Below are 72089 nucleotides of genomic sequence, written 5' to 3'. Positions count from 1 at the left end.
GTTTTGCTTCCATATTTTGGTCCCCTATTATTAAATATGATTTGATTTCTGATTGAGGCCGTAGGTAATTTCATGATTATTGGCCAGTTATGACTTTAATCCATAGGGGCGGGTTTGGGTCATGATAGCTAGACTCTTTGTTCGGTTGTTCACCCCACTTGGTTGGTCGACTTTTAATTCCACATGCATTCATGTGATTGGGATTGCATTCCTTGACTGAGCTAGAATCCATGCTCGATCGCTTGCTCTGCTCGGTCTATTGGCCCTCTGCTGTCATGGTTCTTCCCAAGGCTAACATAAGTCTTACCACAGACACATGTCATCCCCCCACTAGGCCCGTACGAACAACCCAGCTGCCGTGCAATGACCCTCCAAATTCAAATCTTGACGCCCTTTCTAATTCTATACATATAACACACAAGAATATTTTCATTCCCACAATTCATCTTCTTCTCTGACGGAAACCTTGCGAACTAGAGCACCCAGCCTCGACTCTTTGCGTCTTGTGCCCAAATTGAAGTGTTTTTTTCTGTGGATTTAGCTTCACCGCCGCCGTTGGAGTACTTCCCATCGATTAGAACGCCAATTGAGGTTTCGATTCATCAGGTATTTCTTATATTTTGACATTTTCCCCTTTTTTTTATATTTCTTTTTGTGTTCTTCGTGTTCTTGAGCCCACCGTATGTATTTTGCATAGATAACTAGGTATGGGTATCTCAAATCATCATATAAGAAGAGTAAACTGAAATAAATCAGTATTTTTCCCCCCTCTTTTAGTGTCAAAATGCTCTTGGGACCACTGTTCATCTTCAAAGATGAACATGGAAGAATTTAAACCAGAGCCAGCTAAGAACATTCCTTCAATCCAGAAAGGAATTTGATCATTCAATGTCGTGCTGGCGAGCTAACATCTAGCTCACCAGCACGACCGAGCTAGGATTTAAGTGAATTGTTTAGTCGATGTCCAACCGAGCTAACATCTGGCTCTCTTGCATGGTTATAGGGCCGAGCTAAACCCTGCATTCATGACCGAGCTAGAACAGCTCATCATGTGCGACCGCGCTACCATTTACACTTCGATTTTTCATAATGCAGAATCCTAGGAGACCAGGCACACCTTCATAAGTGCTCTCAAGGGCCGAGCAGTTGTTGTACCTAGCTAGGCCAACACATTTTGCCGGACCAATTAAACCGAGCTCCATGGGGCACTATCGCTTTTTTGTAAACACGTCGGGCGCACTGGCCGCGTTTCGTGAGGAGTATGGTGTCCCAGGCGACGTGCATTTGAAGCTCAGCAAGGAAGGGAAACTTCATTGGGGAAAAGAGTACGCTTGCCCCTTCATTGTGCTGTCTATTGTAGAATGGGGCTATGCTTCCTAGTCTAACCCTTAATGTGTGAATTCTTAAAAAGACCAAGTTATGCCCTACCCAAGTATTTACCAAGACATTTTTCGTAATAAACGGTGTTACCGAGCTGAACCAACAGCTTTGTTTGAACCTAGGATTAGTTGAGATATTGTGCCAATATACACTCAGCCATATAGCCGATGGTTTTAATTGGTATTTGAAAATAAGACCCTGTAAGGTCCTAGTGTCCCACATCGAGAATGGATGGGAAGTTCTTGGGCTATAAAAGTAAAAACCTAGACCCTTATATAGCATCGAGGCTTTTTCTAAGGTGGTGAAATCTGTAGCAGAACTCCCCAGTTAAGCGTTCTTGGGCTGGAGTAGTTCTGGGATGGGTGACCCATTGAGAAGAACAAATCCGTGCGGGCGTGGCCCAAAGCGGACAATATCGATAACATGTGAAGGGTTGGGGTGTTACAGACCCTGCTGCGAACGCCTGGTGATCGGTACACCGGATAAGGACCTCTATGATGATGACTTCATCTGGGTGACTGGCAATTATGACATGGCTAATGTGCCCGGTTGGTACATTAGCAAACACAAACACTTTACAAGTAAGAGTTCAATCGGTCAACTTTTATAGATTTTGATAATCTGGGCTAACAGACTTCTTTGCAGGTGTCGCTGAGCTACAAACATTGTGTCCTCATCCTAACGAGGAAACAGTAAGAGCAGTGCTAAGATACAAGCACCGCGGTTGCCACAAACTTCTTAGATACGTGCCGAGCTATCACTACTCAGCGAAGCGAAAAAGCAAGGTCACAGACTTTCTTTTTGAGCCTTCACTCCCATCGAATCCAACTCTTCTCGACGTCCCACTTATCCGGTTGACTGAGGAATAAGAAATGACCAAAAGAAATCGCATAAAAAATCTTATCACCGCAACCTCTATTGAGCCTTCAGGTGCTACTTAATTTACCAACACAAAATCATGCCGAGCTAGTAAGAGAGCTCGCACAGCCGACCCATCGGCCGAGCTGGTGATCGAGCTAAGCACTGCGCAGTAGGTGCATGAGGTAGTGCCAGCCTGGTAGCCAAAGTTGAAACATCGGGGTAAGGAGATCCCGGGTAATGCTTCTATTATTAGGGATAAGGAGCATCTCTTGGCCATTGATCTATCAAAGGCACTGTTGTTGCCGAGCAACATGATTGGGAGTGATCATGTCCTCGATACCTGAATGGTCAAGTCCGCAGTGAAGTCCATGACAATGCTAAGTAACTTACAAAATTGCTTTTGTTAGCTCGGTTTGGTTGTTTGCCCAGTCTCATCCTCTAACATTTCTTGTAAGCGATCCAAAAGACTCACCTTGTGATGGACTGGGTTGTTAAGGTGCGGCAGAAAGTGGCTAACACCATCGCACAAGGGAAGTACTTTGAGAATGAGTTAGGGCGAGCGAAGGCCTCACTTGAGATTGCCAACGCCAACAATGCCAAGCTCTTTGGCCAGCTCGGCAGCACTGAGCAAGAGAAGGACACTCTTTAGACCAAGGTGGAGCAATTGAAAAAGAAGAAAAATGATGTAGGAAGCTGAAGATCGTAAATTTAAGGAGGTTGAAGACAACTATACCAAGCAAGTCGAAGCCACCAAGGACATCTTCTTTCAGTTCGGCTGAAAGGCGGCTTGCAAAAAAGCTTGGTTAGGGGCCTGCGATCAAGGTGTTCACTTCTCCTCCCTCCCACTTCCTGCCGAACTACATGGTCTCCTATGCTGAAAATGTTTTCAAGGCATTGTAAAACGAGGAGACCGAGGAGGGGGACGAAGCTGTGCAGAAGGGACTTGGTAGGAAGAAAGAGACTATGGCTGCCGAGCAAGAGAGAGCTGCTGTCGGGGATGACTTCGCCGTCTGTGGGAACGAACTAGTATTGAAAAAAAAAAGAAAAAGGAAAAGAGTTTAATGTAGAGCCTGACTACACTGCAATCGGGGTATTTTTGGAAAACCAAAAAATTGGGACATCGATACCAACTCCAACTTTTTCTTTATATAATTGTATAGATAGTATAGATATCTCTATTAGCATTGAGGTCCACACGATGTGTTGAATGTACACTAATTTTTAATTTGTTGATGATACTTTTTAGTTCTTAGAGCAATTACAAGACAAAATTAAATAGGGAAAATTACACTGACTTTTCTTGAGATTTAGAGAAATGTTAGATTTAGAAAAAATATGATAAATTTTATAAGTTTGGCATAATTATATTGAGTTTTTCTTAAGATTGTAATTCACATAACTCTTTTTTTTTTTAGATAGACGTAATTCACATAACACTTAGTCTCATCTTCATCAATAAGTGGTAGCGGTAGTGATGGTACTAGTAGTAGAGGTAGTGATGGCAGTGGCATGATGGTGGTGGTTATGGTGGTAGTGGCAGTGGTAACGGTGGTAGTAGTGACAGTGGCATGATGGTGGTAGTGGTGGTGAAGGTAGCAGTAGTGATGGCAATGGTGGCGGCAGTGGCGGTGGCGGTGGCGGTGGCGGTGATGGTAGTGATCATAGTGGCGGTGGCATGGTGGTGGTGGTGGTGGTGGTGGTAAGTTTATAATAGTGTATACTGATACTTATGTTTAGTATTTATAAATTCTGTCAGAATTAAGTAAGTTTCATATGATCTCTTTATTAAAAAATTTCAAAGATGTTTTCACGTGGTCCTACGAAAACATGCCTGGAATCGGTCCTGAGATTGTACAACACTAGATTCCTCTTGACCCTGAGGCCCGGCCAGTTAAGCAGAAGCTGAGCAGAGTTCGCCCAGATTGGGCTTTGAAAATCAAGGAAGAAATTACCAAACAGATTGAGGCAGGGTTCTTGCTTGTATCTGAGTATCCAACGTGGTTGGCCAATATTGTTCCAGTCCCAAAGAAGGATGACAGAATCAGAGTCTGTGTTGACTTCAGGGATCTGAATAAGGCTAGTCCGAAGGATGATTTTCCACTGCCGCATATTGATGAGTTGGCAGACTTCATTACAGGCCATGCATTGCTCTCGTTCATGGATGGGTTTTCTGGATATAACCAGATTCTGATGGCACCTGAGGATAAGGAAAAGATCGTTTTCACTACTTTGTGGTGCACTTATTGCTACTGAGTCATGCCATTTGGGTTGAAGAATGCTGGGGCCACTTATCAAAGGGCTCAACTACCATTTTGCACGACATAATCCACAAAGAGGTTGAGGTGTATATGGACGATATGATTGTTAAGTCCAAAAATCAGGAAGACCACTACACTGCCTTGGAGAAATTCTTTCAGCGGATTAGAGAGTATAGATTGGGCTTGAACCCACAAAAATGTACCTTCGGCGTAACAACAGAGAAAATGTTGGGATTCCTTATCACATAGAGAGAAATTGAGGTAGGTCCTTTCAAAATCAAGGTCATCTTAGAAATGCCACCACTAAGTACTGAAAATGAGGTGCGCAGCTGTCTGGGTAAAGTGCAATTCATAAGGCGGTTTATTTCCAAACTAACCTTGACTTGTGAACCACTATTTAGTCTCCTGAAGAAAGGAAAGAAATTCCAATGGGACGATTGTTGTTAGTTCGCTTTTGAATAGGTTAAGCAGTACCTACATAATCCGCCTGTGTTATCACTGCCAAAACCGGGAAAATCATTGATTTTGTACCTGTCAGTGACAAACTCAACCATGGGGTGCATGTTAGCTCAGGAGTCGGAGGCCAAGGTGGAGAAAGCCGTTTACTATTGGAGCAAGAAAATGGTGGATTACGAGACCCGTTACACTCCCCTCGAGAAATCTTGTCTAGCCTTGGTATGGGCTACCTAGAAGTTGAGGCACCACCTGTTAGCTCACTCTGTAATCTTGGTTTCGAGATTAGATCTTATGAAATATCTCTTTCAGAAACCAACGCTTACGGGTAGGCTAGCCCGTTGGTTGCTTTTTCTCTCTGAATTTGATCTTACATATGTTATACGCAAGTCGGTTAAAGGGAGAGTTGTAGCAGAATTCCTAGTAGATCACCCAGTAGAGGGAGATGAAGTTGTGGAGTACTTTTTCCCAGATGAAGATATTCTGCAAAAGAGGAAAAAACATGGACGATGTACTTTGACAGAGCAGCTAATCAATACGGTTATGGGATTGGTGTGTTGCTAATAGCACCTGATGACTCCCATATACCCTTAGCCTTCAAACTCTGGTTCAAAGTATCCAACAACGAAGTAGAATATGAGGCGTGTATTGCTGGTTTAGAAACCGCCTTGGAACTAGGGGCAAAAAGGTTGGACGTCATCGGGGATTCGAACTTGGTTGTGTCTCAAGCCAACGGAGATTGGCGGGTTAGAGAGGAGAAAATGAAGGTTTACCATCAGGTCTTGGATATGCTAATTTCGAGGTTTGAAAAGCTAACGTTTACCCATCTGCTAAGAGAGAACAACCGATTCGTTGATGCACTAGCAACTCTATCTTCTATGGTAGACATTCCATTGGGAGTCATGATGCATCCGATCATTATTGAACAGAAGTACACACTGGCCTATGAAACCATTGTCACGATAGATGAGGCTTCAGACAAGAGCCCCTGGTATTAAGATTTTTGAAATTTCTTAAAAAAGGGGGTGTATCCACCAGGAGCAATTGCCAAGGACAAAAGGGGAATACGGTGTCTAGCCGTTCAATTTATCATCTGTAGGGGCATGTTGTACAAAAAAGGCCATTTAGGAATGCACAAGCTATGTGTTGAGAAAGAGAAATCAAAGCCCTTTATAGAGGCCATTCACAGAAGAGAGTGCAGGGCTCACATAAACGGTGTGATGCTCGCTCGGAAAATCCTTAGACAAGGCTATTACTGGTCAACCATGGAAGATGATTGTATTGATTTTGTTTGGCGATGCCACAAATGCTAGATTCATGCCAATCGCATGAACATTCCACCGTCGAAGCTCTACAACATGACTTTATCATGGCCATTCTCTGTTTGGGGGATAGATGTTATCGGCGCAGTTACACCAAAGGGGTCAAACGGGCATGAGTTCATTCTGGTAGCAATAGCCTACTTCACGAAGTGGGTGGAGGCCCAGTCTTACTCTGTATTGAAAGCATCACATGTGGCTAAGTTTATCAAAAACAACATCATCAACTGGTAAGGAGTTCCGAATGAGATTATCTCCGATAATGGGTCGCACTTCAAGAAATAGGTGATAGGCTTTCTAGAGAAATATAACGTGGCTTTCCATAAGTCATCAACCTATAAGCCGTAGACTAATAGAGCCGTTGAGGCTGCCAACAAAAATATCAAGAGAATTCTTCAGAAGATGGTGGAAACTTACAGGGATTGGCTAGATAAATTTCCATTTGCGCTCTGGGGCTACAGGACCTCAATCCGAACATCTACAGGGGCGATCTCTCATTTACGGGATAGAGGTTATTTTGTCGATCGAAATTAAAGTACCCTCGATACGAGTTATGGCTGAGTGTCAAATAGCAGGCGTAGATTGGCAACGAAGTAGGTTTGAGGAGTTAATGTTGTTCGATGAGAGAAGACTAAGAGCATTGTATCATGTCTAGGGCTACCAACGTCGAATTGCTAGGGCTTTTAACAAGAAAGTTAAGTCCAGGAATCTTAAAGAAGGGGACATGATGCTGAAAGACAACCGGGCTCCCATCCACGACACTAGGGGCAAGTTCAAACCCAACTGGACTGGTCCTTACATCATCAAGTCAATCTGGTCAGGAGGGGCAATTGTTCTTTTGGACTTGGACGGCCTGGAGTTCTCACAATCGATCAATATGAACCAGTTGAAGAAATACAACTCCTGAGAGGCTCACTAGGCCGAAAACCTGAAAGGGCGACCTAGACAAAAGTTAGAGCATGAAAAATTAGAAATAAAGGAGCTTGCAAGGTTGAAAACCATAAAAGGCGACTTTTGCAAAAGTTAGAGTGCAAAAGGAGAGAGTTAATACTCGAGTGAACCTGAAACGAATTACGTAAGGCCTGATTCCCATTTTTAGGATACGTAGGCAACTTCACCCTGAAGTTGGGCCGTAACTATCTCCAACTCAACTGTCCTGTCCGTTTTCCTGATCAAGTCATCTTTGTTCATTATCTATTAGTTCGGTTGTGCTGTTTATTTTGGGAAGAAAAGCTGATTACAGTGCAGAACAACAGTGATATGCAATCAAGGGCAGTTATGATTTCTTTTGATTCGGGACTGCACATCTTGAGAATCGATTCTGTGAGTGTCAGGTGGTGATCGTTTTTGAAAATTGCTTTGAAAAGTTTTAATAAAAGTTGATTTTGTTCAAAATTTTACCCTTTTACAACTTGGACCATTTTTGGGACCGAAAGGAAAATTCTTAGTACTCGCAAGCAACTTTAATTTTATTGATTTCAACACAAGTACATTCTTCCTCTTTGATTTAGATCAAAGTTGCTTTTACATCTTAAACTTGAAAAGAAAAGATCAAAGCAGTAAAACTAGGGGCACAGCTAAGTCAGGTGGCTCTATGCTAAAGATGGCCCAACCTTTGCCTCCTATTCAAGCCAAGCCAAACACTCCTCAGACAGGGTGTAACTGAAACTAATGACAGGGGCCAGAATCTCTCTCGCCCTCCAAGCAACGAAATACCAGGGCAGGTGCGAGCCATGAACCGGAAATGAAGCTGTGTATTCCACTCCCTCATCTGGACGTATCTGGTCATGCCCGAACTGGCATCGGAACAGGAGAGAAAAATTGAATATGCAATGTGTGAGGCCAATCAACTCTACACCTGACTGTCGGGAAATGCTATAGCTCATCTCAGCTAAATTATACCAGGGGCAACGCTAAGTTCTGTTAGTTGCAGATTTGTTACACATCCAATCACACCATAAACCCTCTGAGGGGAAATCCACCAGTCGTTGGTGAAAGAAGTAAGCTCTGGCCGAGTACTCAAGGCAAGGGTCTACTACTTGCAGTTTGTCCAGTAACCATACCTAGGGAGGGATGAAAAATAAGAGAGATTAAAGAACAGAGAGGTGTACGATGAGGGAAAAGTAAGGGAAGGGTTATGACAGAAAAATAGAGGATGAATGTTAAGTGATGTGAGAATCATAAATTAGAATAGTGGAAAATAATATCTGGAGAAATAGCAGACTCCCTGCCAACCGGGTGGTCTCTCATCACCGGAAAGCATCTAAACTCATCAAGGTTTCGGCCAGTGCCAAACCCATGCAACTCTTGTCCTCTTTCAGACATTGGGCCACTTCGATCAACCGGATGCTAGCTCCGTCGAAACTGGGGGCAAGGAGGATTGTGCAAGAAGGCATAAACAGAAAGCATGTTGCCGGCGGCCTCGCCAAAGAAGGTCACTCTTGTCTCCAATAGTGGAAAATCGATGAACTAAACTGTGTATGTCTAGCTCCCCATCATGTTCCAAAGACCGAGCCTCATGTAATGCTAACCCACACATCCGTCCCAAAGCTTGGGCATGGCCAAAATGAGGTTTTGGTATGATTTCTTCATCGTGTCAAGACTCCATTAAAGCTCGAAATTCCTCGAGTGTTGGACACACCTCTTGTGACCCGAATTAAAATACATGAGTGATCGGGTTCCAACATCGAACAGTGACATGTAAGAATGGAAAGCAAAGAGAAGTGCGACTTAGAGGAAAAAAGGGCATTTAGGGCAAAACTGTGAAAACTTACCTTTTCCGAGCCGTCTAAAGTGGCTACCCAGTCTCGGAGCCTATTGTTGCACAATGTCTCCATCTTGAGAGTAAACTATCAAAGACTTGCTATTCTAGCAAAAAAACAGCATGGGAGCACCATTTATAGAGGATGAGAAGGAGCAGTGCATGATAGCTGGGCAACACTGACCAACCTCACACTTAGGCCCAGCCGTGCCTATTTAGGCTCGGTCGGGTCTAAATGGTGGCTTAGATCAGTGCAGTTGCAAGAAAAGCTGGCCTTCATCCTGATATATCACAGTTGTGTTTTAAGTCTTGTTTTGTTTGTACCAAGTGTTTTTTAGTATTTTCGGGTTGTTTTCAGTTTGTTTTCTTGTTATCGAGTTGTATTTTACATTTCGTTCGCTCGTGGGTTGTCATTCGATGCAAGAATGAATGCAAAAGCAGATATTCATGGTTTTAAGTCTTATGTGAAGTTATCATGCAAAGGTTATGTCATTCATCACATGCCATTCATCACATTGTTCAAGGAGGTTCAAAAACTTGTTTTTACAAACTAGTGGGTCCAACACCGATCATTGTTTTACAAGGCAACAAAATAAAAGAAAATCCTTCAAAAAAACAAAAAGGGTCTATCTGAAGCTAGTGTTTAACTACAAAGAAAAACAAAAACAAAAAACAAAAAACAAAAATTGTCATCCTCATCAGTAACCCATCTTCGCCCTCTTCCTCCTTAGCTGCGGAGGAGGTGTATCACTGTCATCGTTGGGGCTACTGGACAACAAGTCAACCTCCTCTCCCTCATCCTTGGGGGTTGTAGACCCGTCAAAAGACTCCTCAGAAGGTGAGCGCTGCCTCGCTCGGCCTCTCCCTCAATCGGCTCCTCCTTGGCCCCTCACTTGGCCCCGTCTCTATCTACTAGCTGGAGGAGGTCCTGCAGGCACTGCTGGCGCCGACTCAAGCTAAAAAGAGTACAAGTATCAGTATAGACTAACAGGAATATAAACAGTATGGCAACAACAGTGAATCACAGACAGAGTATATCTCAATCCCATGAGTGACTAAGGTAGTGTGTCTCCTCCATACCATAAGGAGCAATCAGTCGATCATCTGGAGGAGGTCATCAGCATACACCTGGGGTATCTGCAAAAGGAATAGAATTTGATAAAGGTAGACAAAAGTAATAAAGAACAATGAACATAAATGGTTAAAAACAAAACAAGATAAAGTGTAGTGAGTAGAAGCATAAAGAAATGTGTACCTGCTCGATGCCAGGAGCAAACACTAGTCGGCGGTCCCTCTCATTGATATGCTCAAGCGGGATCTGCTCGATCACTCCATCTGGACGCATGTACATGATCTCAGTGGGAATCACGGGAAACCCAGGAATGAGAGCAATGGCAGGGGCACCTCCAGTAGGGGCATCGCCAGCCGCAACAGCAGCAGTAGCAATCTCTAGAGTAGCACGAACCACACCCAGGGTGTATGAGGCACCATCACCCGAGTATGTAAGAAGGTGGTGAAGTCACCGGGCTTATGATGTCGATCACAATCCTCTCTCAACATTAAGAGGTCGATTTGAGGATCGTCTTGCAGCTCATCAACTACCCTCATGACTGGAGAAGGAGGATGTGAAATGTCAGGGTCAGCGACGCCTCGCATCTGGCGGATGAACCTCTCCCTTAGGTAGTAAGCCTGGCCAAAAGGGCCCTCAAATAGAATCCGTATGGTAGAGGCATGCCATGTAGCGACATAGGTCGTCATTGACGCTTGGGGAATGCCCGCTTAAGGATGCCAGTCAACCTGTGGAAGCAGATGTCAGATGTCAAAAATTAGTGCAGTGTGAGAATGACAGTGCAGTATAGAAGCAACAGTATGAGAATGACTGTGTAGTATGGAAATAGTGCAGTATACTTACAGTATGTAAAAGTTAAAGGTTGATATTTTGTTACCTGATCTGCAGTGATTGTGTCAAAGAAGTGGTGAAAGTAGGGGAAGTCTCGGTATACGTAGCATTGACGCTTAAATCGGGAGTTGTAGTACCGGGAGCGGGGTACTAACAACTCAATTGGCCTCACTGAGACCAGAGCTAGAGAGGTGAAGTATGTGTAAACCCAAAGTTACAAGCAGAAAAAGATGGATGACGTAATCGAGCAGAAAATAAAATACAAAGCAAAGATGAGCAGGAAATGAAAAATTGAACAGAATGTAAAGCTGAACAAAAGAAGTAAATATGAGGTGTACCTCCCAAACTCTCCAATAACTGTCGAGTGAATCCGCTTGCGGCGGGATATAGAGCACATATAGCAGTACAAGATGGCTAGGCCGGCGCCACCCCAATCATACTCGGTCACCTGTGGTAGGTGCACTAGTGCCCCAGAAGATATAACCCCACGGTATTTTCCCTGTTCGCAAACAGGGTAGTACCTAGGAGATACATAAGGAAGCCACGGGTGTATTGGGCGACCTCATCTGTAGTAGCAAGTTGGGACTCAGAGAAGTGATCATAGAACTAACTATACCTCACCATCCCGTGACTGGTGGTGTCTGGGATCGCCCTGAAAAGCTAACGCTGTGCGACTCTCTACTGCGTAATGTTAGGATCACATGGGATCGGGCCGCCAACCCTGACTCGCAGGCCAGTGATCATCAAAACATCATACAGGGTCAAAATCAACTCCCCGATCGATGAGAAGTGGAATGAGTTTGTAGTGTCCCACCATCTCTCTACCAAGGCCCCATACAGCAACGACTCAACCCTTATTTGTATGAGCCCTGAGTAGAAGGGCCCAAAGCCGGCAACATTAACTAGTGCGCGGACCTCTGCTGGTAGTCTCTCATGCTATCATTGCGGGCCAGATATGGATCAGTAGCTGCCAATCCTTCTAGCTATCACTTGTAAATGAGGAGTGTATAAAGTATTAACTAGTGGTCTACTTGTGAGAATTCAACAATGTATCAAAACAAAGGAAAGTCACTTACCGTAGAGGCATCGGCGGACAAGTGCTCTACAGGCTCTCGCATTAAGATGTCCTCATCTATCCCCGGGATGAGGCCCTCAAATCTCAAGTTACTGCCTGGGGGCAGAACGTGTGTATGTGGCTGGTAAGTGGTCATATCGAATGGCTTGTCAATGAGGGGAGGCAATGCGGCATCCTCGGCCTCCATATCTGTGCCTAAGATGGCCCCAATACCAATGGCGGGGTCCAGGATGGGAACCTCATCACCAGCCATAGAGAAAAGTGAAGGAAGTGGAGAAAAAGTGAGAGGATGAGTGAAAATAGGTGAAAATCCCAAAATTCAAACCCTAGGAGAAAGAGAGCGAAAAAGTTTTGGAAAATCAAAGGGGAATAGAAGTAAGGTGTGGGTAAATGTGAGAAAAACCAAGGGAAAAGCTCAAAATCCACTAAATCAAGTTTTGTTTGGTTCAAAGTATATAGGAGGGGAAGGGTTTCAAAGAAAAAATGGCAAGGGTTATTGGGTAATTCAAGGAAAGGGGAAATCTAGAGAGAGGGGGAGGTTAGAGAGAGAGGGAAGGGAGTTTCGGATAAGAGGGTCTGAGAAAATAAGGTTGCGTTTGGTAGAGTTTTGTAATTATGATTTGAGAGTATGAGTTGTATTTTGAGTTTGTGGGGTTTGAAATTATGATTTGAGTGTAGAAAATTTGATTGGTAAAGAGTTTTGAAAATAGTTTTGAAAAGAGTTTTGATTTGAGTGGGGAATTGTTGATGTGACATTTGATATTTGATACAAAAATTTACAACTTATAACTAAACATACAACTCAAAATTATTTTAAAGCACATAAAAAATTTTAAAACTTTCAGAAAATGTTTTTTTTTGATTATATAAAAATTAACATATCAATTGCAAAAAAAAAAAAAAAATCCACTATTCCGGTCAACCGGCCGGACGACCGGTTAGACAAAATTTGCAAAAAAAAAAAAAAATTCTGAAAAGTGCGGCTGGTACAGACTTCTCTGCAGAGTTTTGGAAACGTGTTTCCAAAACACGTTCCAAACATCATATTCAAAACAATGTGTAGAATCACATTTTGAAAACATAACCAAACAGAGCCTAAGGGTTTGAGTTTGTTTTAAACAAACATATCGTGCGGAATGGCTGAAACTGCCCCTGCCACTATCGAAGCCCGGCCAGCTGTCGTGATGCCCGATCGTGCTTCATTGAGGTCCGGCCGGCTCTCAGTGTAAACTCAATTTTGTTTTCTTTTACTTTATTTTATTTTTTGTATTATGGAGCTTTAATCTAAAAAAGAAAAAAAAAAGCAAAAAAAAAAAAAAAGAGTTGAAAAGAAAGAGAAGAAGAAAAAAAAAAAAAGGAATAAAGGAAAATAAGGGAAGAGAAAAATGAGTGCTTATAAAAAAGAATTTCGGAAAAGAAAAAGAGAGGAATTTTGTTCATTCTGTTTTTATTGTGTGAACGCATTTATTTGATTCTTGATTTAATTTGTTTAAACTTATTTGTTTAAACTCATTTGTTCAAAACTTTTAATTTGTTTAAACTGTTCCGTTAGTTTATAAATTGTTTTGCCTGAATCGTAGTTCGTTATGTTATTCCGTAAACAAACGATATTGTATGTACGGTTCATTCAGAGGAGTTCCAAATAAAATCATTCGTGCCACAGTAAAGTCATCATCCATTTTTACAATGAAATTGAAACGCGGTGCCTTGTGTTCATTGTTTCAACACATGGGCAAATTTGCTTTCACTTTACTACATTGCCTTGATTGCTTTGATTTTATATGTCTTTGCGTAGAATTTGTGTTTGCTTCTAATTCACATTTATGTGTTGTGTCTTGATTTGAATTGTCTCCGTGAACTGTGTTTTTCGAGGTCTTCCTAGGGGAGTTTGTTTCGTTTTACCAAATTGTGAAAATTTGTTTGTTCTTTTATCCATCCAACCTTTCCTCCTCTCGCGTGCGATGCATTAGGATTGTTCAAATTGGTTAAAAACATCAGGTGCACCCGGTGTTCACACCACCTTTCCTCCTCTTGCGTGCAACGCATTAGGATTGTTTCCATTCGGTCAAAAACATCGGGTGCGCCTGGTGTTCACACCACCTTTCCTCCTCTCGCATGCAACACGTTAGGATTGCTTTCCTCTATTAAAAACATCGGGTGTGCTAGGTGTTCACACCACCTTTCCTCCTCTCGCATGTAATGCGTTAGGATTGTTTTCCTATGTCAAAAACATTGGGTGCGCCCAGTGTTCACACCACCTTTCCTCCTCTCGCATGCAACGCGTTAGGATTGTTTCCATTCAGTTAAAAACATTGGGTTCTCCCGGTGTTCATACCACTTTTCCTCCTTTCACGTGCAACGCGTTAGGATTGTTTCCCTCGGTTAAAAACACCGGGTGTGCCCGGTGTTCATACCACCTTTCCTCCTCTCGTGTGCAAGGTGTTCACACCACCTTTTCTCCTCTCGCATGTGACGCGTTGGGATTGTTTCCCTTGGTTAAAAACATTGGGTGCGCCCGGTGTTCATACCACCTTTCCTCCTTTCGCGTGTAACGCGTTAGGATTGTTTCCATTTGGTTAAAAACATCGGGTGCGCCTGCTATTCACACCACCTTTCCTCCTCTCACGTGCGACGCATTAGGATTGTTTTCCTCAGTTAAAAATAACAAGTGCGCCTGGTGTTCACACCATCTTTCGTTCTCTTGTGTGCAACGCGTTATGATTGTTTCCATTCGATTAAAAACATTGGGCGTGTCCCGGTGTTCACACCACCTTTCCTCCTCTTGCGTACGACGTGTTTGGATTGTTTCCTTCGGTTAAAAACAACAGGCGTGTCCTAGTGTTCACACCACCTTTCCTCGTTTCACGTGCGACACGTTAGGATTGTTTCCCTTTGTTAAAAACAACGAGCGTGTCCCGGTGTTCACACCACCTTTCCTCCTCTCGTGTGCGACGTGTTAGGATTGTTTCCCTCTGTTAAAAACAACGGGTGTGTCTCGGTGTTCACACAACCTCTCCTCTTATCACGTGCAACGCGTTAGGATTGTTTACCTCAGTTAAAAATAATAGGTGCGCCTGTTTGTTCACACCACTCCTCCTCCTCTCACGTGTGATGTGTGAGGATTGTTTACATCGGTTAAAAAACATTAGGTGTTCCTGTTTGTTCACACGACCCTGCCTTCTATCGCGTGAGACACGTTAGGATCTCAGTTAAGACCTCAGGTGCACTTGATGGTTACGTTGCCCTTCACCCTTCCTGCGTGAGGCGTAGTTAGGTCTGCATTTTCTTACATCCTTTCTACGTGAGATGTAGCTTGGTTTGTGCTTTCTTTGTCCTTTTCACGTGAGACGTGCCTGTTTATTCACTTCTTTCCGTGTGAGTCATGGCGGGATTTGTTTTGCTTTGATTTACGTTTTCGTTTAAATGTTGCTTTCTTGTTTAGATTGTAGCATTGTTTCATTGCTTCATTTACATTCAAGTGTTTCATTGCATTGTTTCATTAGTTTTTCATTGCATGATCATAAGTTATTTGTTGCATGTCATGTTGCATTTTGCCCTCGAGTGCAATCTTTACATTTATGTCTTGATTTCTTGCCCAAGCCTTGCAGCCTTTGTCAAATGGGTCGTCTCTGGGCTTTGACATTCACTCACGTCACATCATGACTCCGAGCTCTGTCAAAGAGGGACAACTATAGACACCCCATTTTGACCGCCCATAAGGCTTGAGCGCTTTGCCCGGTACACTCAATGATGAAAGTGGTGTTATGCGTAGTTCGAGGTTTCAACGAAGGTGGCCATGTTTAAGCTCCGAAACAATCCCAAACCTTCCATATTCCCCACTGATTATACCCAAGAAATCCATTTTTACACATTGTGCCACCTTGTACTGGGTCTGAAGCAGAAACATAGGGGGTTACATTGAGGCCCGGCCACGCCTCATTGAGGGCCGGTCGTGGCTATTGATGGCCGGTCGTGCCTTAGTAGCGAGAAACACTGTTCTGGGCGGGAGCCCGCAAGCTATCCATTTTTGAAGATATTTATGATCTTTTTGGCTCAAATTCTATAAAAACGAGGTGATACCTCTGTTTTGAGGGTTGAAGAATTTCTAAAAAGCCTCTACACCTTCTTGAGAGCTCATTCTTCTCATTTTTCTTGTGCAAACAACACTTTGAGCAAACCTATCATCTTGAACCTATATCCATATATCATATACACCTTCACACTTGAGCCTAGGAACCTTGGTTGAGCCTTGAACACCATAATTCAAGCTTGAGAATGTGTTGGGACTTAGTTTGATTCATAAACAAAAGCTCACTTCTTTGAGAGGTATAAGCTTGTCATCCTCTCTTTTACTTCTTGTTCTATCTATTGCTATCTAGTTCTTGTAGTTTTGTGTTGTTTTGATTCTCTTCCAAGTGTTTAAGTTTGGGTTTGGAGAGCTACCAAAAGGGTATAGAGAGTTTTCACTCTTTCTTACACCTTTACCTATAGCTCAAACCCTTACTTTTACATTCTTTTTCTTTTCTCTCTAAATTGATTTTCAGAGTTAAAAAGAGGCTAAAAATCATGCTTTCAGGTTTCAAAAATGGAGGGGTTAGCCACTCCTCCTTATTCTTACTTACTGGCCTTGTTTTATCTCTTTGTTGTTTAGTTTTTTAGGCTCTTTTCATGCACTTTGAGCCACTGTTTTTCATCTCTTGAGGGCTATTTTAGGGCTGTTCTAAGTTGTTTAAATAGTTCATACTTTGATTAGCTTGATTGTTGTCTCATAAGTTTGCATACATAGCTTGTTGTATGTTGTTCTTAGCTTCTTTTTCTTGTAATACGCTATTTTCCATGTTTAAGAACCTCATTTTAATAATCAACTTGCTATTCATTTCTTTCATTTGAGAATTATTTCAATTGGTTGATGATTATTCAAAACGTGAACTAGCGATTTATGCTTAATGGTTTAATCTCTACATAGGTTCATTGTCAATGGCGTAGTCTCTTGTTCATGTTGAGAATCACCTCCCGTTTGACGTATTTCTCACTTAGTGGACGTAACAATCATCTTGGACTTAATGGATTAAAGGATGGCAAAGACTAATGAATTTGGCTTAAAATGAATTAACTCTTATAAAGAAAATGAGTTATATTGCTTGGGGTTCGGCCGGACGTTATGCTAAATCTATTGTGTCAAGGGTTGTTTTACATCAATTCATGATGTTTTAATGAACCTTGAAGCGTCTCTACCTCCCTTTTTGAATTCACTCTATGATAGGGGAGTGGCGTGGTTATAGTTCCTTTAATTTATTGATTTTTTTGTCCAAATTGTACCTGAAATTATCAAGCAATCAACTTGCTCATTGATGATTTTGGAAACAATTCCAATATTCTCTCGAGGCTTTCCCATGACAGAGGAGTGTGAGAGGGACAAACAGAGTTCAGAATAACTCTGTCTGCACTGTTTTCACTTCAGAGCACAAAACAAAATTTTGCATGAAATTGAGGCATGACCGGCCTTCTTTAGGCCTGGCCTGGCTTCATTGAGGGTCGGCCAATCATCAATGTTTGGTCAGCAGTGTATTTTGCAGAAAATAGAAAGCAGTGGCTGAAGGTGAAACAGAGCAAGCCTAGGTGGACAGAGCTGTTCTTGGACACTATGCATGCAACCCTTGCGCATTCTTGCTTACATCATTATTTTAAATTAATGCTCCGAGTATTGTTGTAATTAATTCAATTAGTCTTGTAATTATCATTATTGTTTATTTGTAATTGTTATATCTAATTAACGTAGATAGTTAATTTACTTGTCATGATTATTGTTGTTGTAATAGAGTAGTTAGCTAGTTAATTCTTCGTCTGTTCATTCATTCATTCTTGTAATAATTAGTTTAATTTGGACTTTCGGACTTTGATTCGCACCCTTTTGCACGAGGGCAAATGTGTAATAAGTTGTATGTTTTCCAACCCCACGTCTTTCTTCTTTTTACTTACTTGCTTACGATGCTTAGTATAGAACATCATTTTTCAAATTAGTATTCTTATGGTTTGCATACATCATCTTGCATGCATCTAAGGCTCGGCTCATCATACTAACCCAATATCAATGTTCAAATTCATTACTTGAATATGTGTTTTATCGTATGTCTTGAATGGAATCATATGCCATGCTCATAGTCAAGCCTATAAAATACATAATGCATGCATTGCATTAGTCATATTGCATTAATTAGGAACATGCATATTTTCCAATTAATTTGCTTTGTTTTGGCTCGGAGTACTAGGTAAGTAATTTTATGTTTTAGCATCTTGCATTGAATGTCTATGTTACCATGTCAAAGTATGCTCCCATGAGGCTAATTGCTTAAATGATATAACTGTTTTAATGTCTGTGGATGAAGGCTAGTTGCTTGAATTGGGATAGTTTGATTAATGTCCATTTTAAAGCCCACTTTTTCAAAGTGGCAAATCCACAAAACAATTTTCAAAATAAAACATGAAATCAAATGTTCCAATTTGTCTAAGTTAGTATATACTTGTGTGTGCGTCACATGGTAAAAATAGCTAATAAATTGAAACAAGAGCATATAATATAAATAAAAATTACATCATGATTAGTACAGGCCGATCTTTGATAGGGCAAATGGGGTGCTTAATTCATGACCTTCCCCTTTCGTACCTAAGTTCCCGAGCCGAGACACTTTGGTGATGACGGACTAATGGCCTTTGGCATGAGACTCGAGTTTCCTAAATTTCCCAAAAATATTTAGGTGGCGACTCTAAAATCTGGTCAAGTAGTCCATTTTTGGCATTTGATTCAAACATTGATTTTCCAAAAGAAATTGCCGGATTTGGACTCTTTTGTGTTTTCATTGTTTCACATTACACTTGTGAAATCAGATTTAGAACCACGGAAGTCCGAATTGTGGGGCTATTCGTCTTCCGCAAGGAGCACGAAAAGTCAAGCCACACAAGGTAGTCAGGGTAATTTCAGGTCTCAGGGCAATTTCTAGCCCCAAGGGCACTATTATTAGAGATAGGGTGGTCTGCGACCACAGGGTTATGAAGGATAGTGGTAGTAAGTGCCATAATTGGGTTATCATTCTCCCGTACCTCAGTTGGAGGGGCCTCCACCTATCAGAGCATTAGCAGCCCAACCGATCAATAGGAAGTGTTTTGGGTGTCAGCAGTTGGGACATGTAGTAAAGGATTGCCCTCAGAAACAGCAGGCACGACAGGGTCCGACAGCTCCAACCAGGGTATTTGCAGTGATGCCAGGAAATGACAGAGTGCAAGGTACCTTTAATCTTTTTCAAGAGCCCATTAGAGTACTTTTTGATACTGGTGCCTCTTATTCTTTCATAACTAGACAGTTTGTAGAAAGAGAACACCTTGTAACTACCTCCTTATCTAGACTTATTTGTGTTGAAACCCCTTTAGGAGGGGCAGTTACTCTTTATGAGACGTGTAAAGATTTTGAGATTGATTTTGCGGGTAGAGTCTTGTATGCGGACCTAATTGTTTTAGGGTTTGAGGGGTTTGTAGTTATTTTGGGTATGGATTGGCTGCGAAAATACTTTGTGACTCTAGATTGTGCTAGAAGGACTGTAAATATAGATATTCCCGGTATGCCACGACTTACCCATACTTCTAGCAATGGAGAAGAGTCGATGATGACAAGTTTTCTGTGCTCGGTAGAAATCCCTAAGCAGGATATTAGTGAGGTAGATGTGGTACGTGAGTTTGAGGATGTATTTCAGGAGATACCTGGACCTCTACCTCGACGGGTAGTAGAATTTCTCATTGACTTAGTGCTGGGAACTGCACCGATTTCTAAGGTGGCATACATAATGGCACCTAAGGAGCTTATGGAGATAAAGAAACAGCTAGAAAAGATGCTTCAGAAAGGGTTCATTCATTCAAGTAACTCCCTATGGGGAGCACCCGCAATCTTTGTCTCCAAGAAAGATGGCACTCTCCACATGTGCATAGATTACAGAAAGCTGAACTAGGTGACTATCAAGAACAAGTATCCGCTACCTAGAATTGATGGCTTGTTTGATCAGTTGAAGGGGGCAGCCATGTTCTCTCAGTTTGATCTCTGAACAGGTTACCATCAGATGGGTGTGTCAAAGAAAAGTATACCGCTTACTGCTTTTCAGACTTAGTATGGCTTGTACAAATTTCTTGTAACGCCTTTTGGTTTGACCAATGCTCCTGCTTATTTCATGGACTTGATGAATAGAATTCCTTAGCCGTATTTAGATAAGTTTGTGATTATCTTCATAGATGATATCCTGGTGTATTCTAAGAATGAGGAAGAGCACAGAGAACACTTGAAAGTCATGTTGAAGACTTTGAGGAAGCAATAATTATACGCTAAGTTTAGTAAGTGCCACTTTTTGGAGAAAGAAGTTCGGTTTTTGGGATATGTTGTGTCCAATCAGGAGATAGCGGTAGATCCTGAGAAAGTTGTTGCAGTCAAAGAATGGAAGCAGCCCACAAACCCTTCAGAGGTAAGGAGTTTTTTAGGAGTAGCCGGTTATTACAGGAGATTTATAAAGAAGTTTTCCACTATTGCAGCACCCATGACCAAGTTGACCCGCAAGAATGTGAAGTTCGTACGGACAAATGATTGTGAGATAGCTTTCCAGGCGTTAAAGTAGAGTTTGACTACAGCACCGGTGTAAACTATACCAGTACAAGGGGAAAAGTTAGTTATGTTTACTAATGCGAGGGGAACTAGTTTGGGATGTGCGTTGATGCAACATCAGAAGGTTGTATCTTATGCCTCACGACAGTTAAAACCTCATGAGAGATAATACCCTACTCATGACTTGAAGCTGGTAGCAGTTGTTTTTGCGTTGAAAATGTGGCGACACTACTTTTTTGGGGAGTGCTTTGAGTTATATACAGATCACAAGAGCCTCAAATATCTGTTTTCTCAAACAGAGTTAAACATGAAACAACAGAGGTGGGTTGAATTCATCAGCAGTTATGATTTCGAGATCCTTTACCACATGGGAAAAGGAAATGCGGTCGCAAATGTACGTAGTCGACAACATGGGATTATAGCTTCTTTGATGATTTAGGAATGGAAGTCCTTGGAGTTAATTTCGATGCATGGTGTTCAACTAAAAGAGAGTGTTGAAAGGACATACATTGGTAGTTTGATTGTGCAGCTAACGTTACTAGGTAAAGTTCGTCAGATACAGTATTTAGATGGGTTCCTTGTCAGCAAGCTCGATGGCCTTGTAGTGGATTTGATCTATGATTGTCCTACTGATTGGTCTGTGGACTCAGATGGGGGATTCCGATTCAAGGGCAGGTTGTGTGTACCTAACATTGTTGAATTGAGGAAAGAGATTATGGATGATGCCTATAGGTCCCGATATACCATTCACCTTGGTGGAACTAAGATGTATCATGACCTGAAGAGGACGTTTTGATGGGAAGGTATGAAGAAGGACATAGGAGAGTATGTTTCTCGATGTTATGTGTGTCAATAGGTTAAGGCAGAACACCAACGATCGTTTGAACTTTTGCATCCTCTTGAGATCCCTATTTGGAAATGGGAGTACATCTCTATGGACTTCATGGATGGATGGCCGTGGTCTAAGCGAGGCAATAAATTTATTTGGGTGATAGTAGATCAACTCACCAAGTCTGCTCACTTTATTCCTATCAATGTTCACCTATATCGAATCCGGTTTTGACCCGTCACTTGTTGTGTTCCGGACTCGGGTTTGTATAGTTTTGAATGGTTATTCATATCTTGTTTCCCTTGTCTTCCCTTTATTTTGGTTATCAGTTTGTAGTTGTGTGTTTGGAACAGATTGGTTGCTTGTTTTTCCAAACCTTTGTTGCCCAGATTTTGGTTTCTCCGCTCGAGCGGGTATTTTTGCGCTCGAGCGGCCATTCTTGCACTCAAGCAGGCTTTGCAAACTCTTAATACTTTGCAGGTCTGCAAAATTACTAGGAGAGTGATTTCTACGCTTAAGCGGCCTTTCCTGTGCTCGAGCGTTGGCCTGTTGTCTGCAAAACTACTGGATGTATGTTTTCTACGCTTGAGCGCCACTTTTTGCACTTGAGCGGTAAGCGTCTTGTTTATGTGTCTTGGTGCTTGAGCGGCCTTTCTTGCGCTCGAGCAGAATAACTTTTTGTGTCTGTCGCTCGAGTGGCAATTCTCACGCTCGAACAGACTATGCATATATCAGATCGCGAAAATGACTTTTTATATCACTTTTTCAGATCTTTTCTCCCTAAAACCTAAAGTTGAGACCATCTCTCTTTAGAACTCTGTGTCTCTGTCTCTCTCTCTCTCTTTCTACATTTTCACCTAGTTCTAGTGTTTCCTCCACCCTAGTGCCTTTGAGAAAAAGGTAGAGTGTCTCTAGATCTTCATTTTGATCCGAACAAAGTTGGGTTTGAGCATCTTTGGAGTTTCATCCTTGCTTGGCTCGTCTTCTCTTCTTGAGGTAGGGATTTTCTATACTTTCATATAGTTTTTAGCTTAGATATTTGTCGTTGTGTAACAATGGTGGGATTTGGGGGTAATGTGAACAAACCTAGGGTTTGAGTGTGAAATGGAAATTGGGGTTTTTGGTGAAAGTGAAATAAATGGGTGTGGAGTTTGAAAATGAGGTTATGTTGTGTCAAACTTGTTGATTTTGGTACTTGGGTTGATATTTGTGAAAATGAGGAGTTTACCCTAAAATGATTATGATGTTTATTTTGTATAAATAAATGAAATTGGTGTTGTAAACATGAAGTTAGATGAGTATTGAAATAGATGGTGAAATTGAGAATGTAATACCTCTCATCTTTGAAAATTTTGAATAAATTATCTGTCTTGAGATTGAATATCTGTTTAGAGATAACTGTATTAGGCTATCGGTGGAAGATAGCTATGATTGCTGTAGAAATTGCATGAGGATTAGGTAAATTAAAACTAATCTGTTGTTGATTGTCATTGAATATGACTATGTTTAAATACATTGTATATGTATGCTTGTTTGGGAGAAGAAATGGGATGTACTCCATTGTTTGGGAGGAGAAAGGGGATGGACTCCATTGAAATTAAGTTAGCCGGAGTGTCCTGGGTGAAAGTCCCAAAAGTGTACATGGTTGCTAATCCTGTGGACAAAATTTTCGTAAAATGGAAGATTAAAGTGTTTGTGTGGTAATTGTGTGATTGTAGAACCCTTGAGTTGTAGTCTCAGTTGGGTTATTGGAAGATAATGAAATTGGCTCATGTGTCGAAATGAATTAAAGGGAAATGGACTAAGATTTGAATTTGGTACCTTATGATTTTTATAAAAATGTGAATGTTTTGTCACATGCATTGTTTATGCATATTGTACTTATATCTTTGTTAAATCTCATATATTGTGTTAGATTATCCCTACTGGACTGTGGCTCACCCTATTTGGGAAAAATATTTTCAGGTATTGATGGCATGCCTCCACCAAGGTAATAACTTGGAGGGACTTTTGGGAAGCAAGAGTTTCTTTATTTTGTTTCACTTTTTGTACAACTAAGGGCTTTAATTGTATGAGATAGTCTCACTTTTGTTGTAACCAAGCCAAGACTTGGAAAGGTGTAAGCCTATAGGGCATTTATTTGTGCTAAACTCTTTTGTACTATTAACATTATGAAATGAAAGAACATTACACTTTGATTCATGCAGTTATTTATATATATTTTGGTTGAATTTATGGTCATATTTTGGGGGTTACATCACCGAACTGCGGATAAACTAGCTAGGCTGTATATTTTGGAGGTCGTGCGACTTCATGGCATGCCACTTTCTATAGTTTTGGATCGTGATTCGTTGTTTGTGGCTGAGTTTGGGATTTCAGCATGCTTTGGGTGCTTGGTTAGACCTGAGCACGACTTATCATCCTCAAATAGATGGGCAAACTGAGCGGGTAAATCAGATCTTGGAGGATATGTTGAGAACTTGTGTCCTCGATCTTGGTGGTAGTTGGAAAGAACACTTGCCATTGGTAAAGTTTGCTTATAATAATAGCTATCACTCCAGTATCGAGATGGCACCTTTTGAGGCTTTGTATGGGAGGTCATGTCGATCATTTGCTTGTTGGATGGATGTAGGAGATGCGCAGTCATTCTTAGGGCCAGAGTTAGTGAGAGAACACAGAGAAAGTGAACATTATTTGAGAACGTATTAAGACTGCATAGAGTCGTCAGAAGAGTTATGCTAATAGAAAATGTAAAGGGTTTGAGTTGAATATTGGAGATTTTGTGTTTTTGAAGGTGTCGCCGATGAAGAGTGTCATGTGGTTCGGAAAAAAAAGGAAAGTTGGCACCTGGATTTATGGGACCATACGAGATCACTGAGAAGATTGGTAATGTGGCTTACAAATTAGCTCTACCACCTGCTTTAGCTATGATTCACAATGTGTTCCATGTATCTTTATTGCAGAAATGTGTGCAAGACCCTTCCCAAGTAGTATCACCAGAAGTGTTGGAGATTAGTGATGATCTCACGTATGTGGTGCGACCGGTTACTATTCTAGATCGGGATGTAAAGCAGTTGAGGTGCAAGAAAGTGAACTTGGTGAAAGTGCAATGGAGCGAGGATGAGAATGATATCACTTGGGAATTGGAAGAGAAAGTTCGACGTATGCACCTGGAGCTTTTTGTTTAGTACTCTTTCCTATAGAATCTCGGGACGAGATTCTTTTGAGGTGTGTATGTTATAGCGACCTTAATTTTCTTAAGTCATTATTTATTATTGTTATTATTACTTTATTTTATTTTTGGCTTTATTAGTTGTGCGGATGCATGAGAATTTAATGTGGTATTTAATTAATTTAATGTGCTATTTAATTATATAAAATTAATTTGAATATTTATATATATTGATTTTTTTTATACACATAAAAGGTGTTATATATATATTGATCTTATATTTATATTTATATATGTTATATTTATGTGTATTTATATAATATTATATAAAGTCAATTAGGTTAGAAGAGTGATTAGGTAATCAGAAAACAAAAAAGAGAGAGAGTAGCTAAGGCTGAGAGAGAGAGAGAGAGAGAGAGATTAATCAAAAAGAAAGAGAGTGAAGCAGCGAGAGAGAGATGACGGGAGAGAGAGAGAGAGAGAGGTAAAGAATTTGTTTTGGTGGCTTTATTAATTGTTCAAGTGATTCTTTAATCTTCAAAAAAATATTGAGTGCAAAACCCACTTCCCCTGGTTTATGTTTATTTCGTTGTTTTTATTTATTTATTTTTATTTATTTGATGTTGGTTTGATATGGTATTTGTATGAAGATGATGGTTTGATTTTAATTATTTTAGTTAGTTGTGTATGCAAGGTTTAGGATTTTTGTATATATTTATTTTGTGGATGTAATCACACTCATGGATAAATGAAATTAAAATAAACTAGGAACCCATAGATAAATTCCTTACACTTCACCATGACTCCATAGATTGTTGTTTTATTTGAGTGTTGGTAAGAAAGAATGTATAAAAAAAAAAAGAGGTGAGGATTGGCATTGTTATGTTTGCTCTCATGAGTAGATGAGAGATTGTGTATATATATATATTGTTGCCTCGCTCTCATGAGTAGACGAGTGCTTTGATTTACGTGCATACATATATTCTAACCATCCAGGGAGTGTGGGTCGAACTCAGGACGATATTCCCGTGCAAGTTTGGCTTCGGAGCAGTGTTAGATATACGGGAGGCACATGGGATATATGTGTAGGCCGGAAGTGAAGGGCCGAAGTGGTGGAGTTAAGGTACAAATAATTAAATATGAGTTTATTGGTATAGTGTGAATTGTATTGATTTGCACATCTTGAAAAATAGTAAACGACCTTGATAAATTATGAAATTTGGGCAGAGGCACGTATACGTAATTCTAGACAACTTTTGTGTTTTAACTTTTTACTAAAAAGATTGATTAAAACTTGTAATCGGATGATCTTAGTTACAATAATTTTTGTTTATTTTAGCAATGCAAATTTTATATGCTGTTTTAACCTACGAAACAAGCTCATTTTTATTAGTTTGGCGTAAACTGAAGTAAAAAATTATTTTGAACACTTTTTGTGTTTCGAACTTTTCCAGAAAAAATCATTTTAGGGCAATTTCTTTTTGTTTTCAGCTTCAGATTTTTCAGTTGAATTCCGTCTAGGTTCTTCTATCAAGTTTTTCTCTCAATTTGTTTAGTTTCTACTAAATTCGTTTGCAAACCTTTTTAGAAAATTTGATTCTGTACAACGTTTGTTCTTTGAGTTTTGGTCAATTCGAATGATTTGAGCATGAAATGGTGCATTTTTATAATTTTTGAACAAGTTACTTATAATTAAATTATGCTACCTTTATTTTTTCTGCAGAATGGTAAGTCTTACTAACTTTTTATGCAGGGTTGTCCCACCATATTTTTATTTTTATTTTGTTTATTTTATACTCAATTTATATTTAGTTGTGTACGGGCAAGAAACTAAATGTCACTGTATCTCGGGAAACTACCCCTTCGTCTCAGAGCGGGTGGAACTACTTGTCTTGTCATGTAACAAGAATTAAATGTACTTTTGTTTGTGTCTGGTAGACACGTGGATGTTAAATCTTGTACTCATACCAGTATACCTATATACTGATCTGTTTTGTCTCTTGGCAACTCGGGTGTGTTCTATTTGAGCGTAGCCGAGATTCCTTTGCAGGATTAGTTGGGACTACGGTGGTGACAAGAAATAACTATAGTTGTTGGACATGTCGTTTGGACTTTTTTTGTTTTCTTGAGCTTATGGTTGATATTAGTTCATGTATTTATTATTTTTTTTTATGACCTTAGTATTTTGACAATTTGGCATTGTGGGTTATTTTTCAACTTTACATTATTTAAGTTGTTTTGAATAGTTGTTACTACTTTAATGTTGGAGGTATTGGATAATTATGAATCTTCGATGGATGGTTTGGTTAACATTTATAAAAAAAATTTATCCCTTGTATTTTTTTTTTTTGAGCATGGAAATTTACTTAAACCTTATGGAGACGAGAATGTTTAGATTTTGTTTCACCCCTAGGATTTGGATGATGGAATATTGATTGGGATTTAGTCCTAATTTAATATTTAATTATCCAAATTTTGGGGCGTGACAATCATGGAGGTTACTTTACTAAGCCTCCAAATATAGTATATAAGGGAGGGAAAGTTAATTACTTTCAGTACTTTGATCCAGATAAGGTTGGGTTTTTTGATTTTTAGAAGTTGTACATGAGCCTAGGTTATCCCTCTACTAGCCAACCGTATTACAGAGTTCCTGGGGAAATACTGGACATTGGTCTTAGGGAGATGAATTCATGTAAGGGTGTAATGGATATGTTATTCCATTATATGGGTTTGAATGTAGTTGCCTTACATGTGGAGAAAAGTCATGAGGCACTTCAGGTCTTAGGTCCAAATGGGGAAGTCATAAAAGGGCCACAAATTCCACAAATAGAAGCACAAATAGAATTGGATGAAGAAGGGATAAATGGGCTTGAAATGGAAGAAGATGAATGGGGAAATGGGACTGAAATGGAAGAAGAAAATAGGGGTGATAAGGAAATGACTGATTGTGACGGTGGTGATAGCACAGATCCAGAGTGGATGAATGATGGGTTAGAGGGAAGTGGAGATGAAGATATATTTGTTTGTGTTGATAAAGATGTAGGGGTAGAATCAAATGTAGAAAATGAACGAAATGCTTCAGGTTTTAATGAATAGTATTCAGATCAAGATTTTGAGATGCATACTTTGTATGGATCATTAGATGAGGAGGAAATGGATGAGAGCTTTGCAGAATTTAATGAGGATGTGGATATGGTGAAACCTGAACTAAAAGTGGGGATGAGATTTAAGAATGCACAAGTTTTTAAGAATGCATTGAAGGAATGGTAAGTGCAACAGGGATATGATTTGAAGTGGGTTAGAAATGAAAATAAGAGGATTACTGCAGTATGTAAACAAGAGTGTGGGTTTAGAATTCATGCATCCCCAATGCAAAATGAAAGCATATTTCAGATCAAAAGCTTAAAACCACTTCATTCATGTGCTAGGACTTATGACAACCTCATGTTTTATCCCAACAAGCTGACAGTACTCACCCATCTTCATCCCAACCAGCTGTCAGTACTCAATCACAACCAACAATGCCTTGTGGAGCAAAGGGTTTTAGAGATTAGGTTTAGGTGGCCTATCTTATGATTCAAACAAAAGAAGTTTTTTGTAATTGAAATGTTGTTGACATGTTGAAATGTTACCTTCCTTTGAATTGAATAGTACTCACAGCGCCTATTATTTTTGTTGACATGTTAGAATGTTATCTTATGTTGGAATGTTACCTTATGTTATTTGTAATTGTAAGGCCTATATTACCTTCCTTTTATATGGCCTGTTTTTTGTCAATGCACAAGTTTTTGTAATTGAAATGTTGGAATGTTGTTGACATTAAAACAGGTTTTGTAATTCAATTGTTGAAATGTTGGTCTTAGGGAGCAAGTTTTGTGAGTACAATGTTGAGATATTGATGTTTAATGAACATGCTTTAGGTGTTGGAATTGAACAGGTTTTGTAATGCGTCAAAAATATATTTCATTTATAGCAAAAATAATCTTCAATATTACATATTTTCCTTCCTCATATCAGGTTACATAACTCCTTTTTTTATTATTATTATTATTTTTTTTTTGCTTTCATTTGAGAGTACGTGCAATATAACATAACAATAGTATCCAACTTCCTAGCAATATTCTTCGATACAACTTTTCTTTTCTTTTTTTGGAGCTTTTTCCACTTCTAACTCCATATGATTTAATCGTTGCATGAGTCTTGGTAGTAGATCACGTGAGCGGCGACACAATGGTGGGTCAATCCACTCAAAATATTCACAAGTAGCATATATCTGAAAATTTTAATAAATAAGTTTAGATTTTTATTTCAATATTATATAACATAACAAATAAATAAATAAATTACTTAATTATTAAATATTGAAAGTGATTACCCCATAATTTGCACATCCTATAAATCTTCTTCCCATATTTGAATTTGTCTAAGTTGTTCTCATCGAAGATCTTTGGCCACAATAGTTGTACGGGCTAAACTTTGTCCACTATAGTGGGAACCTTAGAAGGATGACATCTTCAAAAATGGAAGTGGTCCTAGAAATTTTTTGGTTAGAAAAAGTGGGTTTGGAATTTTTTTGGTTGCAAAAACTGGGTTTGGTTGCTTTATGTTTATATAGGCAAGTGGATGGCCAAATTAGGGGCAAATTGGTCATTTAACCCTTCCGTTTTGGCGCCAAAACACTTAAAACCAGCACAGACATGCTTCTCTGGCACGCTGTTAAGTCTATTGGATCCTATTACTTTTGCACTTTAGTCAAAACCACTAGGTGTTTATGAGTACATTCACCAACATCAAAAGAGTAATGTGAAAAACTCTTGAAACCACAGGGGATAAAATGTAATTATCCTTAAAATTTATTATATTTTTCTTCAAATTTCAAAACAGCATAGTGTAATTTATCCATATTTTAAGGAACGATGAATTTCACAAATAATTTGATAAATACAGTATTTTAATAAATAATTATATTTAAAATATAAATTTTCACTAAATAGACCCAAATTATAAAGGGTAATTACTATTTAGAGCATTCACTCCAAAAATCTAGCTAGCTAACCCCGACAAGAGTCCCTACAACAAATTTCAAAAAGGCCCAAAATCAAACCAAGTAGCCCTTAAACCAACGCAAATTGAGAGAGAGAGAGAGAGAGAGAGAGAGAGAGAGAGATTGCAGGGTATAGAACTGACGATGAATATGATTACTTGTTCAAGTTGGTTTTGATTGGTAATTCAGGTGTGGGTTCTTGAGGTTTACGAGGAACGAATTTACATTATGTTCGGAAACTTAAGATGGAAAAGAAAAGCAATGATTACATAAGTTATAAGAAAAGAGAAAAGAAAAAAATGATTGTAATTTCTCTCCTTTTTGTTTGGATAAGTAAGAAATAAAAGAAAAGAAATGATTGTGATTTCTCTCCTTCTTGTTTGGTTAGATTTCATAAAGAAAAAAGAAAGAGTGGTGCTATTAGCACCCCAAGAATTAATTTGGACCTCCTATTTCTTTGAACCCCTATTTATAATTTTTAAAACCCTAAAAATTTCTTTACACCCCCCAAATAATACCAAATTATCCTCAAACATTACACCCAATTGAATGGACACCCCCACACCCCCCCTCAAAAAAAAAAAAAAAAACCTTTGTACAATGCATTCAAACAAGTGACGCAATTATTGGAGGGCCAACACATAGATGAAGAACAACACTCCCAAAATTATCATTAATGCGTTTGAGTTATATATGTCGTGTTTGATTGTTATGATTGCTTCAAATTTGTTGTTGTGTTTTTATTGTTATATATACATCATCATTGAGTTTAAGAAGTCTCCATGTTCGGGCCTGTACTCCTGAACATTACATAGTTGTTTGGGAACTCGTTACCGAACAAATAAGTAATGTCCGGACCTGTATTCCAGAACATAAAAAAATGCAAACTTCTGGGAGCTTTAAGCATTTTGACGGTTGAAAGTGTTAAGAAGTCTCCATGTTCAGGCCTGTACTCCCGAAAGTTACATAGTTGTTCGGGAACACGTTACTGAACAAATAAGTAATGTCCGAGCCTGTATTCCCAAACATAAAAAGTTGCAAACTTCTGGGAGCTTTAAGAAGTTTGACTATTGAAAGTGTTAAGAAGTCTCTATGTTCGGGCCTGTACTCCCGAACATTACTTATTTGTTCAGGAAGGCATTACCGAACAAATAAGTTGTAAAACCCAAGTTGCGTGTAGGATTATTTTATTGGATAGATTAGTAATTAAATTAATTTATATGGGTCATTTATTAATATCAAAGAATTAGTTATGAGATGGCATTATATTTTCTATTACTTAGATGGGTAATTTTGTAACTTTGAGAAATTAGGTTAATAAACCCACCTATTGTGGTTTTAAGTCTTGGGAAACAAACAAAATAGAGGCTGGGAATTGCTCCATAGGCGGCTAGGGTTTGAGAAGGTAAAAGAAAAATTAAAGAAAAGAAAAAAAAACCAAAGTGAAGAAGGAAGATTCATAGAGTGGTGATTTTTCTTTATTCATCACTTAAGGTAAGATTTATTTTATTGCATTCTTATCTATGATTTTGGTGTTAATATATCAATAGATGATTTTATGGGCATATATGATTAAATAGATATATTGATGTAGTCTATGTTGGGGGTCTCGATTTTGCTCAATTTTAGAGTGTATTTTGCATCCCGTTTGGGTGGTTCATATTTTGAGATTGATATATGATGGGTTAAGTTTAATGGTGGTGTATTTGTGGGATACACGATTGACTACAAGCAATTACAAATTTTTACATGTATATAAACAACAATAGAATAATATGGGTTGAGAATTTCTGAAGCCGTGATGGCTTTGTTTTGATGCTAAATCGTGGGAGTTCCTCATAGACTATTAGGATAATTTATTCTATTGTTGTTACAAGAAGAGATGGATGGGTGCACATAATAATTGTTTAAGCGGTGTAATATTTTATTAGGTTTGTGAGATTGAGGTGGATCTTGGTAATTTGAGATTAGCTTGGAAAATATTATTTTAGCTGTTTGAAGATAAGTAACCCTCTATCACTGTTGGTTCATTTTTATTCCTACTAAATCGTTTAAAATTATAACTATTTATTTATAGCCTTCATGTTCTCTTAAAATAAAATATGGGTCAAGTATAAAACAACATCGAATATTATTATGAAAGTTATTTGAATATTTTGTGAAACTATTCTAAAAATTGTACCAAATGTTTATTTCGAAAATATCGAATATTTTATTTAAAAGTTGTGTATTGTTTGAATTTTGAACATCACTCTAGTCTGACTATGATTTGGACCCTAGCCAATGGGGGTTATTTATTGGCACAGAAACTAATTTCTTTTGGGACTTTACCACCGGCCTATGTATGGTTCTGGGCCTTGTCACGGGCTAAGTGACCGTAGTCATTAAGACTTGGGTTTTGTGAATCAAATCATTGAACCATCTGAATATCAAACCATCGATTTGAACAACGAATTACTTTCAATTATCTTGTTAACTTTTCATTTAAAATGTATTGTACATTGTTTATTTTTAGCTATGAAACCACCTTACAAATAATTATTCATTTATTAAACTGTAGAAAAAATTATATTTATTGGTTATCGATTTATTTATTTATTTTTGTATACTTGATCCCGCTAGCAGTGATGGTTGGTTATTTACTGGGCTATCTAGCTTACCCTTATTCTTTTCAGATTCTGAAGAGTAGAGCTGCGTGGGATTTTTTACATGTGTGGGAGTGCCGAGAGTAGGACCATGATTTAAGTACTTGGATTATTGTTTTGTTAGTGGATTAAATTTGTGGACTTGGTGGACATTTTCATATAAGAACTATATATTTTTATGGATTTTGGCATTATGACAATTAAGGATTTAATTTGAATATTTTACATTGTGGGTTATGTGATTGGATTCTTAGCCTTGCATGCTCACTTATATGAGTGTGCGGCATTGTCACGGGGCTTGGGGTGTGACATAAGTAATGTTCGGGCCAGTATTCCCGAACATGAACAAATGCAAACTTCTTAGAGCCTTAACAATTTTGATTGTTAAAAGTGTTAAGAAGTCTTAATGGCCTGTACTCCCGAACATTACTTAGTTGCCCAAAAAACTTCTACTCATTGTTATTGCCGGAGGAGTGTAGGTAATCAAATGGTTGCCAAAGAGTTTTCAAGGTTTTGAGAGTGGGTAAGTTTTGAAGGTAAGATTTGTGGAAGATGAATGAGTGGTGATAGAGGTGGGTGTTCACACAAACCCTAATTCATGATATAGTGGGTGTGTATGTTTAATTGTAAGATGGGGTGTCCCAACATTAACGATACCCTTTTTAGTAATTTCATTTAAGGTTATTATTGTAATAAAAAAAAACTAAAAATTGGGGGGTCCGACATAATTCTTGGGGTGCTAATAGCACCATTCGAAAGAAAAAAAAAACTATTTTATGTTATATTATCAAAATTACCTTTTTATATTTTGAGGACATGGGTATTAATCATTTTATTTCTTTTACTTTTATATGGACAAAATTGATATCATGAAAATATAAAAATCTGTTGGTTTCTTCTCTCTCCCAATCGGGAAATTCTATTTCCACACACCTATATAAATCAATGCACATCATTTCTCAGTGAACACACTTATTAATTTGGTTATTGATTATTCTTCTCATTCTACACATTTGACATTCCAATTATACCTTACATCCTTGTACACATATCACCTAAACCCTCTTTTCACACACATTTACCCATTTCGATTGAAAGCCCTCTTTCCACACACCTAATGTATCAAAATGACCCATTGACAACTCCATTTCGAAACATTGAAGACACAATGAAGACCCATTGACATCTCCATTGAAAACCCTACATTTTGACAACGCCATTGAAGACCCTCATTTTTTTTTTCTTGGAAGATTTTTGATTTTGTGCATTCGGCACTTGTTTGCTGAATAAAAAGAAATAATTCGGTTGTTAACTTTTGAAATATTCACATATTTTCGGAACTTGGTTTCCAAATTTCATTGTTTAATTCAAAAGTTGAATTCTGAATTTTGTACAATATTTCAGTTCTGTAGTACAACTTAAAATAAATTCTTTTAGTGCTTCAGTGTCTTTCTAGTGTTACTAGACCCAGAAGGATACACATTTAAATTCAATCTTGAAATTCATATCTGAACTATAACATATAAATTTGAACTATTCAATAGTGTCAAATCCTTTCATTTCAAAGCAATAAATCAAAACAGAACGTAAAGTTCATCACAAACGTACATGTATCAGTGTCTATCAACAAATTCACAAACAAAAATCAGGTCTTGTTCACTGTTTTCTCACAAATTAGAGAGGACCCAACAATCTTTCTTGTATTGGGGAAAAGGGATGTTAAGAATTAACAGTTATCAGATTTATTCCACTATAAATTCAATTTTATCAAAACAAAAAGCTGCTGATTTGTGAAGTTGATTAGCATACACCACCGAGTAAATGAGAAATAATGAAGAAATTAAAGTTTAGTTTTTTTTTACATTGTGCACTGAGATTTTTATGTTTTAAAAAGATGTGTACAAAGAAAATTTTGATATAATATTAAGAGTGTATTTTGATGTCTATTACGGTCATTTTGCTTTAAAATACAATTATCATTAAAATAATATTTCATTAAGTGTGTGTGCACTAAAGTAAATAGGTGTGTGGAAATAGAATTTCCTCTCCCAATCTCTCCACTTTTGGAAAGATTAAAAATGAGGATTATAAGAGAAATATTTCTTCTATTTCTCTCTATTTCTTCCAATTTTTCTCCGCTGCATATCTCTCCATTTCTTTTTTCTTTTCTTTTCTCTCCAAATCACTCAATCCAAACATAGTGTTAATCTGGAATCCAAGTCCACTATTGGGGTTGAGTTTGCTACCAAAAGCCTCAACATTGATGGCAAGGTCATCAAAGCTCAAATTTGGGACATTGCTGGTCAAGCAAGGTCTCTCTCTTTCTATCTCTCTCTGAAAGATTTGAATGCGGGCAGGCAGGTTTATGGGTATGTAGTGAAATCTGAGTTTGAGTTCAATTTAGTTGTTTGGAGTTCTTTGGCTCACATGTACATGAAGTCTGGAAGTTTGGGAGAAGGAGAGAGAGTGATCAAAGCAATGCCAATTCGCAATGTGGTTGCTTGCAACACGCTTATTGCAGGTAAAGCTCAAAACGGGTTCTCTGAGGGTGCTTTGGATCAGTATAATATGATGAAAATGGCAGGTTTTAGGCCTGACAAGATTACGTTTGTGAGTGTAATCAATTCATGTTCAGAGTTAGCAACACTTGGACAAGGCCAACAGGTTCACGCGGAGGTAATAAAAACTGGTGCAAGTACCGTTGTTGGTGTTATTAGTTCATTGATTAGTATGTACTCTAGATGCGGGTGTTTGGATGAATCTGTAAAAGCTTTATTGGAAAGGGAAGAAGCCGATGTTGTCTTGTGGAGTTCAATGATTGCTGCATATGGGTTCCATGAGAAGGGAGAGGAAACCATGGAGCTGTTTAATCGGATGGATCAAGAAGGGTTGGATGCAAACGAAGTTACTTTTTTAAGCTTGCTTTATGCTTGTAGTCATTGTGGACTTAAAGATAAAGGACTTCAATTCTTTAATTTGATGACAGAAAAGTATGGATTGCAGCCTTGGCTAGAACATGTGTGGCTGATCTGCTTGGGCGGTCTGGCTGTTTGGAGGAGGCAGAAGGTTTTATAAGAACTATGCCTGTAAAGGAAGATGCTATTATATGCAAGACTTTATTATCTGTCTGTAAAATCCATAAAAACGCAGATATTGCAAAAAGAATTGCTGAAGAAGTTCTTAGGCCTGATCCTCAAGATTTGGCTCCTTATGTGCTGCTGTTGAATGTTCAAGCCTCTGCTAAAAGATGGCAGGATGTTTCAGAAGTAAGGAAAGTGATGGGAGATAGGAGGGTGAAGAAGGAGCCAGGTATTAGCTGGTTTGAGGTGAAGAACCAAGTTCACCAGTTTTGTATGGGTGACGAATTCCATCCACAATCAATGGATATTGATATGTACTTGAAAGAATTGACTTGGGAAATGAAACTGAAGGGTTATGTGCCTGACACCGGCTCTGTTTTACATAACATGGATGCTGAGGAGAAGGAATACAACTTGGCACACCACAGCCAAAAGTTGGCAATTGATTTTGCTGTGATGAACACTCCAGAGGGTGTTCCAATCCGGGTGATGAAGAATTTGCGGGTCTGCAGTGATTGCCATGTTGCTATCAAGTACATATCGGAGACAAAAAATCGAGAAATTATTGTACGAGATGCTAGTAGGTTTCACCATTTCAAAGATGGGAAATGTTCTTGTGCTGATTACTACCACTGGTAGGGAGATTTTACACTGCTTTGGCTGTTTATGACATTAATTCTTTGTTTTATGTTTTGAACAATGGGATTTTTCTTATCTATTCATGTAGCATGATTTTAACTTATCTCATATATGGAAAGAGATGAATTTTTTTTATACAGACTTGTGATGACCGACCTTCTTTTTCTCTTTATTCTTTCTTTCCTTCGCTTCGTTCTCTTTTTATTCTTGTCGAATTGAAATGTCCGGAGATTGTTTCTTATCCACTTTTTCTTGGTGTTGAATTTTGGTCATTCCGGAAGGTGTGCGGGTGAACTCAGGATGCCCAGGAGCGAAGTGGAAGTTGTGAATTGCTGGGCTAGGACCACACGTGCGGGGCCCTAAGCCGCACGTGCGGAAGTGGGCCGCTCGAGCGGTGGGAGGGGCTGCTCGAGCGGAAAGGCTTGGCACCTAGAAAATTGGCTACTGTCTAGAGCGCACGAGCGGAGAAAATGGGCCATACGAGCGGTCAAGGTGGGCCGCTCGAGCGGTGGGGAAGGCCGCACGAGCGGCAGTCGGGCAGTCCAGACCTCTTTTTTTAAATACCCTTTTTGGCCGAAGTGTATCTCGTTTGGGGCTTATTTTCTCACTCAAAAACCTAATTTCTCTCCTCCTTCTCTCTAGAAATCATCTCCAAAGCATTAGAAACTCCTTGATTCTTGTAATCCCTTGGGTTTAGATCACCATCCTTATCCTCTAATCTTGAAGATCAAAGCTAGGGCTTCCTTGGTGTAGGAGAAAGTGAAGGAATCCTCCCTCTTGAAGCTAGGGTTTCATCTTTATTTCATCATTAACCTTTGAGGTAGGGTTTTCCTTTGAGTTATATGTGTGTTTATGTAAGTTTGGTTGGTTTTTGGTGAGCTTCTCCATGTATTTCGAAAATAGGGGTTTGGGCTCAAGAGATTGGTGATTTTGTTGAAGAAGAACTCACCTTACTTCTTTTAAAAAGGATTTGTGAAATGTTAGGTCATAAGTGTTGAGATTGAAGTGTGTTGTGGGATTTCTTTTTAAAGAAGAAGAAAAATGTTTAGATTTTGTGAAAACCTAGAAATTGGGGCTTTTTGTGAAAACATGGAAATCCATGGAGTAAACATCTTTTCTTGTGTTTAAATGGGTGTGTGAGTGTGGGTTTCACAATGTAGTAGAAAAAGGGAAGTTGATAATTCTCTTGATGTAAAGAGTAGAGAACTTATTTTCAAAACTATTACCAAGAGCATAAGAAAATATATTTTGTGATATGATAATTGTTGAGTATCATGGATTGGAGGATTGAAATCTTGAAAGTTAATATTGAAAATTTCTTATAGTCTTGATATGAGTTGAATGCCAAGAATTATATATGATGAGACGTTATTGCCATATTGATAGTTTTGGTAGTGCATGCGAACATTTTGTGTGATTGGCATTGGAAGAAAGGGAATGAAAGAAGAGTTATGGTATATCCTTTGTTGCATCATCTCCTCATGTAAATTTTGTCATCCTTATACATTGGAAAAACATTTGCATTGAGAAAGGATATATGGTAATGAGTACTATAAGAATGTTAAAGGGGTAAACACGTGGTAAGTCTGGACAGGGGGTGTAGTTGTATTTGATAAGATGGCCTGAGTATCCTTGGTGAAAGACCAAAAAACTGTGCGGATAGGTGTCGAGCCTTCCTGTTAATACTGGTAAAAATGACAGTTTGGTAGTACTTGCAGAGTCTACTTGTAGACACCAGCCTAGGGATTACCAGTGATGTATTTACCGCCCCTTTATGATTTAAAATTGGAAGTATGAGAATTTATGAGGTTGCATAAATGTTGATAGAAAGCATGGTGATTTTCAAGAAAAGCATAATATGAGATTTCCTTCAAATGACATGGCATAACATATGCATTTACATAAAATATTGTGAATCTTGCATAAATGTACATACTTTGTTGAGGATTTTTTACTGGGCTATATGCTCACCCCTATGGGTTTTGGTGCAGGTAAAAATGTGGTGATCCTGCCGAGTTGAGGGCGTGGAAGTATTTTGAGAAGAGTAGTGCACTCTTATTTTGTTGTGATTAATTGTAAAGCCGAGGGCTATTTTTGGTTTGGATCCGAGAGACCACTTTTGTGTAACCAGGCTTAAGCCTTGGAAGTTGTAGCCCGTAAGGGCATCTTACTTATCTTGTTTGCAGCTAGACGTTTCACATGCTATAGATTCAGGTGCTCTTTTATATCATTGAATGTATACCACATGTGGGACTTTTGTATTAAACTATTTAAATCAAATATGGAAAGACGGAAGGATTATTGTTATTACCTAGCGAATGATAATTAATGTGGGTAGTTCTTGTTGAAATATTTTCGGGGCATTACAAGACTTGTTAGAAACTTTTTATTAGTATTTTTCATGTGTTTTACAATAACAGAATAATTATTTTAGTTGCGTCGACAACATTCTATTGTGTCAAAGGTGCGGTGTGATTCGGAAAATTTACTGAAAAAGGTACTAGCTAGTGGCCTTCTGAGCCACTCAAATAACAAAGTTTCATGATTGCATGCTACATTGCCACCCAAGTAAGAAAAGTTTGTAAGATTTATTAGTTTGTATTGTATTTTCTCTCTTGTTATATGGTCCACATGACATGAACTATTGATAGCTTCTATTGACCATTAGTGCTCGGCCAAAAGGAAGAGTAATAGACTTGGAATTATCATTGGTATATAATTGATTCTTATTCTTTAGAGCCAAAGCCTAAAAATTTCAAGGACAGTTAAGCATTAAAATCTGATGGAAGTTTTGAGATTCAAATTTTCATTAAATATTGGGATTGCAGTCAAAATTCTTAACAACAATAGAAAATAGGAAATCAAGAACCAAATTGGTTTTGAAAATTCTATCTTAAATACACTCAGATGCTTCATCAATTTACATTTAGTGGTGAATCCAAAACTTGTCTTGTGGGGAAGAAAAGTTCTCACCGTCTCCTATTCTAAACTACTTGTCTTACCTTCAAATTTATATTTTAAACTGATTGTTGACTTTGTATATTTACAAAATTCAAAATTAAGAAAAACCTATATTAGTTGAAAAATTGGGAAGTAAATCATATTTTAACTTCTGTTTTTTAAAAACAGAATTTTTTGAATTGTTTCAATTCTAAAAACTTACATATTCATTAAACCAAGTGTTAATTTTATTTTTATTTTAGTATTATTTGTTTGCATAATGGACAAATGGTGGGTGAGGAACTAAGAATTTGTTCCAAAAATACAAATATCACCACGCACATGGAATTAAACCATATAAAAGTACCAAGAATGTACACGTTAGCATGATTGGGCCTATCAGAGGTATCCTTAGCCTCATTATTTTCACCAGAGGTAAGCCCCATTGTGTATTATTTATTTTTTGTGGTTTAATTCGGCGTACATAGACTAATTCCATCCATCATTACGCACATGTATACGTATGTACCTTTCTGTCTACAGGCATGCTTATTTACTTGGGAGTTATGATACACATTGACATTCACATGGGCTCATTGGTCAATCTCTGCCCACAGAACCTGTAGAGAATTGCTACACTTCCTTTATAAGACTTGACTTGTGATGACTTTTGCTCCCACCCCCAAGTTTACTCTGGTAACTCTTTATAAAGCTAGCAACCAAAGAGCGAGAAGTAATTCATCAGAGATCACGGCTGGATTAATCATATTTTTGTTCTGCTCATTTGTTTTCAGTGTGTGTTTAGCTCAAAATGTTGCCCAAACTTCTGTTGAGCCGGCTGGATCTTCTTCCTTACCTCCATCATTTGGTCCCATGTTCTACCTCAATTCAAGTTTTCCCTCAATTTAGTACAACCATGATTCTAATGGTAGGAGTCTCGTCAGTGAAGACAGCTCAACAACCGTGAGAGCAATCTTCTCAAGAAGGGGAAGTGTTGAGTTTGTTTGTGGATTCTACTGCTTAGGCAGTTGCACCTATTACTTGTTCTCAGTTGCCATTGTTGGTGGAGGCAATCACAGTGTAGTTTGGTCAACAAATGTAGGCCATCCTGTGAAAGAAGGCGCGACGCTACAACTTACAGTAGATGGAGAATTAGTACTGCGAAATTCGGATGGAGACCACGTGTGGTCAACCAATACATTAGGCAAGTCTGTGATGGGAATGAACATGACAGAATGGGGAAATTTGGTTCTATTCAACAATGAAGGAGCAATTGTTTGGCAGTCTTTTGATTACCCCATGAATATATTGCTTGTTGGGCAGCAGTTATATGAGGATCAAAAACTCATTTCAAGTTCCTCAAACTTATGGGCTCGTGGTTTGTACTTTGCCACATTGAAATTGGCTACCAGTTTTGCTACATACATAGAAGGTAAGGGTCAACCACAAATGTATTATCAGTTGATGCCAGATCAAACCTAAACCACTAGCAGAGGACCATACTATGCAGAGCTTCAACAAGGAGGTTTCATTGTGAATTTTGGTACATCTCAATCAATGTTTAAAATAAATCTCATAAATTTTCCTCCACTGTTAACACTGCATATATAAAATTAGGTAGTGATGGGCATTTGAAGATATTCCATCACAGTAATGCCAATGGGTGGAGGGAGATTGTTGATATGATTACCCATGATTTAGGTGAATGTCAACATCCTCTCCACTGTGGTGAATATGGCTTATGCAGAAGAGGCCAGTGTAGTTGTCCCATAGGCATTCATTGTTGTGATTTAAGGTCATTCACCTGAACTACCAGAAATCAAACACACAAAAAATGGACACAAGATTAACGTGGTTCGGCCTCAATGCCTACGTCCACAGAGAGAACCGGAGATTTCTACTAAAACAAATAGAGATTACACAGAGGAGAAGACACTCTCACTCAACTTACACACTCTCTATTGCCTTACACTCTCTGGTTTTTCTCTCACTCTCATAGAGATATATACACTCTCTTGTATATCATTTGTGTTCTTCCTTTCTACTGCTCTATTCAACTCACAGCTCTCCCTACTTATACACAAACAGGAGAGCCAAAGATCAACATCTACTTGCCAACAACCAACTACCAAAATAAATGGCAAGCCACCCTAGGTTTGAAGAACAACAAATCTGTAGCAGCTACATTTTGACTTCCATGGCTAACTTCACATAGTGTGGAATGCTCAACACCAACCAATGTCAACAACGGTGGCTACCTCAATCCACATGGGTGAACTCAACATTGATTGGGTTCAATATTTTGAGCAGACATAGAGCCAAAATGGAAAACATCAACAACAGACTCAGCTCCAAATACCCTATATGGGTTGCTCTAGGATTATTTCTTTGTCTTGCCTACCTCCCTTTGGCCAGAAGCATTATCTTGTTGAAGTTAGAAATGTAAGCTACTTCAACCTCATCGACGAAGATGCTGCATTTCCAAATATCAGTGACATAGTGAGATGCAAAGAGATCTGTCTGTTAAATTGTTCCTGTGGTGCAGTCTTTTTCAGGTACAACAATAATGTTTCAGATGGGTATTGTTATATCCCATCCACGGTATTGACAATTAGCGAAGGGCAAATCCCAAACTGCAGTTTCACATCTGCAACATTTGTCAAGGTCCGAATTCCCTATAACGTAGCAAACGGACAAGTAAAGGCACTGTGCCTGACACTTATCCACCTGCTTCACTTTCAAAAGATTGAAGAAATTTAAAAGCAATAATAGCATTGTCGTGTGCTGGTGCCCTTTTAATTTTTGTTGTTTCAATTGTTACATGCTTTGTGATGTTGCGCCCAAGCTACTCAGAGGACGGGGAGGACTGTATGAAGCAAGTTCCAGGAAGTCTAGTGAGGTTTTCATATGAACAGCTATGTGTTGCAACAAAAGATTTTAAGGAGAGATTGGGAGGTGGAGCATTTGGAACTGTGTTCAAAGGGATGTTGGAAGATGGCACTCAGATTGCAGCAAAGTGTTAGGATAAATTGGGCCAAGGGATGAAGGAATTCTTTGCTGAAGTTGAGACACTTGGACACATACACCATGCTAATTTTGTGAGGTTGATTGGGTTTTGTGCAAAAAAGCTTGCAGGCTTCTAGTATACGAGTAGATGACTAATGCCTCTTTGGATAGCTGGATTTTCTGGAATAACCAGAGACCTTGCCTCAATTGGCAAGCTCGAAAGAAGATTATACTTCACATAGCCAAAGGGCTGGCTTACCTGCATGAAGAATGCCGGCAGAGAATAATTCACCTCGATATAAAGCCACAAAACATTCTCTTGGATGAAGATTTTAATGTCAAAAATCTCTGATTTTGGGTTATCCAAGTTGATAAACAGAGACGAAAGCCATGTTCTGTCCACAATGAGAGGAACTCCTGGATATATTGCTCCAGAGTGGCAACAAGCAGGAGTGACCATCAAAGCTGATATTTATAGCTTTGGAATTTTTCTTCTTGAGATAGTGGCCAGAGAAACTTGGACAGTACACAGTCAGAATCTAGAAAAACATCTGCTTCAAGTGTTGCGGGAGAAGGCTGAGTATCAACTATATGGCGGAAAACATGGATGAAGGAGTCAAACAATATCATGCTGAGGAGGTGGTCAGGATGATAAAGATTGGAGCTTGGTGTTTGCAGAATGATCGATCAAGAAGGCCTTCCATGTCTATTGTGCTTAAGGTTTTGGAGGGATTGATGGAGGTGGATACAAACATGAACTACAACTTTACATATGCAACGGCATCTTCTTCAACAATCAACAGCCATGCTTCCACAGCACCACCAGCTTCAGTTCTTTCTAATCCTTGATGAAAGCAGAAATTAAGGTAACCAAGGAACTTATGTAACTCAGTTTTGAATTTTGATTATTTGGACAAGTTAGACTAGATTACATGGTACTATCAGTCCATGATTAAATGTTCTTTGATTACCAATCCTTTAGGATTATATGTTCTATCCCACGTCTGGAATGCTCCTGGATTAAGAAGCGATTAATAGAATCATATCATATCCCATGTTTATTTGAAATCACTAGACATAGATTACATGGTGTAATGACTATAGTTTGAGGATATTTTGATATTTTTACCACTATATCTAGACCCCTGTCAATCCCCCATTTTCGTATCCCACCGTCCTCTAGGGACTCAATAGTCCTTCAAATGGAGGATATACAGTTTGGGAGGATTGTTAATCAAAAGTCCACTAAACGTGAAAATTCAGTATTGACCAGGATACATAATCCAGTCCCACACTCTTATTCCTCAGAACAAACACAAAGAAGATTATGAGTTCTACAGCTACAAACTATTTGGACCATATGAACCTATTTTAGAGTATAAAACAGGATAGCCATTACAAATCATAACCTTCTTAAAGTACATTTAAATGAGAAAAGTTGCTGATGTAGGACGAGGAGGGACAACGTTGGATTTTGAAAACAGATGTTATTTGATAGCCTAAACAATGAGTAATTTAGGATTTTAAGGGTTAAATTGAAGGCTAATAGGTAGAGAAAGGGATTAGGGTTGATTTGGGGGTGATTGGATAGGGTTTTGAGGTTGAAAATCGCACTTTTAGAGGACTATGAATAGTAATCTGAAAATAGTAAATCAAAAAACAAGAAAAGAAAAAGAGAAGAGAGAGAAAAAATCACTCATAAAATCCTTAAGCATTACACCTAAGGTTTGATTGCATGACACAATCCATGAAGAAGCTTCAAAAGCTTTTAAAATTCTCTAAAATATTAACTCTATTAAATTATAGGGTTTATTATACTTTCTATACCTGAACTATCGTCAAATTGTCTATTTAGTACCTGAACTATCGATTAAGTCTACTAAATCCCTAAAGTATATGAATCAAAATCTATTTAGCCTCTAAACTATCAATTAAATCTATTAAACCCGTAAAATATTTAATTTAAACCTTCCCTGAAAGAATTATAAAATTAAAATATATGCCTGTAAGTATTATAAATTAGTAAAAGACCCTAATTAATTAAAATTTTAAACCAAACCAAACTTTAAGTCCTATCAAATGAGGCCTAACTAATTAAAATTTTATTATAAAAAAATTTAAAATTTTTGTTGTTTTTAGAAAGTGTTTTATTTCGTTGTGTGTTTAAATTAGTATTAGAGTCTGATTTTTCAGCATTACCAATAAAATTATATGCGTATTAGATATACTGAAAAAGTAGAATTAGATAGTTTAAATAATAACATTTTGCTACAAATAATAATAGAAAAAATAACATATTAATCAAATTATATAAAAAACTTAGTGAAAAACTTAAAAACAATCAATTAGAAATTATTTCTGATATATAATACTAGATAAAGGTAAGCATACATAGTCATTTTATAATATAAGTAAAAAATACTACAGATAATTACCTTTACCCTTCTAAAGGAAATTCACCACAAGAGCTAACGCTTACTTTTTAAAGACGAAATAAAAATTGAAGGTTTTTTTGAAATAAAATTTTAATTAAATAGGATCTTTTACTAATTTATAACACTTTTGAGCTTATATTTTATTTTTTTACCATTTTCAGGGACTAAATAGGTTTTATTTAAATAATTTAGGGACTTACTAGATACAACTGATAGTTTAGGGACTAAATAAACTTTAATCCATATACTTTATAGGCTTAATAGACTCAATCGATAGTTTAGGGACTAAGTAGACAAATTAGAGATAGTTGAGGGGTATAGAGTGTAATAAACCATAAATTATAAGCATTACATGGCATTATATAGAATTAGGAAATTTTCTAAACCAACTAGAACCTAAAAAAAGAAACTGCTACTATATCTTTGACTTCCAAAACCAATTTAAGACCAAATAAAAAATATAAATGAAATCTAATTAAATAACCTGACCTAAAACAACTCATGGGCGACCCTTACAATACAACCCATGTCAGCAAATATAAAATTACCAAAATACTCCTGAATTAAAAATTCTAGAAAATATAAAATAATCATAAAATAAGACTCTAAAATAATATTAGAAACATAATTATAAATGGTTCCTATTGGTTTTTCTTTTAAAGCATGTCAATTCTAAAGGGCAAATTACAGCAATGGTTCCTATAGTTTATCCGTGGTTTCATTTTGGTCCCTGTACTTCTAATTACATCAATTTTGCATCTATAGTTTGATTTTTGGCTCTATATGGTCCAATAATTAACGGCCGTTGGCTTTTTGGATGGAAACCCATGTGTGCCTTGCACGCACGGGATGAAACCGACTAATAACTTCTCCAAAACAAGGCACTATTTGTTTGTGTGCTGCTGACATGGCACAACAAAGAGATTATTTGCTTCTAGAAGATTTGTCGCTCCTCATCTACTTAGGCTCCATTTGGTTGAGTTTTTAATTATTATTTTTTAAATATTAAAAATTAATATAATATAAATAAATATCAAAAATAAAATTTAAAGAAAATTAAAAATTATTTCCTACCCAAAAATAAAAAAAATCAGATGAAAATAATATATATTTTTATTTTTTTACCAAACTAATTTTTAAAATTTGAATATTTTTCAAAAATTTAATACTAAAAAAATAATTTATTTGATACATTGTTAACTTTTTGACTCGTGCAATGTTTGGTAACTTTTTCAATTTTTATATTTTTATGTAAAATTTCCAATTTACCCATGAATAAAAAAAAAGTTCATAAGGATGATGGATAGAGACAAAGTAGGGAAATTACAAAAAGTTGAGTTTCTTTTTTATTTTTTATTATAGGAAATATCACTTCAATGTGTACTCACAAAAATATTTTTAGGTCAATAGCATTCATTATAAACATTAATATGCAGAATTATAAACATCTTCATAATTTTATATTTAATTTTTGAAAGAATAAAATTATACACACTAATTAGTATATCAATTAGTATATTAACATATACTATGATATTGTCACCTCAAAATTATAAATCTCACCCATTATATAAATTACAAAGACTCAAAATTTTTAAAATTATATCACATCATTCATCAGTATATTAATTGGTATACGAATTGAGGTGTATAGTTTTATTCTTTCAAAAATTAATTATAAAATTACGAAAGTGTTTATAATTCTGCATAAAACTTCTAAAATTATGTCACATCATTCGTTAGTATATAATTCATGAAATGGGTGTAACCCATAATTCATGGAATGGGTGTAACCCATAACACATGCTACAAAATGTCAGTTAGCCTTTTTCTTTCTTTTTGGGAAGCTAGTGCAATGTTTTCAATGCTGCTCTCCTTAGGAACAGATAAGCCTCAAAGGCTTTGCTAGGGATTTAAGCGAGTAGTTGCACAAAACTCCATCAGTTGGTATATTTTTTAACCCTAGCAATGTGGAGATTAAAAAACTTGAAATTACATTTCCATTAATTCCATTATAAAAATATAAATAGCCAAAATTTACAAACCACCATAGTTGTTTCAGGACATTAAGGGTTTACAGGACAATATGGGTTTGCAACTCTGAAGTCATGAGAACTGAGGTTCGTCTATCTTGGAATAAAATTTTGGCAATAGAGTTTGACTGTATTATTCTTAAATGTATTTGCAATGTGAATCTAGTTGGCTTATTAATAGCTATAGAGGTCTATGTGGAGAAGTAATTGAATTGATGCTACTTGCTCTTACCGTTAACATAGCTAAGTTCCTTTACTCAAGAATGCTAGTTTGAGGGAAAGAAAACAAAAAACCAAAGCAAAAAATGAATTTGCATTTGATAATAAAAACCATCATGCTTGATAGAAACCATAGATGATTTTTCATCACCTTCAAAATGTCAATGTTGGAGAATGTGATCATCTAGGTGAAGTATGGTAGATCTAAGACCTGACGAAAGCTACAAGACAAACTAAAGTTCGTTGGCCTAGTGCAGAATTGCGACAATTTCAGTACTAAATGCAGGTATATTCTTTAGTTAGTAAGAAAGTGATAGGGTCATGCCTACTCATGATGACACTGCAATTCTAGCTCTTCTTCCTCCACGAACCCATCAGTTCCAAGAAAATTGTTCTTGATCACATGCAACTGAGTAACAACATGATTGATGGCTGGTCGATCTCTTGGTAGTTCTTAAACAAGCAATTCCAATATTAAGTATTGAAATCAAGCACTCATGATTTTTTTGATTGCTAGCAGAGCTCTGATTCCCGAGTATTTCTGGTGCTTGAGCTTGCCTTCCCAATTTCTCTTCATTGAAATAGTGTTGGATCAACAATGCTTGTTATTTGTTCAGGTAAAGCCATCTTAACAAAGTTATCAGATTATCATTAAACATATTATCAGTAGGTCTCTTTCCTGTAAACATCTCCAATGTCATCACCTCATTTCCCGTACCATACTCTATAATTCATGTATAATACAAAGTAAATACAATTGTAAAGATGCTTGTCAGAATCATATAAACAAATAGTAATAGACCTTCTACAAATAATTCTTTGTAGAAAACAAGTTTAGAGAACAACAAACTATACTGTTTAAAGTATGATGGGAAACAATGTCTTGCCTCCTGTTAGCTTATTGAGATCAATAGACAGTCGCTTGAGCATAGACAGAGAACCAAGCTCCGCAGGAATTTTTCTGGCCAGCCTATTGTGATGACATTCATGAGCAACAAGGTTAGAGCAAGCAGATATATTGGCGGGAATTTCACCAATGATTGAATTATTGCTTAGTTTCAATATTCGCAGAGTTCGTAGATGGCCAAGTTCAGGGGGGATTTGATGAGTGAAGCTATCGTTATGCAACCACAGTTCCCTAAGGAAGCTCAGATTTCCAACGTGAGGCGAAATGGAGCCTGTCAATTTTCACAGTCACCCTCTTGTGGCAACGGCCACATGTTACGACAGCCCATTGGCAGAAGTGGACAAATTCATTCTACAAATTCAGAGCTCTAAATGGATCACCGGTTATTTGAGCCGTGAATGCGAGCAATGCTAGCCGATCCGTCTCATTCCCGGCTACATGAACCCGACGAGTAGTAGAGCCTGAACCATCCAAACACACCATGAGAACAAAAACAACATGCATGAACTGAAACAGAGTTCATGACATTGTTGAAACTAATATTAAACTCATTTGGGAAATAGTGTTGTCTTTAATGCCCTAAATCACTTCTTCTTCTTCTTCTTCTTCATTTTTTTTTTATTTTTTTTAAATTTATTTTTAGGCTTAATGTTTCTCGATCAATCCCATATCTCACTGCATTTATTCAAGAACCCAACAATGGAGTCAGTCAGTCCTGCAGAAAAAAAGTCATGATCATGATCAAGATCACGCACTTGCCATCAATCTATAGTTTAAATTCATTATAGTACTCACACTACAGGTTCAATCTAAATCTTTTTTCTTTTACTTTTCAAATTCCTATCAAAATCCATAATCCAAACATAGCCTTAAGTTTTTTTATTAAATTTAAAATCAGATGAAATTTCATGTTACTCTCCAAACTATCATTTAAAAATTAATTTAATCCAGGTTTTTTTTAATAATAATTTTGTACTTAAACCATTCGATTTTATATTAACTTCACCCTCACCGTTAGCTACCGTGTATAATCAAATGGAAGTTGCTAATATGACACCGAAATTTAATTTGAAACTTCACTTTACCCTTTGAACTATCCAAAAAAATATCAATTAGACCCCTGAATTTATTTTAAAAATTAATTTAAATTTACTCGCAAACTATCTTCTTCTTTTTTGTTGTAAGGTAAATTTAAATTTAATCTCTACTTGCACAATCTTAGTTCCACCTCTACTTGCAGTTTAATTTTTTTTTTTTTTAAATACATGTGATGTTGTTATGTGGCTATAAGTGTCCGATTAATTTATTTTTTTTATGAATAATTTACTTAAAAAATCCTACAATTTAGACGATTTGAATCGTCAAAAAAATCTCAAGAAAAGCCCACACAAGCCCACACAACAAATTACTGTGCCTCGTGAGTACAACAATCAGCCCTCTTTCCTACCGTTTTACCATCTTATTTGTTATTCTCAAACTTTATTCTCTACAATTAACGTAGTACATATCTTCTGTCTCCCTTTTTTCCATCTTCTATTTCATAATTATCTGATATTACTACATCGTCACATCAATAATTAAAAAATATAAGACACAGAATGGTGTAGATGTAGATGATCTCATATCCAATGAAAGACAAATGTTTGGAGTCATTATACCTAAAGCCCCCAAATCCACTACTGCCCATTTATGGTCATCCCACCCAACCCACTTATTTTGGGATTTTTCTAGAAGTTTACATAATTTGTATACAAACATGAAAAATTTACAGAATTTGCATTTAAAATGACAGGATTGTAGTGTGACTTATCATTTTAAATTAAAAATCTCTATTAAAATATGCAAAAAACTGTCACTGCTATACCATTTTGTTAAAGAATTCTATATAAATAGTATTTTCGTTTAAGTTGACATCAGTCAATAAATTTTAGTTAGATTGGAAGCTTATCTCATTATAATCCAAATAGAAAAAAAAGATGGCCACAGGTTGCCATAAGTCAAGGTTTTATCCCATAAACAATGGCTCTTGAGGTATCAATTGTTAAAAGCACTATTATATATATTTTACTCCTTAATCATATCTATGATGAACTTGGTAACTTAGTGGCATAAAATGGTCTGAACTCATTCCCCTTTTTCCACAAGTAATCATTAATTATTTGTTAGAATGAGCAAATGGAAGGAATTCCATTCCAACTGCTGACAAAGATGAATGTATACTCAGATTAAAAACAATTAGAACTTGAACATATATATACAGTAATTACCAATATATATTCTAAAATGATTTTTAGACTTCAGAGGACGATTCTTGTAATTAACCTAGTCGATTTCTCTAGTTTTTAAGTTAATAGATCTGTTGTTGGGCGTGAGTAAACAAAACTTCCTTTCATTGGAACTAAGTACTAGTGCCCAAAGCTGGAAGTTTTCATACCAAATCCTAATAATAACAAGCAATTTTTATTTCTTTAATCTTTTAAACTTATAGTTATGTTTGATTATCAGATTAGGTTGACTAGGATAATATGTATGGGATTACTAGTGTGGTGACATTAAATTATAGATGTAAGATAATTGGTATTTGCTTCTGCACCAGTGTAATTGGCTTTGATTAAATTTATGCAATTACGTAAAAACACTCGTTATATAAAATGTAACTATGTTGTTTTTGTCACCAAACCTTTTAATCCAAATGAACTGTAAGAAACCAAGGTAATGTCAGATTTATCTTATATATCCTGAATATCAATGCACTTGAATGCAATTCTGTAAGTATTTAATAAATTCAATAAATTTTGAAAAGGAAATCTAGGCTATTTGGCCCAAAATATATAAACTTCAAACAAGTAGAGAGTTTAAAAAGAATACATCAACAGGTCCTGAACTTGCAAATAGACTCACTACTCTTACCAACTAAAAAAACAGACAACAAACAATCAAGTCTATAACAGCTTCAACACAACAAAAACATAAGAAAAACAAAATAAAATATTCTTCATCCCATCTAATTGAGTTTAGACAGTATTTTTCACATTTCTCTAATTATTACAAGCAAACATAATACATACAAACCATATCTTAGTTTATATCACACCACATATATATAGATTATAAGAAGTTTTACAGTTACGTCTTGTTTAGACCATTGCAAGTCATAGCCTTCTTAAAAAGTACATTTAAATGAGAAAAGTAGAATGTCTGCTTGAGACTAACATAAAATCATTAAAAAAATTTTAAAAAAAAATTAAAGAAAAGAAATTAAAGGATCATCATATATGTAACATGCGACCAAAACAATAATTTGCAGCATCACATAGTTTGCAGCATCATATATGTAACATGTGGAGTGGACAATATCTTCAAGTCCAATCAGACCTCAAGATTGGCCAGAATATATAATCTAATCCCATTCTCTTATACCTCCCAACAAACACAACAAAGATTATAAGTTCTACAGCAACAGCTTGTTTGGAACCATTACAAGTCATATGAACCTATTTTAGAGTATAAAACAGGATAGATAGCCATTGCAAGCCATAGCCTTCCTAAAGTACATTTAGATGAGAAAAGTGCATGCTTGAGACAAACTAAAAACATAGAAGAAGGGGGGAAAAAACAAAAAGAAATTAAAGCATATGATAATATAACATAGTTGCTGAGTTGGCAAAGATCTTGAACTCCAATCAGCCTCAAGTACCTAGGAGAAGAGAAAAACGACTAAGTAAAACTTCAAACAGTATGATGAGAAATGATAAACAATTAAAATAAGACACAAAAAAGAAGCTGAAGCAACTTGAAAACCAGTTTTTTTTGGTACCTTATTGAAGAAAGGTATACATATATGTTATTGTAAACCAATTACTCATAAGATCATAATAGGAAAAAGAAAAAACACAGAAGTAAAGAACAACACTTGCCCTTATCTAGTGTCATGTTTCGAGCTTAATTGAATGCAAAATTCATGGAATGAGTGTAACCCATAATACATGCAACAAAATGTCGGTTTGCCTTTTGTCTTTCTTTTTTGGCAACTAGTGCAATTTAAACAACGCTGCCCTCCTTAGGAACAGATAAGCCTCTAAGGCTTTGCAGGGGATTAAAATAGAGTAGTTGCACAATATTCCACCAGTTGGTATATTTGTCAACCCTAGCCATATGCAGATTAAAAAACTTGAAGTTACATTTCCATCAATTCCGTTATGTGTATAGCCAAAGTGCACTAACCACCATAGTTGTGTCAAGACATTCAAATGTTTCCAGTTTCTAACCAGTTTTGTTTTCCAGATTAAGTTGGAGGGGATTATAGGGGAAAGAACTTCGCAACTCAGAAGTTATGAGAGCTGAGATTCCAGTATCGTGGAATAAGATTTTGGCAATAGAGGTTGATTAATATTGATTGATTTTTGCCTATGTATTATTCTTAGTCATATTTGTAATGTGAATCTAGTTGAATTATTTTCTCAAGTTTTCAGAAGAACCTAAGTTTTGATGGAAAGAAAATAAAAAACCAAAAAAAAAAAAAAATTTCCATTCGGTAATGAAACCATCATGCTTCATAGGAACCATAACTGATTTTTTGTTACCTTCAAAATGTCAATGTTTAAGAATGTGGTCATTTGGATGAAGTATAGCATATCTAAGGTGTTATGATTTACATGCCACAAGACAAACTAAAGTTTGTCGGCCTAGTGTAGAATTGCGACAGTTTCAGTAATAAATGCAGGTATATTCTTCAGTTACTAAGAAAGTGACAAGGTCATACCTACTCATGATCACACTGTAATTTTAGCTCTTCTTCCTCCATGAACTCCATCAGTTCCAAGAAAGTTGTTCTTGATCACAAGCAACTGAGTAACAACATGATTAATGGTTGGTCTATCTCTTGGTAGCTCTTGTGAACATGCGATTCCAATATTAAGTATTGAAATCAAGCACTCATAAATTTTATGACTGCTAGTAGAGCTCTGATTCTGAGTGTTTTCGGTGCTTGAGCTTCCCTCCCCAATTTCTCTTTGTTGAATTAGTGTTGGATCAACAATGCTCGCTACTTGTTTAGGTAAAGCCATCTTAGCAAAGTTATGGAGACTCAGACTATCATTAAACATGTTATCAGTTGGTCTCTTCCCCGTAAACATTTCCAATAAGAGGATACCATAGCTGTATACATCGCCAAATGTCGTCACCTCATTTCCCATACCATACTCTGCAGTTGATGCATCATTCAAAGTAAATACAATTTTAAAGATGCTTGGCCAGAAGCATATCAAATAATAGTAATAGTAATGTACCTTCTACAGATAACTCTTTGTAGAAAACAAGTTTAGAGCATAAAAAACTTTACTGTTTAAAGTAATATAGGAAAGAATTATGTCTCTTCTTGGTGAGATAACAATATTTGGTTTGTCTGTTTTGTCACGAGAAAGGCCCAACTTGAAACAAGTTTGATTGATTCCTAGTGATATTTATGAAACCAAACAATTGATGGTTCAATATCTTCTTAAGAAATAAGCAGTTGAAGCTTGGGTGACAGTTTAACTTTATCCAATTAGGTTTGTATTCACCAAACTTATTAACGTAAAAGAAGTAGATAAGAGGATTGAAATTAGCAAAAGAGGATTTTCTAATCTTGTCTTTATGTTATCCTATGACTACACACGTAGGAGATGAACAAAAGTTAGATATTGTTTGTTGTTATGCTTTCACATTTTGCGCCAAGAAAAATACTAAGATTTCTCAATATTGGTACATTTCCATTGAAGGCAAAAATAAACGTAAATACAATTATATGGATTATGATTTGTTGACAACAAGACAGGAGATGTATGGAAAATCCTCTGAAAAATGGGATTGTGTATTGGGTTGTATATTATAAGCAAGAAACTAATGAAATTAAGAACTTGCATTCCTTTGAGTTTCATATTTTCCAGACTAAATTATGTGCAACAGAAAAGAAAAAAAAAAATTTACTTTTAAATAACACATTGGAAAGTATTTGCCAAACATTGATTTCCATGCATTTGAAGGGCAAATTGCGAGAAATAAAACCAAAGAACCATCTACTTTACTTCATTGATCGAAGGAGCATACTCGATGGATGTGCAAATCAGACTCTAAAGTACGTTGGAAATTGAAGGTGAAAAAGAATATCAGAAAAGGGCCTAAGAGATACATTTACCTGGAGCAGCATAACCAACAGACCCTCTTAAGCCAATGGAACTTGATTGAGTTGTAGAAGAATTATCGGTGTCTTCTGGAAGGAATCTAGCTAACCCAAAATCGCCTACATGTCCAATCATTTCATCATTCAGAAGAACATTGCTTGGCTTCAAATCACAGTGAACTATTGGTTCCGAGCAATGATGGTGAAGATAATCAAGTGCAGAAGCAACATCAATGGCAATATTTAACCTTTGTAGGAGGTTTAAATTTCTTGATTCGACATGCACCTCATCTTCATTTTCATTTGTATGTAACCAATCCTCTAGGCTACCATTGACCATGAACTCGTAAACTAGAGCTTTGAAATCATTACCATTATAGTCAACACTTGAACATGCTGTGAAAACCTTGACAAGATTTCGATGTCTGATGCGCCTCAAGGCCTCACACTCAGCAACAAAACTCTTGAAAGCTCCACGGAATTGAAGGTTTAGTACCTTCACTGCAACAATTTTTTCACCGTGATCAAGAATTCCTTTGTAGACTGAACCAAAACTACCCATGCCTATCATGTTTGCTGGAGAGAACCCATCAGTTGCCTTGAGTAGACTTTGGTAGGACAATTTCACATGTGTCTTCCCTAAAAATCTCAAAGAGGGTACTTTTGTTGTCTTTCTAAAGCAACAAAGATATAGTAAACACAACACTATTACTAGTCCCAAAAACCCAAACAATGTGGGGATTATTATTTTCAAGATGAGTGTAAATCTTTTCCTTTTGAATCCCTTGGTATTGCAACTGTGCAAATGTAGTTTAGGTATACCACCACAAAGCTTGTTGTTTCCCCTAATAGAAATAGCCGTTGCATTTTTAAATATGCCTATTTCTGGTACCGTACCCTCAAAATCATTGAATGATAGATCTAATTTTTGTAAGAAGACAAAGCCCCCTAAATAGTCTGGGATTTTTCCTGAGAAATTATTGTGAGAAAGATCTAATTCCTCAATACCTCTCAAATAACTTAAAGATGAAGGAAGAGTTCCCCAGAAATTATTGCTCTGTATATATAGAAATCTCAATTTAACACAACTACCAAGAGTGCTTGGAATTTTTCCATACAACATATTCCTAGAAACATCTAATTGTTCAAGATTTATTAAATTCCCAATTTCTAGTTGTATGGACCCAACCAAATGGTTGTCATGTAGGTACAAGTTCAATAATGATGAGAGAGTTAAAACTTGTTTGGGTATGGTACCACTAAGATTGTTTCCACCAAGAGCCAGATCTACAAGGGGGCATTTTCCCAGACTTGGAGGAATGTTGCCATGCAAATTATTTGCTTCTAAATAAAGATACTCTAGTGAAGTCAAATTTTTCAAAGACAATGGAATTTTCCCATAGAATTTATTACCTGAGAGATCCAAAATTTGTAACTTTTGTAGCTTCCCAATATCAGCAAGAATGTTGCCGATGAAATGATTGTCTGACATGTCCAAATACTGCATATTGACCAAATTCGCCATCTCGGTTGGGATGCTCCCACCTATTTTATTGCTATCCAAAAAAAGGATACCAAGATTAGTGGACAAATTGCCAATTGATTCTGGCAACACCCCTCCAAAGTTGTTGGAGTTCAGCCCCAAAAAGTTCAAATTGGTGGCATTGGGCAATGAGCTAAGGAAATTCAAGTCACCAGCTTCCCCTGTTCCAAGATGATTGTCTTCAAAGTTTAACCACCAAAGATTGTGCATCATTCCCAAAGGAGGCACTCTTCCAATAAATTTATTTGTTCCCAAGTCAAGGGTAGACAGGTTGGTTGCATTTGATATTGAAATAGGAATGGATCCAGTAAACAAGTTCATTCCAACGGAAAACCATTGAAGAGTTGGAAAAGAAATTCCAAGATCTAAGGGAAGTCTCCCTTGAACTTGGTTCATTAATATATCAAAAGTTGTGATGGCAGAGAGATTAAAGATTGAGGAGGGAATAGTACCAACCAACTTGTTATCCACCAATGCAAGAAGGTTTAAGTTTGTCAATCGCCCCAGGGCTTCAGGTATACTCCCATTGATATTATTGGAACTTGCATAGAATCCAATAAGGGATGACAGATTCCCAAAAGTATAAGGAAGGCCACCTGTTAGATTGTTTCTTCCAATGTACAACCGCTCGAGCTTAGACAGAGAACCAAGCTCCACTGGAATTTTCCCAGATAGACTATTGCCAGAAAGCTCAAGGGCAACAAGGTTAGAGTAAGCAGATATATTGGCGGGAATTTCACCACCAATAGAATTATTGAGTAGTGTCAATATTTGTAGTCTCCGTAGATGGCCAAGTTCAGGGGGGATTTGATGAGTGAAGCTATTGTTACGCAACCGCAGTTCCCTAAGAAAGCTCAGATTTCCAATGTGAGGCGAAATTGAGCCTGTCAATTTTTGATGATCCAGTATCAACTTAGTCACCCTCTGGTGTCGTCGGCCACATGTTATGCCAGCCCATTGACACAAGTGGATGGATTCATTCCACGAGTTTAGAGCCCCGAAGGGATCACCGGTTATTTCAGCCTTGAATGCGAGCAAGGCTAGCTGATCCGTCTCATTCCCGGCTACATGAACATGATGACGATGTGTACTAGAGCCTGAACCACCCAAACACGAACACCCCATGAGAACAAAAACAACAACAACAACAACATGCATGAACTGAAACAGAGTCCATGACATTGACGACACTAATATTAAACCCATATGAGGATTGGACGCTCTCATTGAATTTGAGAGAGCATCCATCCCTATATATAAAGCACGAATACCTGCGGATGAAAATTTTGGCCTCCCCAAAATTACCGCATTGCCCCTTTGCTTATATCATAATCACCATCTCTCATTATAATCATCATTCCGTATGCAATGGTCTCATTGTACATCATACATCGTCATACATTAGTTTTATCATTATATTTTTTTTATTGATAAATTAAAAGTTCAAAAAATGTACAGTTAATCGGATATTTATGATACAATTATACTAATATCTTTAAAATTTTAACTTGCGTAATACTTGGGCTACTTTTTATCATCTCATCACCAATAATTTGTTATCATCAATAATTCGATTTGTATGAAAATAATGTTATCATATTATCTTTGTTTATTTCATCATCTACCTACTATGGACAGTACTTTTGATTGCTTTAACTGTGCAGAAAGGAAGATTAATATAATTATGTTAAAAGTGTGATATTGTATTTTTTCTAAACCTCAAGGGTAGGGAATGTAATGGGTATGGTTCCCCTCCATACTCTTATTCTCTATACTTCCTAATACTTTATTTTTTACGCTTCATTCTAGGCATAATAAAGACCGTCTATGCAAAAAATCAGTTTCATCGATGAATACATAAACAAATCATTTTTTTATATATATATTTTATTTTATAGAATGAAAGGTTTAAATTTAAATTTAAATTCACAATTATTGTCCATTTTAAGAGATAGGGGTGTTGTGTAGCATTATATTTCTCAAAATAAGTATTGGTAATAGTATTATAAGGTAAAATAACTGTAGGAAAATGTTATGGATCCCAAGTAAATTACCAAACCTCTCACATGGGTGTGGGATCCACACACATGTGATTTGCTTGGGTCCCACACCCATGTGAGAGCTTTGGTAATTTGTTTGGTAATTTATTTGGGTCCCTAGCATAACTCATAACTAAAATTAATAAATACATAACTATAAGGCTGCCTTTAGAAATTTTTTTAATGTGTTTGGTTTCTTTCATGTTGGGGATTTAATTAGAGAGAGTATTTTGAACTTAGTGGGCCCATTGCGAGCGAAATCTCTGTGATCCAACTAGTTTACTTTTTAGTATTAATTGATACGAATATTTATATTAAAAATCAAGATGATTGGATTTGAATAGTTATATGCTTGAATTGCATTTATGTTTGAATTTTAATGGTGTTAATTTTCTTTTAAAGTTTTTTTTTCTTTGCCACATTTAGATAGCACTTACATTTATAGTTTACATTGATTTCTTTACCTTATCTTATGGTTTACATTTTTAATCCTTAAGTTAAAATTTAACATCAAAATTGGGGTTTTGACTCCTCAACCACAAATGGATATTTATATAAATAAAAAAAAAGTTTTGAATAATTGTTTTAAATATTTTAAGAAAAAAATTCATTTTACTCATTTGTGGTTTAAGCCATGAGCACTTTATTCCTCTATGATACAAATATTGTGAGAAAGTGTTTATATAATTTTGGACCAAAGTACAACTGTTAACTTCCTTAACAATAATTGTGAAATGGCTATAATACCTCTTTTTTTTTTTTTTCATCTCACATACACATAATTTAATATTAATTCAATTAATCATGAAGTCTTAATTATTTATTATAATTCCTCTTTTTAATCTAATTTTAATTTAGTTATATTTTAAATCAATCCTTAATTATTATTTATTTTATATTTTAAATTAACTTTTAATTATATTTTATATTTTACATCAATCTTTAATTCTATTTTATTTCTACTATCATCTTAATCTCATTTTATGTTTGGAGAAAATGGAGGTAAGTATGTCTTTTTATTTTGTTAATTTCAATTTATATTTTTAGAAAATTAAGTCTGCTCTACAAAATAATGAGTGTGATACGCCTTTTATTAGTTTGGATGGAAAAATTAACAGTATCACTTTAGTCCAAAATTATATGGGGACTTTCTAACTATATTTGAATGATAAAGGGGACTTTCTAGCTATATTTGAATTATAAAGTGGTAAAATACTCTAGTCTCAAACCACAGGGGTAATATGAATTTTGACCATGTTTTTAAATTTGTAAATGATTTCTAACTCAACAAATGACTATGTACAAAAAACTAATATTTAAAAAAAAATGAGTTTGATTATTTATTTATAATTTATATTTAAACTAATATTTAACTCAACAAATATTTTTTTTAATTTTAAATTATTTTTTCAATTGAGTTGTGACCAATAGTTTTTACTCCTAAATTTTGAATGTTTAAAAGACCTTACAAATGGAATTTCTTTTAAAACAAAAAAATTGATGTTTAGTTTGGGAATAGACTATTTTAGTAATTTTTTAACTAAAATATGAGGTGAAAAAATTAGTATATTTAGAATAATTTTTAACTTTTTAGAAGAAAAAAAAAAGAGTGTGAAAAATGGAGAAAAAAAAAATCTTTTACTTTTGTATAATTCTTTGGCTTTTTAACATTTTTAGTGATGCTTTTGAATTTTTAACTATCTTTTTGTTACAAAAATAAATAAAATGAATGATCAATAAAAAAAATATATCTAATTGTCTCACTCACTTATTTTAAATTATACATTTTTGTTGTAACGCCCTAAAAATAATACATGAAACCCATCACTATAGACATGCATTGATATAAAAGAAACCAAACATTTCTATTCATCAGAGTAATTTTTACAACTGTATTACATGTTTACAACAAAAGCAAATACCCTATGGGCTTACAGCTTTCCAAGTCAACACCTGGTTACACAAAAGAAGAGTACTCACTCTATACAAAATAAGCCGTAGGCTTGATATACATGTAATACAAACAAAATAAACAAAATCAAGAGTCTTCAACTCTCATCATCATCCAAGCTATGTCCTTGGAGGTGTCATACTACCTGTACCTGAAAATAATGTCCCATAAAGGGTGAGTCAACGCCCAGTAGAGATATGCTAAACACAGTATGAGCAATAACTAAGACATTAGCAATTGATAAATGTTCAATTTCCATAAACCAATTCATAACCCATTTCCATTTCATGACCACTATGTTCATGTTTCATTTCAGTTTCCATTTCTTATCAATTTCACAATTTACATCAACAGCTCAGAACCTGGCCAACCATTTATATGAGACAGTGACTCATATGAAACGTTTCCCACTTTTACAATAGATAAACATACTAGTTGTATCAACATCTCAACAGATAAGCATACAAGCTGTATCCACATTTCAACAGATATGCATATTAGCTATATCAACACTTCCAAAGATAAGCATATGAGCTGTATCAACACTTCCATAGATAAGCATATGAGCTGTATCAACACATTAACTAACAAGCATATGAGCTGTATCAGTGGAGTCTATCACCTATCTTCTCCTAAACAACATCCGGTTTAGAGGTCCATCCCCTATCTTCCCCTAAACCGTGGAGTATATCCCCTACCTCCTCCCACACACACAACATATATACACATAGGTCATATACACAATCAATCAATGCATAACGTTAATGTATTCTATCAACCGTCATCCTCTATGACATATCCAATTGATTAGTTTTAGTTTGCCTAATCATCATGCATTGTCTACAACAATCAAAACTACCCTCCACCGGTAGCCCAAGCAATTATTTCTAAATAGATAATAAAAGCTCTAACAGATAAAATATCAATGTTTTCAAAAGTGAGCGATTAATAAATCTAACTCCACTATTCTACCATATAATGAACCAATTTCATTATTTCCAACTCAATTCCATATAGCCACAATTTTTCCAAATTAATCATACTAATTAATTTATACAACCAATTAGGGTTTTCCTACCCCACTTCCCAATATTGACCCAATGGTCTATATATCAACAACTAACATCAATAACACCATTTTGAAACCCAAAATACATATTTAAGAATCAAAATGACAAAAACCCCATTTATACTTTTTGAAACCCTAAGTCCCAAAATCAACCATTTAACAAAATGCCCAAAAATCTAGGTCAAAACCCATAGTAGTGAGTAGGAATCCTTACTTCAAATTTGGAGCCCAAGAGAAGAGAGGACGAAAATGAAGTTGCTCCAAATCACAAGTTTTCGGATCAAAGTGTAGCCCGCGACGATCAACCCAACTTTTACAAAGGCCAAAGGGGAGGAAACAACTCCTACTAGATCAATACTTAGAGAGAAGTTTGAGTTTTAGTGTGAGGTGCTCTCTAATGGCTTTTTCGGAAAAGTAAGAGAGAGAGAATGAGAGAAAGTGATTTAAAAATGCCCTACAGCCAACTGATATACGGCATTCCTGCTTGAGCGGAAAACACAATGCTCGAGCGTCAAGAACAAAAAACTAGGTGTGCTCGAGCGCAAGAAGGCCCGCTCGAGCGCCAAGACACAAGAATAAAGTACATCCGCTCGAGCGCTAAAACCAGTCCGCTCGAGCGTAGATTTCCCCTTCCCAGAACTTATACCCAAAAAGTACCACCCGCTCGAGCGCCAGAGTACCCGCTCGAGCGCCAGAGTACCCGCTCGAGCGCTACCGCTAGAGCGTAAAGAAACCCGCTCGAGCGTGAAAAACATACTTGCAGAAGTTCTGAAGAGCACCACAATACTGGGAGTGTGCAATCTTCGCTCGAGCGCAAGAAGACCCGCTCGAGCGGACCTCCTAAAAACTGGGCAACAAAGAATTGAAACCAAAGCCTAACCAACCTGTAACAACTCTGCCCAATACATCCTAAAACTCAATCAAGTGGAATTAAAGGATGACAACAAGGTATACAACCACCAACATCATGGAACCCAAGTCCGGAACGCAATAAATACCGAAAGATAAAACCGGAATCGCTATAACCTTCCCCCCTTAAAGAATTTCGTCCCCGAAATTAAATACAGGTTTTTCAAAAACAAGATTTTCTTAATTCCCAACAGTATTACAGGCGAAATTCAACAACTCGACCCATTACTGGTCATTCCTTCTCTATTCAAGAGGCAATTCACCACATATCTCAATATGTATTAACAACATGCTTTTCCCGAAATTCAATAATTTCTACACACATGTTTCACAATTTTATACCATATTCAACATTCATGATATATCTCCATTTCTACAATACATTAAACACATGCAATGATATAACAAATTTCCATTAACCAAAACATTCACAATGTTTTACAACTTAAGACACATATAATGTTCTTAAAGTTCAACAATATTACAAAATTACCAATGCATGGTTACATATCAACAAACAAGTCCGGATATTTCTCGCGGACTTCCAACTCGCGTTCCCAAGTGGCCTCCTCCACTCCGTGATGTTTCCACAAAACCTTTACCAAAGGAATGGTCTTGCCACGCAGGACTTGATCCCGCCTATCCAAGACCTGAACCGGTCTCTCTTCATACGAGGCATCCTTATCTACCTCTAAATCGGTCCAATCTAACACATGTCATACTTCCGAAGCATACTCACATGGAACACGTCATGCACTCCGGACAACTGCGGTGACAAAGCCAAACGATAAGCAACCTCCCCGATCCTCTCAAGGATCTCAAAGGGACCGATAAACCGAGGGGATAACTTCCCACTCTTCCTAAACCTCATCAAACCTCGCCTAGGTGATATTTTCAAGAAGACATGATCACCTACCTCAAACGCCAAAGGCCTCCTCCTACGGTCGGCATAACTCTTTTGGCGACTCTGGGCTGTAACAAGCCTCCTACGGATAAGTTCAACTTTCTCTGTTGTCTCCCTAACTAACTCCGGACCCAACAAAGGTGTATCACCCACCTCGGCCCAACACACTGGAGACCTACACGGTCGGCCATACAAGGCCTCAAACGGTGCCATACCGATGCTAGACTGAAAACTGTTGTTGTAGGCAAACTCCACCAAGGGCAAGTGCCTCTCCCACGTCCCACTAAAGTCAAGGACACAACCTCGAAGCATATCCTCAAGGATCTGAATAGTATGCTCAGACTGCCCGTCAGTCTGAGGATGATAAGCCGTACTAAAGGTCAACTTAGTGCCCATGGCACTCTGCAAACTCTGCCACAACCTAGCAGTAAAACGAGGATCTCTATCTAAGACGATCGTCACTGGGACCCCGTGCAATCTCACTATGTCCCGAATATACAAGTCGGCGAGATGATCTACCGAATCTCTCACGTGCATAGGAATGAAGTGCGCCGACTTAGTCAACCGGTCTACAACCACCCAAATGGCATCACTACCCGCTGAGTCCTCGGAAGACCTACAACGAAGTCCATAGTGACATGCTCCCACTTTCACTCGGCAATAGGCAAGGGTTGTAACAAACCCGCTAGTCTCTGATGCTCGGCCTTCACTTGTTGACAAGTAAGGCATTTAGACACAAAAACAGCCACATCTCTCTTCATACCCCGCCACCAAAACTGGCGACCCAAATCTCGATATATCTTAGTGCCTCCCGGATGCACCGCAAGGCGTGAATGATGGAACTCTCGGAGTACTTCCTCCCGGCAAGACTCCGACACAAACAAACGGTCTTGGTATCTCACACTCTGGTCGGGATACACCCTCAAACCCTTCTCAACCTTCCCATTTGAGATCTTCTCTCGGAGGGATTCTACCTCAAGGTCACCTCTCTGTGCCTCTAACACTCGGGTCACAAGTGTAGGCTGCGCAACAACAAAAAACAAGGCCGCAGCCTCAGTTGATTCGCTCAGAAGCAAGTCAAACTCGCCAAGTACACTCAACATCTCCCATTCCCGGATGGCTATACAAGCTACATCACTAATGGGTTTCCTACTAAGTGCATCGGCCACAACATTGGCCTTTCCTGGGTGATAGTGTAACTCAAAAACATAGTCCTCAATGAACTCCATCCACCTTCTCTGCCTCAAATTTAAGTCTCTCTGTGTAAACAGATACTTCAAACTCTTGTGGTCCGAGAACACCTCGAACCTCTCACCATAAAGGTAGTGCCTCCAAATCTTCAAGGCGAAGATCACTGTTGCTAACTCCAGGTCGTGTGTAGGGTAATTCCTCTCGTGTATTTTCAACTGACGTGAGCCATAAGAAACCACTTTCCCCTCTTGCATCAACACACAGCCCAAACCCTCTCGTGAGGCATCACAATAAATCGCATAACCCAACCCTCTCTCCGGGATAATCAACACCGGAGCGGTGGTCAATCTAACTTTCAACTCCTGGAACAACTTTTCGCAAGTCTCACCCCACACAAACTTGACCCCTTTCCGCGTCAATCTAGTCAACGGTGAAGCTAGCCTGGAGAAATCTTTCACAAACCGACGGTAATACCCAGCTAAACCCAGAAAACTGCGGATCTCAAACACACTCTTAGGCTGTGCCCAATCTTGCACTGCCTCCACCTTGGATGTATCAACAGACACTCCTTCCCTGGATACCACATGGCCTAAGAATTTGACCTCTCCTAACCAGAACTCACACTTCCCAAACTTGGCATACAGCCTATGGGTTCTAAGCAATTCAAGCACCACTCTCAAGTGTTCCTCGTGCTCCTCCTCAGAAGGCGAATAGATAAGAATATCGTCCACGAAAACGACCACAAATCGATCTAAGAATTCCCGGAAGATCCGGTTCATCAAGTCCATAAAAATTGCTGGTGCATTGGTAAGCCCGAATGGCATCACCAGAAACTCATAATGGCCATACTGCGTACGGAATGCCGTCTTAGGAATATCCTCCTCCCTGACCCTCAACTGGTGATAACCCGATCTCAACTCTATCTTAGAGAAACAACGGGAACCCTTAAACTGGTCAAACAAATCATCTATACGGGTCGTAGGATACTTATTCTTAACCGTAGCCCGATTCAACTTTCGGTAGTCGATACACAATCTCAAGGCACCATCTTTCTTTTTAACAAAGAGGGCCGGTGCTCCCCACGGCGAAACACTAGGGCGAACAAAACCCTTATCTAGCAACTCCTGGAGCTGAATCTTCAACTCACTCAACTCGTCTGGGGCAAAACGATAAGGTGCCATAGAAATCGGCGGTATGCCGGGCACTAAATCAATAGAGAACTCTATCTCTCGGTGAGGTGGCAAACTGACAAGATCCTCGAGAAAAACATCCGAATACTCACAAACCACCCTCGGCAATACAATCTGGGTCTCATCGCACACACCACTCATAAAGCTAGCAAGTAGACCACTAAGCTTATTCCGTCCTCGCGGATCATACATCGGTGGCAACACACTACCAACCCAATCCCCCAAGAAATGGAAACACTCCCCGTTTACGGTACAAACTGTGACCCTCTGACGGTAGTAATCAATAACAGCCCGGTAATATGATAGCCAGTCCATACCCAAAATAACATCAAAACCCTTCATGGGCATGACCACAAAAGGAAAAAGAAGCCTATAGTCGGTGACCTCTATATCACAACCTCTACATCCGTATTTCAAAATCAATTCACCCCCAACAGGTGATATAACACAAATAGGAGATGCTAACTGTGCCAACTCCAACTCCAACTCCAACACAGATGCGAATGCAGCAGATACAAAAGAATGAGATGCACCCGTATCAATCAATACACTAGCAACTGAGTTGTAAAACAGAAAGGTACCTCTCACTACTGATGGAGCCGGTACTAGGTCCTGCGCGGTAATAGCATATACGCGCCCTGTAGGCCCCTGATCCACCTGCTCACCTCTAGGAGCAAAAGACTGTTGCACTGACTGGGATGACGAAGCTTCCGGATTGGCCCTCGAGGCCTGCACAGACTGAGCTGGCTGATAACTCTGTATCTGCCTAGAACCAGATACTCCTGAAGTGGCACTCAATTGTGGGCAATACCTCTTCAGGTACCTAGGCTGACCACACTGATAGCAAGACAAAGGCTGGCCCCTGCCCTGACTCTGGCCTTGAGGTCTAGCTGAAGAAGAAGCAGCTCGTTGACCCCCTCCCTTCTGCGGGCAAACCGAAGACTTGTGACCCAGCTGGCCACACGCAAAACAAGTCAAGCCTCCCTGACTACCTCTCCCAGAGCCCGCACTCGGCACTGGAAAGGTCGATCTAACCAAACCACCCTGAGACTGCTGAGGGTTAGAACCCCTCTGTCTCCTGCCGTCACCCTGACCATCTTGGCTCCTCTTGGAGCCTCTCTGCCATTTATCCTCTTCCTGCATCATAATCTGCATATGAGCAGCAGCATCAACCAAACGTCTGTACTCTCGGATAAAGGACCCTCCAACTCTCAGCTTGAGTCCACGCCTCAACTTCCGCTCAAATTCAAAGCAACGGCGTTCCTCGGACGCCACAAGTTCAGGTACAAACCTGGACAGACTAGTAAAAGTAGCCTCAAACTCGGCCACTGACAAGCCCTGCTGTTTAAGCTGGAAAAACTGCTCCCTCAGCTTCTCCCTAGCAGCTGAAGATAAAAACTTCTTATGGAAAGCATTCACAAACGCCTCCCATGCACCACCAACACTGCCCTTCTCGTACTTCCACCATTGACCCGCATCTCCCTTCAGTTGGAAGGATGCCAAGGTCACCTTTAAAGCCTCGTCCTCGATGCCAAGCATCTCAAACGTCTTTTCTATCTGTTCCAACCACTCATCAGCCTTAAGTGGCTCCTTCGAATCCCCTACAAACTCGTCCGGATTGGACCGAAAGAATTCCCTCTTCAAGAAGGAAGGCCTTGCCTCAGTTACGTGGGCCTGATCCTGATTCCCTGCTCTGAGAAAACCCAAAGCTCCTGCTATCTCTCGGGCCAAGGCACTCATAGCCTGCTGACCCGCTGGCTCGGCCACATTGGCCTGACCAACTCCCTCCTGTTGTGCCGGAATATCATCCGGTAAAGGCAGGTGGCATGCTACCTGTACTTGAAAATAATGTCCCATAAAGGGTGAGCCAACACCCAGTAGAGATATGCTAAACACAGTATGAGCAATAACTAAGACATTAGCAATTGATAAATGTTCAATTTCTATAAACCAATTCATAATCCATTTCCATTTCATGACCACTATGTTCATGTTTCATTTCAGTTTCCATTTCTTATCAATTTCACAATTTACATCAACGGCTCAGAACGTGGCCAACCATTTATATGAGACAGTGACTCATATAAAACGTTTCCCACTTTTACAATAGATAAACATACTAGTTGTACCAACATCTCAACACATAAGCATACAAGCTATATCCACATTTCAACAGATATGCATATTAGCTATATTAACACTTCCAAAGATAAGCATATGAGCTGTATCAACACTTCCATAGATAAGCGTATGAGCTGTATCAACACATTAACTAACAAGCATATGAGCTGTATCAGTGGAGTCCATCCCTTATCTCCTGCCAAACAACATCCAGTTTAGAGGTCCATCCCCTATCTTCCCCTAAACCGTGGAGTACATCCCCTATCTCCTTCCACACACACAACGTATATACACATAGGTCATGTACACAATTAATCAATACATAACGTTAATGTATTCTATCAACCGTCATCCTCTATGACATATCCAATTGATTAGTTTTAGTTTGCATAATCATCATGCATTGTCTACAACAATCAAAACTACCCTCCACCGGTAGCCCAAGCAATTATTTCTAAACAGATAATAAAAGCTCCAACACATAAAATATCAATGTTTTCAAAAGTGAGCGATTAATAAATCTAACTCCACTATTCTACCATATAATGAACCAATTTCATTATTTCCAACTCAATTCCATATAGCCACAATTTTCCCAAATTAATCATACTAATTAATTTATACAACCAATTAAGGTTTTTCTACCCCACTACCCAATATTGACCCAATGGTCTATATATCAACAACCAACATCAATAACACCATTTTGAAACCCAAAATACATATTTAAGAATCAAAATGACAAAAACCCCATTTATACTTTTTGAAACCCTAAGTCCCAAAATCAACCATTTAACAAAATGCCCAAAAATCTAGGTCAAAACCCATAGTAGTGAGTAGGAATCCCTACCTCAAATTCGGAGCCCAAGAGAAGAGAGGACGAAAATGAAGTTGCTCCAAATCACAAGTTTCTCGAATCAAAGTGTAGCCCTCGACGATCAACCCAACTTTTACAAAGGCCAACGGAGAGGAAACAACTCCTACTAGATCAATACTTAGAGAGAAGTTTGAGTTTTAGTGTGAGGTGCTCTCTAATGGCTTTTTCGGAAAAGTAAGAGAGAGAGAGAATGAGAGAAAGTGATTTAAAAATGCCCTACAACCAACTGATATACGATATTCCCATTCGAGTGGAAAACACAACGCTCGAGCGTCAAGAACAAAAAACTAGGTGCACTCGATCGCAAGAAGGCCCGCTCGAGCGCCAAGACACAAGAATAAAGTACATCCGCTCGAGCGCTAAAACCAGTCTGCTCGAGCGTAGATTTCCCCCTCCCAGAACTTATACCCAAAAAGTACCACCCGCTCGAGCGCCAGAGTACCCGCTCGGGCGCTACCGCTCGAGCGTAAAGAAACCTGCTCGAGCGTGAAAAACATGCTTGCAGAAGTTCTGCAGAGCACCATAATACTGGGAGTGTGCAATCTTCGCTCGAGTGCAAGAAGACCCGCTCGAGCGGACCTCCTAAAAACTGGGCAACAAAGAATTGAAACCAAAGCCTAACCAACCTGTAACAACTCTGCTCAATACATCCTAAAACTCAATCAAGCGGAATTAAAGGATGATAACAAGGTATACAACCACCAACATCATGGAACCCAAGTCCGGAACGCAATAAATACAGAAAAGTAAAACCGGAATCGCTATATTTGTAATGGGCATCATCCACTAGTAGTATATAATATTGTCTTCTGTGTTACCATTATATTGACAAGAGTCTATGTCAAACTTATGGGAACAGTAAACACAGTATTGGAATCAGGAAAATGCTAACGAGTAAAAAAATACTAATCTATCTATATATTATATAAGGAAAAAAGAAATTTCTAGCAAGAAGGCTTGTGAGAACTCTAAAGTCTCATTCCATAATTGTTAATTTTTGTGATTTTAAAAACATTTAAAAATAATTCTATTGGCTAACAAAGTAATTATAGATTAATAAATAAATAAAAAACCACCTAAAATTTTGAATTAGAAGTTCGTAAAATCTCTCCCCCCAATATTTCTCTCTTTCCTAAATCTCATCTTATAACAAAATAACTATACATTTAAAAAACATTATACATGAAAAAAAAAAGCACAAATCTCATCTCATAACTGTAACGCCTTGCTATTTCATATATGAGTCCATTGTAACCAATATAACAATTTGGGCAAATTACAAACACTCCCCTCGAGGTTTGACTAAAATACAGATTTGCTCCTGAGGTTTGAGAAATTACATCCCGCCAGGCAATTTGTTATTTCCCAAACCTCAGAGGGGAATCTGTATTTTAATCAAACCTCGAGGGGGGTGTTGGTAATTTGCCCTAACAATTTACTCCAAAAACCATCATGTTCACTAGACTAAGATTTAAATTTACAATTGCCATGTTTACATGTCTATGAAACCTTGTACCCAACTCCAAGTTCAACAAACAAAATGACAATTACAAAAAAAGAACCCTTTAGGTACACAAGACAACAACAAAATAGATCTAACAGTCCTAGTACAAAACTATAATGAAACCTTGTACCTAACTCCAAGTTGAACAAACAAAATGACAATTACAAAAAAAGAACCCTTTAGGTACACAAGACAACAACAAAATAGATCTAACAGTCCTAGTACAAAACTATAAGTCTTTACAGCAAAATATTTTCAACTGTCAATCCCAACACAACTTACTTCAAGTCACCACTGTAGTCGTACAACATTGTTTTCTGAAAAATAAAATAGGGGTGAGCAACTTGCCCAGTAGGACTACATTTAACCAAGTATTTAATTATTTGAGCAAGCTTATGGCATCATCGAGAGAAAATAATCTAAGGAGTTTAGGTATACTCGTAATCTTCATCAATTATGTAAATAGCATGTCAATTGCACAATATCAATCACCTTTTACTTGAGAAAATATATGATTTCCCACAAGTAAATCAATCAATGAGAATAAAAACTAATGTGGAAAAATTAAATCAACAGCAACATAAGAATTTTTACATGGTTTCCTCAATGTGAGGTACGTCCACGGGATCGAAATCTAATTCCACTATCAACCAAAAAGTTTCCAAACAATTACAAACTAGACACGAATGGTCTCACAAACCACCTTTAGGTGAATTCCAAATAATCACAAATAAACAAGAGGAAAGACCTCACCAAATAGATGAACAAAAGTTTTTAAAACAGAGTTGTAGAAAACCCAAAATGATAGACCCAAATCAACTTTAAATTAATCCAGCCGAAGATGCACTGAGAATGTTCAAAGCAGAACTTGAAACCAATCAAATCTTCCCAAGCATCAGAGTAAAGAACCATACCCACTGAATTGAATTTTGCAGCAAGCACAATTGCAACTATAATGATGATAATCAGGGCAGCTTCACTCATGGAGAAACAAACACAATACCAATATATATTGTGAACTCTTGGGCTTTTTTTTATCAAACCCTAACTGCTACCAAACTAATTATAAAATACCCATTGGGCCTCCACAAATTATATATAATATATTAAAAATATATTATAACTAACACCAAACTAATTAAATATTTTAATAAATTAATTGGGTCCCATACTCTAATAAAGAGGTATACTTAACAATTCTCTCTCTACCGACTTAGGTGGAGACATCAACCATACCCACTAAAGTTCAACACTTCAAATGTTTGTCCCTCGACAAAGTCTTTGTCAACATATCCGCAATATTATCATCTGTGTGAACCTTTTCGAGTTGCAACAATTTCGAATTTAACACATCACGAATCCAATGGTATCTCATATCAATGTGTTTTGATCTCGAATGAAAAGTAGAATTTTTGCTCAAATAAATAGCACTTTGACTATCACAATAAAGCATATACCTTTCTTGCTTCAAACCCAACTTTTGCAAAAATTTCTTCAACCATAACTCTTCTTTGTAAGCTTCCATAATGGCGATAAATTCAGTTTCGATAGTTGAGAGAGCCACACATTTTTGTAACTTAGATTGCTATGCCATAGCTCCCCTTGCAAAAGTCATCAAATACCCCGAAGTAGATTTCTTAGAATCAACATCACCGGCCATGTCAGAATCTGTTATCCCATCAAGCATCGGCTTACCATCCCCAAAACAAAAACATACCTTCGAAGTCCCTCGAAGATACCTTAGAATCCATTTTACCGCTGCCCAATGTTCTTTACCCGGATTAGAGAGAAAATAACTCACCACACCAACGATGTGAGCAATATCCGGCCTTGTACAAACCATGGCGTACATAAAAGAACCAACCGCCGAAGCATAAGGAATTTCCAACGTCTCTTTCTTGTCTTTCTCACTTGTAGGACATTGATTTGAACTAAGCTTGAAGTGACCCGCAAGTGGACAACCAACCGGTTTTGCTTTATCCATGTTGAATCTCTCAAGAATTTTCTCAATGTAGCTTTCTTGAGACAACCAAATCAGCCTCTCTTTGCGAACTCGAACAATTTTCATACCAAGTATTTGCTTTGCCGGTCTCAAATCTTTCATAGCAAAAGGCTTGCTCAACTCGAATTTCAACCTGTTAATCATGGTAGAATCTTGATCCACAATTAACATGTTATCAACATAAAGCAAAAGAATAATAAATTTGCCATTTGAAATTTTTTTCACAAACACATAATGGTTCGAAATGGTTTTTATAAAAACCATTATTCATCATGAAAAATTCAAATTTTTTGTACCATTGCCGTGGGGTTTGAATAATAAATTTTTTGTACCATACAAACTTTTCTTCAATTGCCAAACAAATTTCTCTTTCCCTTTCTCTATAAAACCTTCAGGTTGCTCCATGTAAATTTCTTCTTCAAGGTCACCATGAAGAAATGCGGTCATCACATCAAGTTGCTCAACTTCAAGGTTCATACTTGCGGCCATGCCAAGTACAACACGAATAGAAGACAACTTCACAACCGGTGAGAAAATCTCATCAAAGTCAATACCTTTCTTTTGCACAAATCTTTTTACTACAAGACGTGCTTTGTACCTTAGATTCTTGCCATCATTCTTCAATTTGAAAACCCACTTATTTTTCAAATTTTTCCTCTCCTTAGGCAACTTTACTAAATCACATGTGTGATTTTCAAGTAAGGAATTCATCTCCTCTTCCATGGCCTTTTTCCAATCATCTTTCTTTGCATGCTCAATTGCTTCTTGGTAGCTCTCGGGCTTCCCTTGATTGGAAATCAACACAAATTCATTGGGAGAATACTTTCTCGAAGGTTGTCGGCCCCTTGTAGATTTCCTCAACTCAAGTTGTGGTGACGGTTCTTGAGTTGGATGCTCTTTCTCAATTTCGAGCTCAACTTCATTTGAAGTAGCATCATCATCTACACCTTCAAGAGGTGGCTGCACATCTCCCCCAATCATTATCCACCGAAAACGAAGGAGATGGATCAATGTCAATGAGGTCACTAGTTTTTG

The 72089-nt window shown here is 37.6% G+C and overlaps 1 protein-coding gene across 1 annotated transcript; it reads right to left on the bottom strand.

The window, feature by feature from the left end:
- Positions 1-52366: 52366 nt before the first annotated feature.
- Positions 52367-56545, bottom strand: LOC114315038 (uncharacterized). Its single transcript, XM_082885489.1, has 2 exons — positions 53770-56545; positions 52367-52797 (listed from the first exon to the last, which is right to left on the bottom strand). The coding sequence occupies exons 1-2, from the start codon at positions 56543-56545 to the stop codon at positions 52367-52369; spliced, it is 3207 nt and encodes a 1068-aa protein (XP_082741615.1).
- Between the last annotated feature and the right edge of the window lie 15544 nt (positions 56546-72089).

Source organism: Camellia sinensis, chromosome 8 (assembly GCF_055761805.1).
Source record: "Camellia sinensis isolate YWXY chromosome 8, ASM5576180v1, whole genome shotgun sequence".
Classification (NCBI taxonomy): domain Eukaryota; kingdom Viridiplantae; phylum Streptophyta; class Magnoliopsida; order Ericales; family Theaceae; genus Camellia; species Camellia sinensis.
This window is presented reverse-complemented; position numbering and strand designations above follow the sequence as displayed.

Excerpts from the sequence above, each read along its gene's own strand:
- LOC114315038 (XM_082885489.1), bottom strand. The coding sequence starts at position 56,545 with ATGGATGCTCTCTCAAATTCAATGAGAGCGTCCAATCCTCATATGGGT. Across the intron at positions 52,798-53,769 it reads TGTTGGTTATGCTGCTCCAG|AGTATGGTATGGGAAATGAG; the intron begins GTAAATGTATCT and ends CATCAACTGCAG.